Source organism: Chlamydotis macqueenii, chromosome 1 (genome assembly GCF_036417535.1).
Source record: "Chlamydotis macqueenii isolate bChlMac1 chromosome 1, bChlMac1.mat, whole genome shotgun sequence".
Taxonomy (NCBI): Eukaryota; Metazoa; Chordata; class Aves; order Otidiformes; family Otididae; genus Chlamydotis; species Chlamydotis macqueenii.
In genome coordinates, this window is record NC_141556.1 from 48,672,048 (window position 1) to 48,744,136 (window position 72,089).

The following is a 72,089-nucleotide window of genomic DNA, read 5'->3' on the forward strand; positions in this document are numbered from 1 at the left end:
TGTTGAGGAAGAAACAATGCAGTACATTCCTATTGGCATTTCTGAACTTCTGCAAATTCGCTGTTCACATACTTCTAGCACTAAAATATAAAGGATCATATAAGTATCCCTGTTCACACATTGTGTCATTTTTTTAACCAAGAGAAGCATCTTGAAGAACTTGCCTCATGTTTAGGTCCGCCCTAGGCCTGGCCAAGTCCCCTGAACAAAGGGGAGCGACTTCTAGCAGTTTCCTACAGAAGCTACCACCTTAGGCCCCCCCTTACTAACAAACCACGACAGTGACAAAATCCAAAATTCATTTTTTGACAAATATTTAATAGAGTTTATTATAAACCCTTCCAAAGGAGGAGGAAAAAAAAAATAAGACAGATAGGGAAAGGAACATGTCACACAGCTATGCTCCAAATATGCCCCACTCGAGCACTGCTTCAGCTTGGTAGAAATGAAAACAATGGAGTAGATCTGAGAATTCCTTCCTTTTCCCATCCCCCTTTCCTCCTCTCCAGTTGGGAGGAGAACAGGCTAGCAGAAAAAATTCCCCTGGTGCACTGTAACCTGTGGTTAAATCTTGAGGCCAAATTATACAACTGAATCAACATACTTTAATCTCTTACTATCACTTTTCTATCTCTGCATCTCACTTAAATAATTCAGCTTTCCTTTCCAAATTTCTCCTGCTCCCCTGTAAACACACCCATTTGCAGTCTGCTGTGGAGTTCTGACCTTGTCTTCAAGATCCCACCAACCAGACAAAAGGTGCATCGATCTTGCCAAGGAAGAAGGACAAGGGCAGGTTGTGCAGGTTTGCTTTCCCAGGCAATTCTAGACATACAAGAAATTTATAACCGAGAAGTTTAAACATGTTGTAAGAATATAAATATGCTGTATATAGTACATAGCAATATGTCCTAACAGGAACACTTACAAAAACTTTGGCAAACAATCAAATGGTATTAAAAAGCTATCTTTCCTCACTCCACATTGCAATGTTTTCAGTTTCTTATTGTTAAATTAAATGAGTACATGAAATAACAAGAGTTGAAAGGAAAAGGTGTACTGCAGAGCCTCCCCAGTCATAAGCTAGATCTGTTGATAATTAATTCTGACCAGCCATATGGCCTATTGTGCCACATCTCCACTGTTTTCTATTCATATATCATTAAAGTGCATTAAAGCTACACTGAAGTTGCAGAGTCAGCATTCAAAAGGTTGAAAAAGCCAAAATGAAATCTGCTTGGGCAACATCAATCCAGACCACTTACACGAATGCATTCACACGCAGTCTTAATTTTATACCCACACATTTCTTCCACACCCTCTGCCATGGTGGACTCCAGACGCAGATATTTCAAATTCTATTTCATACTTTCTTTCTGAAGGCTGATTAAACTAAAGAATAATGGGCACATAATCTGACAGTGAATTTCACAGACGCTTGCTGCCAGTGAAGAAACTGGCATTTCATTCCAGGCTGTGGATAGGGCTATGTAGAGAAGAAGACCATATGCTCTTGTCCTGACCCACCTTCCCTGATCAAATCATTCTACTCCTGTCTGTGTCTTCCCTATGCTTCCTACTTTTTTCTCCCAGTCCCAGCCTTTCCACTTCAGCCTCCTTATCCAAGGCCCAAACATTCCCTCCTACCCTAATCGCAGTCACAACTTTCCAATCATTTTTCATGCAACTACCTTTCATTCCTAATCCAGTTTTCTCTATTAATTTCCTAAGTTTCCCCACAGCCTCTTTTTCAGTTTCACTCTACCAGACTCTCATGTTTTTACTCTCTTTCCACCACTAAGCATTCCCAGTTCATCCTTTATGATCCTTATTTTAGTAAGTAACCCACTACCACCACCAGGCTTGAACCTTAGTTCTTGATTACTCCTCACACAAGGCAAATTAATTCCTCTTCCAGACCACCTAAGCAGCCACGAGCAGTCTCCTTACCTTCTACAAGGGCTCCTGGCACCCAGGTAGCACCCTTCAATCAGGAAAAGCAGCACCAGAGAAAGTCCCGATTCAAGCAAGGCATCTTGGAGTTTGCATGTCTGAGAATGACAGATTTCTTTTTCTTCTTTTTTTCCATTACCTTCTTTTCCTCCTGTTCCACCTTTATCTTATTTTTTTTTTATTTTTTACCATTTTGCTTTGTCTCTTTTCCCCATTTTCTGAGAATTTAGCTGCCAAATTTTAACAAGTCCCAGCAAAGCACATACAAAGAGATTTTTCTAAATGTTCAGATTCACAAACATTGGACAATTTGTCCAAAGGAAAAGTAGGCAAAAAGGAAATTCCTTGAAAGTACAAAATCCTTCTCAGGTTTCAGAATGTCATTTTGGAGCTGTAGAGTTGCAAGTGTTCCCCAACGAATTCACTGAAGGGTTGAGGGTTTTTTTCCTTTTTATTGAGAAAATTGTATTTTATCTTAAAAGTCACTTTCAGAAAAGACTTAACTATTTGCCTTTAAAACTTTTTCCAGAAACATTATATTCAAGTTAGATAGCCATTTTGGAAAATTTTGTATGGCCATATTTCCTCAGAAAGATCTATATGGCCCCCTAAACCTGAGATATTCCACCCAAATGGTCATCCTGCTTCCACCCTGCCTCCTGATAAAATACTTTAGTTTCTTAATCAAAGCAGATTTTTATAGGATTTTTTTTTTTCCCTCCCAAATTAGTGTGTTTTCTGTGTTTTGTCACAAGTGAATAAGATTTTTTTTTTCCTCTTGAAAACTCAATTAATGGAAAATGGAAATTTGGCTTACTGTAAAGCATTTGACATAACTCAGATAAAATCACGTATATTCATCACACTCCTGATACTTGGGAGTATCAGTAAAATCTGAGAGACACAACTCAGGAATGCCTCCAAGCAAGTCCACACACAATGGTTTGGAAACACTCGCTGATTTTCTGTTGCAGTTTAGTTCAACTGTCATGCACTTCAGGAAAAATGTGCACATCTTGTCCCTACAAAGATTGACCTGCATGCTTAATTTTACCATTTGAAAAGTCAGTACAATTAAATATGTGCACAAATCTTTGAAGGGGTAAGGCCTAAACAACCTTCTGATGGAAGTACAGGGAAATATGTGTGATCATGGATGACATCTTCTTTTTCTCTCCAGACACTACAAAGTCTAAGTGCAGTCTGCAGCACCTTACAGGTTAATTATCAACTACACACTAAGTTTTCCTTCATTTTTTTCCTTCTTTCTTCCTTCTTCTAGTTGACAGCTGGTAGTTTTACTTTGTTGTCACTTTGAAAGTGCCTACCCTCTACTGGTAATAAGTCCTATCAAAGAATTCTGCTTGGAGTTTCTTGCAGCACAGAGGGTCTTCCAAGCAATCTCGTTTCTTCTGGCAACGAGCCCCGAGATTTCCAGCAACTCACTTTGAGTGGATCAGAGGAATGGAAATACCCTTGAAGAGTTCTCCTGGAGAGGGTGGGTCTGCTCTGGAGCACTTACAGCTGTAAGGCAATTACCACATATTTCCGGGAGAAACTCTGACCTGGTGGCACAAAGGTACACTTCACACTGGTGAGAAAAGGCATTCAGGATGATTTAAACAAAACAAAACAAAAAACCCACAAAACATTCTGTTTTTTTTTTTTTACTGGACTTTAGAATACTGACTTTTTTTCTTTAGAAATGAACACCTAAACGTATTGGTTTTGAAGAAGACTATCAAGTGCTTTGTGGACTCCAGCAGATAAGACACTGTAATACAGTTGCTCATAGATTTGCTGGTGTAAGCAGGCTAAATTTTCACAGAGGTTACATTCAGAGAAACCCTTTGTCAGTCCTACAGCAGATGTTGAATCTCATTCTTGAGAGAGACAAAACATCTATCAAATGTCACGCACCTCTGAGTGACTGCCTGGAAGACAAAACTCAAAATGAATGTCAAAAATAAAGCCTGATTCACTGAAGCAAATTTGTGCATATATTAGAAAATTAACTTTATTTAAGGTATCTGTATTAAAACAAAACAGAATGCTGAAGTAAAATTAGCATCAAAAGTGCACAAAGGATCAAATAACTTGCTATGCTTATAATCCAATTATTAATATAACAGCTTTAGTGGTTCAAAGAAACACTGTTCTAGTGGAACCTGCAGTAGGACAAAATGGAGCTTGGAATGTGCTCTAGCTGCAGGCCAGAAAGTGGAGAATATTTCTGTGAAAGGACCTCAAGAGACCATCACCATGTCAGCCTGAAAAGAGAGTGGGACCCATCCTGTGTGTTGCTTCACAACCCTAGGTGTCAAAAGAATCACTTACTACATTATAAAAGCTAAAGATGGATTGTTGAGAGGAGTAATAAAAATGCAAATTCAAACGGCCAAAAATTCACAAAGTATGAGCAATGGAAATGAACCCAGGAAGCCATTCAGCCAGGAGGTTAGAAAGCATGAGTCAGGAGAATGAATGCTAATGTGCCTTTGAAAAATATCAGGCAAATACTTATACAGAACTGGACAGAAATGAGGTTAAAAGAGCCAGTGTAGAGCTGAGGGAATAACCTAGCTGTTCAGCCTAAAAAGAAGGAGCAAAGGAAATCTACTGCTAGTAGCTGAAATGTGAAGAAAGAAGAGAATTTGTAACCTGGTTTAGAATACCAGGAGTGGGCTCGCTCAGAAGATGAACACATCTGAATCACCACAGGTGTGTACTGTCTGTTATAAAATATATCCTAATTAGAAAACCAAAATTCAGTAACCAGCGTTCCACTAGGTGGTATGTAACCACTCAGCACAGTATAGGAAGAAATAGCAATGGTTAACAAGAAAACTTGTTTATCTATCTTCTTTATCAGCCTCAGCACACATTATGTAGACACACAGACTTGGGCATGAACAAATTCAGTATTGGCTAGCGCATTACACTGTTATCGTTCTTTGCCAAGAACTACATTTTCAAAATAACCCACTAATTGTGCTTTAGTTAATTTGAGATCTCAAATATTAGGCACTTAAGCGTTTACTGTCAGCAGTGTTCTGCACTTAACTCTATCCCCATTGAAACTCCTGTTCTGAATATCCTATCCAATTCCGAAAAACTTAAGTGCTTGAAGAGACCATTGGCTTTAGCTGGCATTGTGGCCACTCAGCTTCTTGCTCAGCCTCGAGTCTGAGAAATTGAAGCTTAGTAACCTAAAATTTGTAAAAGAACTGAAATCTGGCATGAATAATCGGTCTTTGGGGAGCTTAGCTTAATCTATGGCATATTCCACACTTTCTCCTTCCTCCTCCCCTACCCTTGAGCTCAGAAGAAAAACAGAACACATTTTTGAAAACTATTAGTAGGAAGAAAGTCTCATATCAGAAAGTATTATAAGTAAATTGTAGGAGAGCTGGTTCCCATTAAGGATAAGGCATTGACCAAGCAATCAGTAGTAAATGTAAAGAGGCAGGTTGCTCAATAACTGCGAAACAGTAAAACTTTGTAAATCGCCCAAATGAACACTGAAGCTACTTTATTAGCAAATCTAAAAAGGATCAAACCACATTTTGTGGTAGATAAAACTCAAAGAATCAGAGAGCTAAGAACCACAATGCCTTGAAAAGCCGTGTGCTCGGGAAATAATGGATGCATGCATTTATTCCACTGAGCTCCTGGCGTTGCAGGGCTGAGGCCTAAATTTGGATTTGAATTTCACACTCTAACTCTTGCAAAGTTTAGACAAATTGTTGGAAAGGTTGGGCTAGTTCCATGTTCTGATATTTAAGCTTATTCTATCCTTTCAGCAGATACATCTAGACACATGCAAAAAATAAAACCTGCATGAAGTGACAGTCAAAGAATTAATTTTTTTTTTTTTTTCTGAACTGTGGAGGAAAGTGTTCTGTTGTAATTCACTTGAGGTTTTGGGAGAGCAGTACGTGGGTGGTTAATATTTTGCCTGACCCATTGCGAAGAACTAATAAAAGTAAAAGCTGTGCAGCTGCCCCTTCTAATCTGAGAACAAATTACAAAGGCAGGCACAAACGAAAGGCAGGTGAGTTCTCAACTGAACGATTAGGAGGAGGACAAACAGGAAAAAAAAAAAAGGTACAGTAATCCACCCAACCTCTCTGACAAAAATTTAATCAGAAAAGCAGTTTAGAAAGGGGCCACAAATCTACTGAAAACAAAGTTTCAAATAACAAACATCAATAAAAGTACAATATAAATAATAGCCTGAAGGCCAAAGTCTAGAGATTAGCAGAGCAATCAAAAAGAGCCGGAGACAAACAATCATAAGTCTGCGGAGCAGTCTGTCAAGCAAACAGCTCTCAAAACTAGATTTAGAAAACAAGCTCTATGGAAGGAACAGTGGAAGGTTGACGGATAGAGCCAATATATCCACCCGGGCTGGGATTTCTTAGTGAATGTCAATCTAATGAAACAAAAAGACTTTTCCTAAAAAGCAGCTACATATTGCCAGGATAAGGGATCGTAAGGAAAGGGGAGAAGTTTACTGCCATAATTTTAGCATTAAATAGAGCTATTCCCACTTGGCACTGAAAACTTTGGTGACGTTGACTCGTGCTTACTCTTAGGAAACATATTAGAGCTGTACTGTGGAATACAGTACACATTAGCCTAAGCGACAACAATCAGTACACCTTTGTGTACTGTCAATGAAAATACACACTGAGATTCAGCAGCCTTGCCCTGAGTATGGATCTGGGTACTTATTTGAGACAAAGTGTACAAAATATCCCTTTTTTTAATCTTCTGCCCTCTCCTGAATTAATGAGTTTCGGAGGCTACAGCAGCTCTCAGGCAATCATGGACTTCTATTCTGAGGATAAAAGCGTCACAACATGAGCATTTGGTCATACATGACCTTGTCCTTGCCTGCAAGATCATAACATCCAGGACAGTAATATTTCAGATTAAGTCAGTCCTTGAATCTAGACAGCTGGCATGTTTAATTTTATAATTGGGTACTAACACTACAGAATTGAACTATAAAAAAAAATTCATTTTCTACCAAATAATAAAAGACAGACCTGATCTTTGTTTCCCGAAAATATTTATTCTGGTAAATTCGACTTTCACCACTTACTATTTTTATGACGAGACCTCATTTCAAACCTCGTGTTGCACCTTCTCTGCTGAGGCAGGCTGTTGCCGCGTTTGGCAGTGGCAAGCCCCAAACCTGCAAAGTCCATGCATATTCTGAACTTTCTGGTGACAAACCGTGGCACTGAAGTTAGCAGAACTAACAACGTGCATGAAGATAAGTGTACATCTAATCAAGTATTTGCAGGGTCAGACCCCATTATAATATTATTAGCACAGGATCATTTAATGGAGAGACCAGAAACTTTTCTTTGTGTTCGAGGAATAAATCCCCTACTGTTTCAAAGCTCCTGAACAAATAGGGTTTTCATATTTGTCTTTGCCTGCTGTCTATTTTGGATCTTTGTCATTTACCCTGCCCCACATTTAGGCCTGGAGCAGCTGAGAGAAAAGTCTGGAAGTGTTTATTTTTTTTATTTTCCATGGAGCCAAGCCACGAGATAGTCCTCCCTAAAAGGAAACTAACCCTGATTGCATGACTGATGGGATTGTAGTAAAAAAAAATATAGCTCATTTTAAAGTTCACCCAAGAGCAGCGTCTCTTCAAGCAGTGTGACCCTGTGGCTTCATTTAACATTTCTAGGACAGAGTCTGCAAGGTTAATGTGTTAAGACAGTAAAAACTTTCCCTTTGCCTTGGGCACATCGCTCCTATTCAGCAAGGCAAATAATACCCCACCTACAGCAGCCTGCCCAGAAGCCCAAAGGCTGCACAGCAACAAGCCTCCGTTTCTTCCCCGTCTCCTTGAGACTGACATTGCCTGGGTGCTGAATAGCCTGGTGGGAAGAGTTCAATGCAGGGTTTGCACTTTCCCAGCCATTAGCCAGCTGCCACCGCATTTCATTATCTTGGAGGGTGCTTTTATACATCAAAGGCACTTCCAAACAGTGTGATGAAGTGGAAGTAACCAAGCTTGGTCCACGTTGCAAGTCACAGTATTATTTATCGTCGTTATTTTTCTTTTTTTTTTTTTGCGCCCATCTCGTGCCATCTGGCTCACTAACTGTAAAGGCCAGTGATGGAAAAAAGGATCAACACACCCCTCTCGGTTTCTTGGAGTGAATCCTGCTGAACAACTAGGCCTTGGAGCAACTGCCTGTTGTTACCAGGACTCTCTATTGTTTTGCACAAGGAGCCCTCCAAAAAGCAAGGGGGAAAAAACAAAGGTAGTGCACAGGATCTCATGTGTAAACAAAGTAAGCAGAGCATGAAAAGCAGCACTGAGATGGCTTTTTCTTTGCTTTCTTTCCAACATAGCCAAGAAATAAAGAGTTGAAAAAGGTTTTCTTTCGGTCTTCTAAAGAAGCTGCCTGTGAACAAGCCAAGGTAGTGGGTTTTGCATAAGTCCACCTCAGATCGCTGTTCAGCTGTTTTAACTTAGTTCAGCTTTTGTCTTTTTATGGCTTTCTTTTCAAGACAAAAGCCCATATGGTCAGTGATTTATTGTACTCCTCTAGAGTTTGAAACTCGCTTTCCATTACCGGAAATCTCTAATTGATACGTTCATAAAATCTTGAGAATTACATAAAAAGGTGAAAAAAAGGAAAATCTCTCTATGTGTCACAGATTGCTAATGAGTGGCTTAAATAGGAGTTGTCAGTGGAAGTATGATTAAAGTTCCACTCTTGTATGATGGCTCAGTTTTAGAGACCAGGGAATAAACTAGAACACATTTCTACCTTCCTACCTCTGCTGTGCCTGCCTTCCACCAAAACGCCCTGCTGCCACAAAAATAAACTCAACAAGAAATATACTGACATTTTATGGTACAGATATTTTGGCTAATTTTATTCTACTTTCATGCAGCTATTAACTTGAGGTTTTAACAATATAATAGTTGGACTGTACATGAGACAGGACAATCGACTGTGCAATGTCAAGGTATTATGGCTTTTAAAATGTGCCAGACACACAGGTCATCTCTTGTAGAACATTGGTTCTCTTTTTCACAGAATCACAACATTGTTTTACATTTTTGGTTGCTTGCTATGAAAATAAATATTTGGTATGCTGAATCCTGGTGTATAAGACCCCGATTCTCTAAACTAAGTCACGTAGGTAAAGCTTTTGCTCATATGGATTCCAAAGGTGAGTGTGCATGAAAAAGAGTTTGCAGCATCAGGATCAAATCTGGCAGCCCTTTAGTAGGCTTGATTAACTTAATTTGAGATTGGCATGAATAAGGGTTGAGACAGTACAAGACTTTTAATTTTATCCTGAAATGTCTTTCTATTCCGTGCTCACTGCAGCTAACCTGTAGCTGTGAAACATCTCTCTTTTTAGCTAGCAATTAGATTGCTATCCGAGATTGACTTGGAAATAGTAGTCAGAGAAGTCAAGCTACTGGCAGCCAACATCAAAACCAAAAATCCCTGACCTTGACCGTTCCTAATACAAAAGCTCTTTTCCTGCTGTTTTCGAATGAACAAACGAAGGAGAGGCAGCAAATGATATAGCAGACACTTTCTTCTGAAAAGATAAAGCAAATTTGTTTTATTTCTGTATACAATCTGCTGCCCAAGCACAAAGACAGGAAGCAATATTGGGAAATTCTTAAAAATATGATTTATGCTGGATAAAGTCTCTTCCTTCTTCTTCATATCACTTGGAACAAATAGTGAGCCAAGAATTTCCTGAACTTTTGCAATTTGTTTGGAAAATGTGTTCTCCTTTCTTCGCTACCACATTGTGAAGAAAGCATTTATTTCTAGCAGTAGGTTTTAAATGTCACTTAAAATAAAACTGCATCTTTTAGACTCTGTTCTGTCTCTCCTCCTGCCATCCTGGCTTTCTTTGTAATGGCATTGAACAGGTGCTACGACACAGCTCCATTTTCGAGCTTCACACAGATAGTCTTCCCCATTTTAGAGCACGGCAGGAATCCCTTCTTGGGCAACCAACCCCGTGCCATGCAAATGGAGGGAACAGTCACAAATGAAGTCGTCCTTTGCTCAGTTTTAGAAATATGAGTAAGCTGGATATATCCAGTAAATTGCCACCAGACAGATTTGTGAAGTGTCCCAAACAAGCTGCCCACAGATCTGAGGTTCATGGGACAGATATTTTTATATGGATGAACTAGGGAAACTGCTCAAAAGCAATACAGCCAATGAAAGTAGGTTTCCCATCTGCATAAGGCAAAAGGATAGCACCTCTTTTGTCATTTTGATGAGCATTTATTCCCCATTTAGGACCAAGTGTGTAAAACAGGGTCCCTTGACAGGCCGGACAGGCAGCATGTTACCCCAATGGCCCCACAAGCTATCGTTTAGGCTATGGCACCCGGACAAAAGCTCCTTTAGGGTGGCAGCACGCAGTGTCTTCTGCAGAGAAGTGGGCAGCCAGGACAACCCCTCTCTACAGGGGTTTGGAGGAGGAAAACACAGCTGAGTAGCATGAAGCTGCAGGGTGTAGGGCACCGAGCAGCCCAGGGAGCAGAGGGAAAGGCTCCAGGAGGGGGTTGTGCTCAGGAGGGGTGAGCGCTGTTTGTCTGGCAGGGCGAGAGGCTAATTTCACCCTCTGATAAACTGGATTAGGGAAAATTTCACTGAGTGAGCCTTCAGGCTCGGTTCCTCACCTTACAAAAGAAGGACCGGCTTTTATTGTCCCGCTGCAGCAGAGCAGCAGCTGAGGACGCGGCCCCCAGCGCCTTCTGCCCTCCTGCGGGCTCTCCCCTGGCAGCGATGCTGTCAGGCCCTGGCTGCGGGCAGGTGCATGCTGAGGGCCAGATTGCAGCTTGCCCAAACATAGCTACCCCGGAGAGAGCAGTCCTCTCCAGCCCCCACCTCTCCCTTGCCATCCCGCGCAGTTGTCATATGGATGCTTTTCTTTGCCAGCTGGTTTGGAGCAACCCAAACTGCTACTGCGGCATGGCTCTGGCATGGTAAGGAGAAAGGAGACAGTATCTGGTATTTCCTTGCTGCTGTTGGGAAAAGGGAGGAATTAGAAAGAGAAAACACAAACAGTACTGCATGCAGAGTTGTGTAGCTCTTTCCTTCCAAGAGAAAGGGGTAAGGTGGAAACACGCTGCAGCTCTGCCTGTCAAACCCTGTAGCAGCCCTGGCTGAGAGCTGGTCAATCGGGTCCTAAATCTGATGGTCAGAGGGAAAACAGAGTTCAAATGATGCATCCCATTCACCAAAACTATGACAAAAGTAGGCTCCGATGTGAAGATATGCTTCCTCCACACTAGAATATCTTTAAATATCATGACAGCGAAGACTAGAGATAATAATAGTTCTCATTTTGTTTCAGATGTGGTAAACTAAAAGCAGCTTTCTTTAGTTTTGTGTTTAGTTAAAGGTCACCCTGAATTATGAATCTCTCTCCTGAACTGCTCAGCTATTTCCACGCAGTGTCACTGTCTGGACAACCTTCCCAACACATTAACAGCTAATGAGCGATGACAATAAGTTATGAGGCACAATTCAAGGAAACAAAAAACAAAAATGGAAGGATGTGAATTCTATGGAGCACACAAAGAAAAATGGGTGGGATGCTCATTTCCTCAAATTGTGTATCAACTTCATAAGTTAGCTACGAATTATCCCCCAGGATAAGGATGAGAGTATCATCTTACATCCCACCTTTGTGTTCTTTTTCCAGCGCTCCATTGTGGAACAGATCTCTGCTTCTTCTGTTTGAAGAACTGTAATTTTTCACATGTTTTTGAAACATAAAGTACAGTTGTTGAAATGATTCAGCACTGGCCTTGCAGCTCAGAAAATCAACAGATGACTTCAAAATATCTGAAAAAAAAATCACAATGCAGACATACTAATTTATGCTCAAATGATAATGCTTAGACTGTCTTTAGCAAGACAGCAAATTAAGGATGAATTACAAAATCTTGAAAACAAAACTGCTTTTTCATACAAAATCTTGCAGTATCTTTCAGTCAGGATGTCTGCATTCTGAATGAGATATTTTTAATATACATTTTTTAAAGTTCTGTGTTTAGCTTCCTGTTACTTCATTGTCTTTTTTTTTCCCCCTAAAAAAACCACTTTCCTCTTTCATTTTTCGTAACCTTACTTAAGAAATGCATTTTTTAAAGTCCAGATGTTTAATTTCTACATTACCATTTGTCTTCTGCTTTCAATAAGCTATATGCAATAGCTAAAAATGCTGTTGCGCTGACATACTGTATGCAGTACACAGTATACCAAATGTGTGTTTGTTTTTAATGCTTAGCCATTCTCAGTCATTAGGCTAACAAAACTTTTTTAAAAAAGAAAAATATTTAAGAAAAAAAGGAAAATACTGAATCCATTTTAAGAAAATGATTTGCCTTCCAGTATCAAAGGGTTTGAAACACTGGTAAAATGCAGGTTTTCCAGGACATAATGAGAAGTGACTCCATGTCAAAATACTGATTTACAGATCAAATTTGTACATCTTTTGCTTCACAAATATGGACTTGCAGGAAAAAACAAAGACATATAACAAAGTGTTATATCTATAAGATAGCGTTTTCTAAGAAAATATTTATGTGTTTAGCAGACACTAAATTTATATTACTGTAGGACAGATTAATTAAATACCACCTCGCCATTCACCAGAGAACACATTTGTTTATTTTATTACACAAAGTAGACACTTTCTTTTGACCAGGAAGAGCTGCAAATAGATACAACAAGCATGGTTTTGTGCTGAAAGACAAAATAGCAAACATATAGTATAGTATTGCAAGACAAAATAGAATAAATTAAATATTTTTTCCATTGTTAGAATTTGATAAAATAGATGCAAATTCAGGGTGAATCAAATCTAGAAACAAATGAAACTGAAAGCGATGCTCTGTACTAAAGAAAATTTAGTTTGACAACATTAAATAGATAGCTGGGATCTGCTGGGAATACATACCTTGGTTTCATCTGATTGACCTCAAATCATTGCTATGGCACATAACTACACCTGACAGGTCATTGATTTGGCAGTATGAAAGTGGATCCTTAAGGAAATAGCTTGGCAGAGAGCAGCTTCCCATGTTTTTCACATTCCCACAGCAAAAATTCCCTATCGTAGTATTCATCACATATAGAGAGGAAAGAAAAACAATGCTCTTACAAAAGCCTTTGTATGTAGAAAAGATGCTTAGCGACAGCTTCAAGTGTCAATTAGCAGATTTCAGTGCTCAGATCACAAAAACAACAGAATAATATTTATTTCAAATTTTAGAACGAAAAAAAAGCAATACAAGTTTTTTGTTTTTTTTTTTTCTTTTTTTTCAGCTCGGCTTTCACGCTACAACTCTAATAACCTTAACACTTTTCATACTTGGTCCTGCTTGATAATTTTGCCAGAAGTATGCAGCACACACACGTGCACAATAACAAAACCAAACTAGAATGCTATTTATTCTGCTGCCACAAAAGCAATTTTACTCTACTTTGTGCCACCAAATGTACCACAATGTTTTCATCACCAAGTTAGAGAGTATGCCTAATGGCTTATAAAGTCCTACTGCACAAGAACCCTATTCAAACATTTGCTGAAGTCATGCATGGTTTTAGTCACATGCATAATAGCCTACAGACAAAAGGCACAAGAGACAAGGAGGGCTTTATGTATCAAACTGAAAGTAGTATTTCCCTGTGCTAATACTACGTAAACAACAGAGCTGCAGGATATCATTTTAACATGATTTTTTGGTGAAAGAAAAAGAATGATTAACCGATACCTAAGAACTACAGTACCTGTGTCTGGAGAGAACAAACATAAAAAAAAACGACAATGAGAGACAAAACATCAGTTTAGAAGTTAACATGAAAAATAGCCAAAACCAATGGTTTTTACATGTTTATAATAAATTAAATTACTTTATTGCTTAAACATAGATTAATCAAAAAGCTTTTTGTCAGGATATGAGAGACACATTTTTTGTTTCTTGTTAGATAGATGAACATGCTCACAATTTCAGGAAGAAACATGAATAGGTAAAACCTCACTATACATTGAAAGAAGAGTGTTGAGTGATAGCGTACTCCAGTGCCCAATGCCTCCATAAAGCCTTATGCATTAACATGGGGCAACTGCTCCAGACTCAGCACACCCCGTAAGGTATCACTCCATGAGAAAAGAGTAGGGAAAAGGAAATTGTTAGGCAAAACCATCAGTTGATATAAACTGACTGGACACATACATACCCACTTCAGAGTAGCAGACAAAGACAACTACAAAACTATGAGAGAAGACAGAGTAATCTAACTGTATTCATAGACTGAACATGTAACTCTTCTACAAATCTAGAAGGCAGGTCACCGTCAATAGGGTTGTCTCAGATCAGATGCCACTCAGTAACACAGGACTGGTTTCAGGATAAACTATGCCATTTCCTAAGCAAAAGGCAAAGAAACCATAGGTGATGCACTCCTGTGGATCGAGTTCTTGCTTCCAGCACAAAGACAATAAAATGTTCCTCTTCTACATCGTTCAACTATTGAAGAGTGCCAATAAAATTAAATGTTTAGAAAAGGTCAATCCTTCAGTCTTTCTGATACAAAATGTTGCCTTAGAATATGCATAAAACATAAACATAAAATACACCTATAGCATTTCCATCTACAGATTCCAAAGCACAGTATGAATGAGATCAGTACCAGTATTCCCATTTTCAAAGAGGACATCATCAGGAAAATGGAAGTGAACTAGCCCTCAGCAATCTGAAAATTAACCAAATGTTTTGTAGACCAAAACTTTTTGAGTCCAAGTATCCTATCTACAAGAATGTGTCATCTCCCTCAACACCAGTGTGGGACCTCAGCTGACAAAGGCCTCTCTATGGCAGAGCCACATAATTCTACAAAGCAGCGCAAAATGGAAGTTCATTCCACACAGGAAAAAAAAATGTTAAGTTATAGAAATTGAAACGTTCATGGGAATGGCTTACTTTTGATAAAATGTTCAGAAAGAAATTATTTCTTAGGCTCAGAATAAAATTTTGATTCAAAATGAATGAGAGAGGTCCCTAAAATAGTTTCATAGTTTGAATCCCCATATACAGCATGAGTATTTTCCAATTAATATTTCATATTCAGGCAGTTTTCACACAGCCATAGAAGACAGACTGGTTGAGATGAGGTTAATGGAAACAGGGCTCCAGCTTAAGCCTTCTGCCTCTCATTGAATGGCTCATCACCAGGCTATTAACAGTTCTGGTGCATTTCTATATGGTGTGCATGTGGCCCACAGCTTCAGTGTCAGGAGGACTGAATTTTTGAGGTGGTATTTTTCAAATAGTCTTGCAAGTGTTAATGCTGGATGATCTTGACTTATTCATTGCATGGGAATAAGAGGTCAACAAAATCCCAGGAGAAAAACCCAAATAACCAACGAAACACACAAAGAAGCCATAAACCCCTGCTGGGTAGTAGACTACAGGATGATGCACCCTTTAGGAGGAAGCACAGCTGCTGATCTGGCAGTTAGATACCAGCACTGCCCTTTGCAGCATGTTCTGCAGGATAGCTATCTGGCTGCTGCACACAGAGATACACCCTCTTCTGAGGGAACAGAACATATTCCTACACAGGGCATTTTTTGCTTCTCCTATCTTTCACATATTACCACAAAACCCGAGCCTTGTTAAGAGATTATCTCTGTTTACTACTGCATGTAGTAAACATTGTCAACATATTTTTCAGCCTGTCCATCTGTGTGCACTAGCGTTTCTAAAATTAAACAAAAAAACTTAACATATGTGAAGTGGCAGTACCTACAAACTAACTATATCCTCAGGAGTTGAAAATACTATAAAACAATCAGCAATATTACCTTTAAGATATCCCCTGGAATGGGTTTAAGCTCACACCAGAGCCATCCAGAAAGCCTGGCAGTCCCCAGAGCCTGCCCTGCCCATCGTGTTATTTTCCTTTTTCCTGTTTCCAATAGGGAACAGTTGATTGGCGGTGCCCAAGCCACCTGGAATCAGCAATAGACATGAAGCAAAGGAGGAAAATTTTGCCAGGATTCCAAATTTCTGCCCTTTCCTCCCGTAATGGTTTGACCAAGGGTTATACTGTGTATGTGGACCCAAGTCCTAACTCACTTATCAGGACTGACCCTGAGATGAGCCTCATACCACCATTGTCAGAATATAAGCCTATGTATAGTGTTTGAATAAAGCAAATGGAGGCAGGCAAAAGCTTGAAACTAAGGTTTTGAGCTTGGCTTAACATTTGTGACAACATACTCAGATACAAGATAACAGGCAGCTCCTTTATTTACCCTTGTACAAGGTGGACAGGTATATTAACCTTAAGATTGCGCTTTTAGTACTGACAGAAACAAATCATAGAATCATAGAATCATAGAATGGTTAGAGTTGGAAGGGACCTTCAAAGGTCATCTAGTCCAACCCCCCTGCAAGAAGCAGGGACATCCCCGACTAGATCAGGTTGCTCAGAGCCTCATCCAGCCTGACCTTGAACGTTTCCAGGGATGGGACTTCCACCACCTCTCTGAGCAACCTGTTCCAGTGTTCTATAACTCGCATTCTAAAAAATTTTTTCCTAATATCCAATCTAAATCTACCTCCCTCTATTTTAAAACCATTACTCCTCATCCTATCACAACAGGCCCTACTGAACAGCCCCTCCCCGTCCTTCCTGTAGGCCCCCTTGAGGTACTGGAAGACCACTATAAGGTCTCCCCGGAGCCTCCTCTTCTCCAGGCTGAACAGCCCCAACTCTCTCAGCCTGTCCTCATAGGAAAGGTGCTCCAGCCCTCTTACCATCTTCATGGCCCTCCTCTGGACCTTCTCCAACTGGTCCATGTCCTTCTTATGTTGGGGGCTCCAGAATGGGACACAGTACTCCAGGTGGGGTCTCACCAGGGCAGAGTAGAGGGGGAGAATCACCTCTCTCGACCTGCTGGCCACGCTCCTCTTGATGCAGCCCAGGATGCGGTTGGCCTTCTGGGCCGCGAGGGCGCATTGCCGGCTCATGTTGAGCTTCTCGTCCACCAGCACTCCCAAGCCCTTCTCAGGGCTGCTCTCAATCCATTCTCCACCCAGCCTGTATTTGTGCCTGGGATTCCCATTAGCTTTTAAAACTAAGCTCTGTGGAGTGAAAACACAGTCTCTCTGAAAGTCAGCAATGAAACTATCATAAGCTTTACTGAATTAATCTTCAGGTTATTAGAACTATGAAGTCCATGAAGAAGTAGTTTTTCATTTTCCTTAGGGATTTAAAGAAAATCATGAGAACACAGGTGAAATTACAACTGAGGTTTTGTTGTTGAGATTTTTTTAATCTTTGTTTGAAAAAGGAAAAATAAATTGCTTTAAAACCTCTTTCAGATATCAAAAGCTCTGCAAATTTGGATTGAGTGAATGAATCTGACAGGGTGAAATGAGGAAAAAATCAAAAACATAGAAGCCTTTGCTTTCCACATTTGCTAGTCAAACCATGTAAGTTTTTGATTTTAAGATGTTTTCGTTGAGAAAGTTGATAAAGCTTTTGACAAGTGGCAGGAATTTTAGTGAATTTTGCTTTCGGGCAATTTGAACACTTTTTTCCACTGTGTGGTTTGACCCCTAAATATACAATTTCCATAACATTGATTCTTTAGATTATTTATTATGACATAACACTTGTGCAGCCCTGAGAAACCAGTAAATTCCTGTTTACTGTGAACCTGATGCAGAAGAAGAATGTTAAGACAGCTGGGTAATCTGTGTCCTCTCCTCTCCCCTACAGCAGACCACACTACCGTGTTTTGGTCAACATATGCAAAATGCTACTGCTTTTCAATCACATTTATTGCTTATATATTCCTTAGCCGGGTGACCCTCTCCTCCTAGAGCCCAATCTCAGTATTCATTTTCAGTCATTATGCACTTAAGAAAATAAAAGACAAGATCAACCAAGCTTCTCTCTTTCAATACTGTGGTCCATTCTGGAATATTGTACTTAGCACAGAGAGGGCCAAGAGCCACGAAGAATCTGGTGCAGGTAACTAACTCACCACTAGTAAGTTGCAACTGATGCTCTGCACTTGTGAGCTGCATTTGGGACTTTAATATGTATCTAAACATAAACATGCATTGAAACAACTGTCCCGTGTAGACATTCAGTCACTTTTCCTAGAGAAACCCTGGGCATGTTTTTGTTTCCCTTTTGTATTTACCTTATCTTCTATTCACTAAACTGTGAGCTCAAAATGGTAACATAACCTAAGCAAAAAAAAAAAAAAAAAGAGCATCAAACCAATGAAAATGTTATTTTTGAAAGACAACAATTTCAACAGTATCAAATAAGCAGGAAAAGCATCTTTGCCTTTCAGATTCCTTGAGTACCTCTCCCCTTCCTCCAGGCTTCCTATGCGAGTTCAGGTGAACGCACAAAAGACTTCATTTTCACAGTACCGTCTGTATGCTGCTTTATGTCTGCCCAGAGCAGAAGTTTTCTTACATTCCTTCCATAGCAATAGAGGGGTTGGCTACGCTCAGAAAAGTGGGGTAACACCAAGTATTTTAAAAGGCATAGTCTATAGGTATATATAGATTGTTCAATCATGCAACTTTTTAAAAGAATCATAGTTGAAAAAAACTTAGTGATCCTTGATGCATCATTGATGTTAATGGAAGAAGAGGTCTTCTTATCTAAGAAAAGGCTGATACCTAAATACTCTTATAAAATATTTAAGAGAGGGAGGTGGGTTTACAGGACAGCTGCATAAGCCACAGCTTGGGAAGAAGGTACAAAAAAATCTGCACACCTTTCATGAACCTTAGACCCATATACAAAGAATGACTACCAAGACAGCATGGTATGGCCAGTTGCTGCTCAGAGAACGTAGAGAAAAATGAGAAGATGCCCAAAATATAGAAGCTTACATATTTGTAAACTCAGAGCTAATGATCTAATAATTTATTAACTGTTTTATTGTTTCAACCTCTCATATATCACAGGCCTCCACATTTCATCCAGTTTTTCTAATAACAAACCTACTAACTTACATTTAACTTAAATATATCTTCCAGAAAGTTGCATGGTCTTGATTTGCAGATATCAGGAAATGGGGCCCTTGGTTCCTTTGGCGGGCTGCTGGAAGGATCAGACCCTCTTTGTGAAAAATGTATAATCCACTTCCAAAAAATGCTTGAATTCAGGCATTTCCCAAACTTCTCCTTCTCTCCCTCTTCCTAAGGTTGTAGGATTCTCCGTTTCCCAGTATTTGATGCTGGGAATGTTCTTTCAGGCTGTTAAATGGCTTCTCAGTCCTGTCCTTTTGATATGCTAACCAGGATAGAGAGTTAAGGTCCAGCTGACAGGAACTCTTTCAACCCTGATGTCACTGCTCTGCCCTCTCCACAGTTTCTGAAGTCCTTACACCAACATTGACACCAACATGATAAGCACTTTCCTAGCACCCGTCACGCCACATTTCAAAGTAAAATCGCACCTTTCCTTCCTCAGATTGTTATACACCCAAGGGTCTCACTTTTTGCCCTAACATTGTGCTGTTAGCTGCTACTCTTCCTCATCTGCCAAGCTGCATATTCATTCCAGCCACTGGACATAGTTTCCCATTGTGTAGACGGATGACCTCTATTTCTTACTCCTAAGCGAATGAATGACTTTCAGTACATTTCAGTAAGGTCAAATATGACATAAATGGACTGCTTGTCAAGCAATATAGATCACTCAGTATCAGCACTTTATCGTCCTTGTTTTATGCTCCTCCAAACTGTGGCATATAGGCATTTTTAAGAGCAATTTTATATGAATTTTCAAAACACAAATGAAAATCCTTAATAGTGCTTTTATAGTGCTGGTCCCTGCAGAACTTGACTGGAAACATTTCCATTCAGTGACGAGTCTCTATTGACGGTCTTTCTGGGAAGAGCCAAATCTACTCCATTTACTGTGTTCTACAATACATTACACAGCTCTTAACAAAGCTATTATGACTGGAAAAAAATATCCAAACAAATGAAAGCTCTGTATTTTAGAGTACCAAGAGACAAATCCTCTTCTCTCTAAAATCACGTAGAGCCTGGGAATGTTTTTTGTTGAGAGCAGGAGCAGACAATCTAAAAAAACTAAACCACAACTCACTCCTATATTGCCACATGCACAGAGGTAATTCATTTGCTGTGATCAACAGCATCCTTCCCTCTAATTCAAGGTAACAATGATCTATTCTATGTAATTTGAATTACATTAGTCAACTGAGAAAGTTTTTAGTGGATTTAACTAAAATGATCCATTAGCATTCACAAGAATAGACAGCAAGCCAAGAGTGAATAGCAACTTATTTTGAAAAACAAAACAAAGCAAAACAAAATAACCCACCACTATTTATTTCGAAGTGTATTAATTTACAAATGGGATAAATTCATTCCATGACCATATTAATGGATCATCATGCAAAAAGTATGATATTGTGGGGTTTTGTGTGGTCACTGAATATCCAAACACTCAGCTGAAAGGTGACGTTTAAATATCATTGTGCAATAAAATACACTGCACAGGATATAAACAGACTCCCTCCTACCATTTAAAGGAAACACAAGTGAAAAACTTGTGAGAAACAATGAAAGTCAATGGGCTTGTGTGCTACTGTGAAGATGAACCCACTGCCTGGTGCTTTTCACCATCACTGATCTTAGAAGCTTTAGCTGGATAGATAAACAGGAGTAGGAGGCAGCCTTATGTACAACACATTAAATGAGAGATAAGGTGGAGTTCAGTGCACCACCTAAAACAGGGACACCTCTAAGAGTCTATCATATATTGCTCTCTTCTCCTTTAGTGACCCTGGCTGCCCTTCTCTCTCATGAGTAAGCATCTTCCGTGCCATGAGATAGCCCTGTTTCACAAGATACCAATTCAGTACAACCATCCTCCTGGTTTCATGGAGTAAAAAAGAAAACAAGCACTTTAGAAGAGTGTTAGGAGTCTCCTAAAGTAAGAGAACATGTGGGCAGACCATGTCGCTTTCAAAACTTAATTCACTATTTCATAATGATGATGTCATAGTTGCCCTGGCTCCCTAGCTATCCTTCTAGATTTCAGAGTCCCAAAGCTTGGCAGCAGTGTATACCTCTTCATCAAAATGGATGTGTGAGAGGATAAAGATAGCAATAATCTGGAACAGGTTGCCCAGAGAGGTGGTAGATGCCCCATCCCTGGAAACATTCAAGGCCAGGTTGGATGAGGCTCTGAGCAACCTGATCTGGTTGAAGATGTCCCTGCTTCTTGCAGGGACATGACCTTTAAAGGTCCCTTCCAATCCTAACCATTCTATGATTCTATGATTATTCTGGCTCTTTATGGTTAACTGTTGACACCTTCACCAGTGGGTTACAAAAAGTAAACAAGTATGAGATCTCTAGCTACTACATTAAAGTAATGTCGTGTTAGTCCCTTAAGAACTCTCAAAAAGACAGCAGTAGTACTGGAAAAAATACTCAAATGGTGCACGCAGCCTTTGCGAGGCTGCAGAGTACTACAGGCAGTGTCTATTGCCTAGCAGGGTTTGACTCAGAAAAACAATCACATTAAACTAGCAGGGACTCCCTTCACCAGGCACTTCCCGGGACACAGTGAGAGCACGTCCCTTGCACTTTGGTAGCCACTATCAGCCAATGCTTTTCTATTCCTCTGGGCATGCAACGCCACCCGAAAGAAGCAGAGAGACCTTGTCCTACTCTGTGATTCCTCAAACTGTTTATTGCCAGCCTGGTACTCCTGTCCAAACCCTGCACGACTGAGCTGGGGGTATAATTCATCTGGTAGAGCTACACCCCCAACAGTTACCGCCCCAGAGCAGGAGTTCCCCACACAACACAGGGCTGCTGCCTGGCAGCTGGAACAAAACTAAACCGCTCCAGTGTGTTTTACATGTAAAATCAGTATAGCTAATACAAAAAAAAAAAACAAACCCACAGGTGTGTTTAGGTCCCCTTAGAACACTTTTTCTTCAAGGAAGCTGTGCTTAAGATGTCCAGTTTTATGCTTAGCGACCTTAACTTGGTTAGCAGTTACAGTGACATCAATCCAAAGTGAATCCAGTGATTTCAAATGAGCTGTTTGACACTAAACAGCAGAATTTGGCCTCTTCTGTTTGGGAACTGATTTTTTAAAACTGAGAGAAGCATGAAAGGAGTACTGAAATAAATACTTATTACTTCTTTACGTAAAGAAAATAATACATACAAATTAGCACATAGTAGAAAATTCCCTGGGGAAAAGTGTGTGTGTGCCCACAGGCACAGAGCACAGGAAGCTGCCATGGGACGAGCCAAACCCTGCAACTTCTCAGAAATAAATTTCCATCATTCCAACTTCTCAAGCACATGTTTCCGAAATTCAGGAAACATATTGCTAATGATTTCCTCTAAGGTACTGCAATTCCAGTGGACTGGAACATGTGAGCAGAGTCAGCTACTCTTCATCTGGGGCATTGGGAGTTAATAAAATAGTTGCAGGTATCTAATCAATATACCGCAAGTTAAAGAACATTAAATAATCACGTGTAGGACCATTTAGGAGAGGGTGAGACTCACCTAACTAGATGGAGTCAGAGATATCTGAGCAAGCTGTCCCACTATCTTTACACAAGTGCTTATTCTAGAATGCATCCCTCCTAGTCTAGGACACTGAAATCAGTGTGAGGATTTTCCCATAAAGGGTCTGTTTCTCTTCATTGACCATCGGGAGAGCCTAGGGAAGAGGTCTCAGACTCGAGCGTGGAGATGACTGAGTTGATACTGGGAGAGAGAGAAGCCAACAGGCCATGGAGAGGCATTCTCAGCTGGATACAGGGCTCTAGGAAAGGAGGTTACAAGCCTCTCTGAAAGTATTTTCTCCACCTGTGGATCAGTCTCTCTAACTCCTGATAAAAGTCAACCAAATTCATTTCAACTCAAACTGATGACACCTGTGTCATAGTTCAGAAAAGGATATTTGTTCATGGCTTGAGCATTTTATAATGAGATTTAACATGACCTAACTTCAGACTTTCATTTGACTTTCCATCCTCCAGTTTCTCCAGTTCCTTCCTCTCATTGCCGTTTCTCCAAAGGACAGAATTTCAGAAAAAAAAAAAAAAAAGCCTAATTATAAGAAATCTCCCCATGTTTCCAGGGAGAAGGACACAGGGTGCTTTCCCACCTTTGGTTGTGTCCACCACATTTTTCATAAAGATGATGCAATAATAATTTTTTAACCATACCAAGGTATTTGCACAAGTTTCTCACACATTTTAAGCCACTCCAACCTCTTCTTTCACAGCAATTACTTAGGTTCTTGTATATTTGCACAGATGAACCCTTACATACGTGCAGCATGTCAGTAACGGAACTGTTAAACATTTTAAGTAACCTGACCGTTCTCAAGAAGTGGCAGCATGCAGACCCACCACGGGTACAGCCAACCAACCACAATTACCTCTCCCAGAATAATTTCCACTGAAAAGGGCTCTTTCTTTAGAAATCATTAGTCAAAAAGGCCTCTTTGCAGTTTAAATTACACCCCCAGCCCTTGATAGAATAACTGGCTCCTGTATCCCTGTGGCTCCCCAAGCCGCTGACCTTATGTTATCTGCAGCCCAGGCTGGAACCACACTGCCTACGGCTACATCTCGAAAGCAGGCTGCGGAGAAAATAATCACTGGAGAACCTAATTCCAGCAAATCAGCACTGCCCTTTATCTTGGACTCCAGCAATATATAGTAACAGTGGATGCAGTCAAACACATACCAAACTCAAGGGCCATGAAGATGAAGGATAGGATTATCCACTGAATTGTGAATGCATAAAGTCAGTTTCCCAAAGTACCACCGCCGTGCTACCTAATGAGCATGTAACGTCAACACCGCAGATCGGTGCCTCACGTTCCTGTGTCTTAAAAGCAGATGCACAATGGTTCTAAGGTGTGTAGCAAGCATGCTTAGGTCACAAGCAAAATTTGCCAGGTTAATCAGCACAGGAGCCTGGGGCAAGAAGATTTAGAATAAATGGAAACTTTCAAATATACACAACAAAGAGGTAACCTAAAATAAAAGCTTGTTGGCTTTTTTTCCCCTGTAAATTCTCATTTGTGCTCAAGCACAGCATATAAAAGTGCACGTTAGAGCCCATGTGATCAGACACTTTCTCAAGAACTATAAACAATGGGACTGTGAGTCGTTATTAGGCTGGAATTACATTCAGTTCTTTCCCACTGACTCTCCATATGGATTATTTGTCTGGTCTTCTGCTCTCTCCACTCCCTTCGCTCCCCCATAGACCATACATGACCCAATCCTGAAATTTCAGCACGAGCGTGTTTCCTTTGCGCATCCCAGCTCTTGCAGCCAGATGACAAGAGCAGTCTGCAGGGCTCCCGCACACAGGCCTTGACCTCACCACCTCTCCGACACCCTCAGCCCTCTGCCAGAGCCTCCTGGCCCCCCAGCAGATGCCACAGCAGCGCTGGGCTCCCATCATATCTTGGGCAATGTGGTCTGACGTGACACAAATCTACCAACCTAAACAACTTCAGCTAATTTGGAGCAAGAATCAGAAAAGCCATTTCTGTCGCCCCACCTCACAGGGTGGTAATTTCTGGCAAAAGTGGAGGAAGGAGTGGGTTTGGATAGTTACACATCTTAACACGCTGCAGCTAGGTCAGGCCTAACAATACATCAGTCAAAGCTTTCATCTTTCATTTAAAAGAAAAAGGTAAAGCTAGTTCCTATCCTTCACAGTTGTAGAAAAAAAATGTGTTCAAGTTATGACTTCTAAATCTTCAAAGGCGGGTTGTAAATAAAAGTGCTGACATTTATTGCTTTTAAGCAAATCACATACTGGAGTGTGACTCATGAACATTGGAACTGGCAAGCACCGAGGCAATCATGTTGAGAATGAGATCATGATGCAGTAGGTGTGCAGCATTCTCTTCTCAACCTATTCACTATCTCTAGTCTACAGTAATAAAGAGGAAAGTTTCAGTCAATAATAAAGATTTTAATGTGCCTTCCAGTGCCTATGAAATAATAAAAAACACATTTCTGCCTCACTGAGAAAGCTTTTGACACGTACTTGATCTCATAAAATACTGAAGGGCATATGACGTATTCACATGAATAAGTCAAAAGGCTTCGTGGTACTCATAACGGTAAAATCGGGAATGTGCAAAGGCTGGGGTCTTTGATTTTCAAAGCACAGATCACATTGGAACTCCAATCTTCTTTTTACTAATTGCAAAACTGCTTACAAAGGGATGGTCCTGTAGACAGGGGAGTGTACTAAGAAGGGTAAGAAAAGGAAATCAACATATTTGTACTGCAGAATTAGTCATGGGGTTACATCAGTTTGATAATTCAGGAGACATTTTGTACACATATCAGCTTGGCTTGGAATTAATTTCAACTTCAGTAAACTCTACAAATAATGATTTCAAATTTGAATGACATACACATATTTTTCTACTGAATAATTGTGGAAACTATCACTTTCAGTATTCAGAGTGAGTATTCTCCTGTTCATAATGCAGGACTTGTCAATTCTGCAAAGCAACAAGCTTTGAAGATAGTCACAGGAACATTTGGATAAACAATCAAGCAGATATATTTGTTCAGCTGGCCTCCTGAAAAGTACTTACATAATGCAACATGGTTCTTCTCAGTTATATTACAAAAACCTCCACCCCTGTTAAATATATCCAGGCAACAAATGAAGGATGATAAATTTCATCAAAATTTAGTCTGGTACCTTCGTCACACAGAAACAGATCCTTTACAAACATGGAACTATATTTATCATTTGCTTTAATGTCATCCTGATTCAGACTGATACTGCCATTTCCATTGCCTTATTTTTTCCCCTACCGATCTGAAGTCTACAAATGGAATGACTTTACCCTGACTGCAAGCTGGGGAATTAGACAATAGGCTGTAAATGACAAAGGAAGCAAGCAGTTAGGGGTTAAAAAAAAAAAAAAAAAAGATTATTATAATGCAAGCTAAATTTAGAAGTGGAATTGCAAAGGTTGGTTAGTATCACTAGTATAGCATTTTAGCATTAGGTGTACCACACAGGCAGCTCAATTTTATTTTGCAGTTATCATATAGAGCCTTGCACACTTGTAAACAAATTTCTAATTTACACACTGTAAAACTTGAACATTAGAAGACAGAAGCAACAGTTCTGGTGCAGCCATCTAAGGAAGGGTGCTAGGCTTAACCAAAATGGACCTTTTGCTGATTGTTCAGACAACTGCTTACCAGAAACCAGAGAAACCTTTCTCCTGCATTACAAAGTATTAGCAAGAATATAAAATTAAGACTAAAAGTATCTTAGCTTTATTTCATCCTGGTATTAAATTGATTAAAAAGTTGCAAACATTCTTTTAAACAACTACAATTTTTTTAAAACCTCTACAGGAAATCTTGAAAATTTGCTCAAGTCACAAGCAAATTGAGTCGAGTTGCAAATTCACATTTTAAAAAACACCTGAAAAATAGGAACACAGATTCCTGTTCATACCATGTATTAAGGCATAAAGAGTAAGGAGGATAATTTTCCCCTCTCTGTGTGAATTTACAATCTTCAGAACACCTGTAGTGATCTGTGAATTAAATCACAGCAAGCAGGGACTTGAGGATGACCCACTGAAAAAGATTCTAATAATTAAATGTGTGTGTATGTATATATATATTTACACAATAAATGTATGTATGTGCCCCTGTGTATGTGAATATAAAAATAAAACTTAGTTTAAACTTTAATGCATGGAAGGAATGTTGTCTTTCAGTATTCTTCTCAAACTATAAGAAATTAATTAATTAACCTGGTCCAGCAGAACTCCAAAGACACCAATTATTATATGTTCTTAGGTTACAAAAACCAATAATAATTGAATTTTATAGAACACAGAACAGCAAGGGACCACTAATGGAATTTCTTAATTGCAACCAACATCAGCACATAACACTATTGGTACTAGAAATCTGTCTTTAAGCCCATCTTGGAGTCAGGAGCTGTACCGAAGCCTTAGCTCCATGTCATAGCTCTTTAGGTAAGCATTGCTGTCTTGGAACCCCGCCACGAAAGCTGGGCAGCATCCCCAGCCCTGCCCCTGTTGCTGGGCATTTCAGACACCACTGCTCCTTGCATATATTGAAGGCTACTCCAAGAACACTGAAGTTCTCCTCCCTTGCATCCTTACAATGCTACAATGCCTTTGTTTATCATTTTATTCAGTTATATAATCAGCACATAAAACAATCACGTTGGATTTTACAATGCCCCAGAGAAAAGCTAGGGGCCATTTCCTGCATCCGAGAGGCAAAAGCATCAAATAAAGCTACATCTCTCCAGAAAACTTTAAAAGGTCGTTGCAAGCCCTGATAAGACACAGAGCGGCCGATCACAGGAATCACACTTCCCTCTGCAAAAACGCACTTGACATTCCCTCAGCCTGGGATTTTTCTCATCCAGTATCATCACAGCCCTATTTCCCTTCCTGGTGTGTAGTCACAGGTCACTTTCAGTGGAGAAAACCTCAAAACTTGAAGATGCAGCATTTTACTTGTTTTCCTCAGTTGAGAGTCATTTCTCCGTGCCAGCTTTGTAGTCACAGAACAGCAATGCTACAAGAGCAAATATCTGTTGTCAGGCACGCAGCGTTACTGCTCTTGTGGACTCCTTCCCAGCAGCTGGGAGGAAATGTTCTTCTTGTTTAGACAAAAATATCCAATGGTTAGGAAATAAGGAGTTAGGAAAAGCTGTGTACAAGGTTCACGCTTGAGAAACAAAAGGGCGTAGAAGACTTCGCCACTAAGAAAATTCCACTGGACACCAAGTTACAATATTTTAGATCTGTTCATTTATGGCAAGTCAGCCATTTTACTGTTGACCTACTTTGTATCAGCAATAATTTGTCACAGTGCATTCTCCAACTGCTACTGAAAGAAAGGTTGAAACCATACATTAAGAGCACAGTGTCAAAGCAACTGATGTTAATTATACCCTGCAGTTCCCATGTTGATGAAATTGTCACTGCTAACCATTAATACAGCATTTACTGTCTAAGCCCAGCTTGCTCTACCAACCTTTGAAAGCCACTGAATTAACATCCTGCTTCACAATGTTCACTTTATGCCACATCGGAATGTAAATCTGAAACATGTAAAAATAACCTCTGCTATTACACCAAGAATGTGTAAATATACATTCCTTTTTAGGAGAGCTATTTACCTCCAGTCTATACATGTTTCACTCCTTAAACTAAAAACAGCTTTAATGTTCTTCAGTCAAGTGGCAGCTTTTGCCAGTATAAACTATTTTCCCTAAAACTTATGGCATCAAGTAGAGGAAACTCTGGAAAATGCAGAGTGCCACTTGATTTATGGAAATTCAGAAATAAGCTTTACGTAGATACACAAAAAAAAAGAAAAGCAGCAATGTTCTTCATTTTATTCATTGCTAACCTGCGCAATAACAAGAGATCGTATTCTGCCAGCATAAGTAAGCAAGGTTAATTAGAAGGACACCTTACGCGGATTTAGTGCTCATGTTCAGTGACATCTGTTTAATTTGGTAACAGAAATGTTTACAAGCATCAGCAGAAACCAACCACTCCAGAAGCATTAACTGGATTCTTTATGGTTTGCACATCAATAAACTGTTTTGCAAGGTCCTGCTGCTGCAGTACAGTCCCCCCTGCTTCTAAATCATCTCTCAAGCTACTCTTTCACCCATTTAAATTGAAGGCAGTCAAGAGCACGCAGGCTTAACGATATTTAGCCTTCAGAATTGTCATTACTAGCTATGAAACGAGACAGCACAACTTGGTTTTCTGATCCAGTAAGACTCATTTTAGTGATGAATAGGAGAGACCTTTTTATCCTATGAACTGATTCAATATGAGATACAACAAACTAGAAGCTGGTGATGGTATTTTCACATCAGAAGACTGCTTCACATAGGTTATTTCCAAATTCTCATGTACACTGGCAGAACAAACCGATAACAAGAAAATCTCCCTTGTGGCACGATGAGGCCTGTCACACAGATCTACTAGAAAATCTTTGCAGAGTCAGCAGAAAAGTAGAAAACTAAAATCAGCACTATTAGTAATTGAATGAAAGCCGTCACATTTCTATTCAGACCTAAGAATGACCCTAAGATCTATAGGAAGAAAAAGATCATGGTCTGAATGACTGCTTAAGCCAGATGTACATCTCCAGAATAAGCAGGAAAAAAACCCACACACCTGCAAAGAAAACAGAAGAACATATATTCTTACAGGACACCTATAATACAACTTTTTATAGGAGCATTGTTACCAAACATGAAACATTAAAGTAAACTTGAGTGCATAGGAACTGATCTCACGCATAGCACAGTGAGGGGAATGTGCCGTGAGAAAAAAAGAAACATTTGCTCACCTGGCATAAACTAGAATGCAATTATATATTTTAAAAAGACATTCACTGAATGGTCACCAAGTCTTAGCAGGCTGCTCTGTCAGTCTAAGGAGAGCTGTAACATTAAAGCAGCATACAGCTGAGCCTGCCCTCAGAATACCAACAGAACAACAGGGTTATTCACTGCTTCACAAGGAAAGTCCAACTAATTTAACTAACATGCACCGGGCAAGCAGGTCTTGAATGTGCTCTCTCATCTCTAATATTCGCATTAAAAGAAAAGCCTTGCTGGTTTCATAATGGCACGTTAAATGAAGTTCAAAAGTGACAAGCATTTAGCTTAGTGCACTGTTTGTTCTACCTGCACCAAAACACAGGACTGGCAACAGCCCTCCTCTTCCAGACATACTCCATTTCTCCCACGAGCCCTTCCATTGCCCTGCCACCACAGTATGCTAAGCACTTCCAAAATCAGACAAGGGGACATTGTGTGTACATCAGAGTATATTTAAATTCCAGCTGGAAGAAATCCCAACAACTCCGAGGACACAGGTTGCACCAATTACTAGTTACAGCTGCAGTTAAAAATTATGCCATGAATGAAACCACTCCACCGTAAAAGGCCTCAAATGTTAACCGTCTAAGGGAGCAGGCTCATTCTTGGGTCAGTGTCACATGCCAGCCTCGCAGATGGAATACTTGCTGCCTCGCAAAGCTATGCTTATCAAAAAGAAAGTACCAACAGCTGATGCTTTCATAATGTGCAAAGCTTCTGTCAAAGACCAGCTATACAGCTACCCTTTCTGATGCTGTTCCAACTGTGCAGCAGAAAAGACTATAGGCAGCACCACGATATACCAAGCACCGCTCAGTCAGCAGCCAGCTTCATGAAAGTTTAATATAGCTTTACAGGAAGCCAAGCTCAATGTTTTTCTTTCTGTTTGGATATACTTATGCTGTCTGCGGACATGTAACACAACAGAAATGTCTTTGAGTACTCCTACTGCTTGAATAAATCTCTTGCTTACAGACTTAACAACTTGAAAGCATCATCTTAAAAGTAGTAGAAGTCTTAAGATATCATTATGTGAACCTAAACTTTGACTCTACACGTGAGTAATACCTGTACTTTAAAGCAAGCTCATGCTGAAGCTTTGGTAATAGATCTATTATTGTCAGATCCAGAGCAAGCTCTTTTAAAGTTCACTGCTTCAGGAGTACTTGTGCTTCCACAAGTCTATGCCAGATAGTCATAGCACTAGAGAAGCCCTAGCAATACTTTAAAGTGCTGAATGTTGACATACAGATGCAGATCATGGAAAAGAAAATCATATTTGTAAAGCTGAACTTTAAAAAAAAGCAGTGGGAAAGAAATTGGTAAGAAAAGTTAGACAGTTCAGTCTTACGTTTTTCTTATATACCACCAGTTCTGTTACAGACCAGAAGACAAAAGGTTTGAACTGGAGATACAACGCGTTACTACTGCCACATTGTAAAGGCTCTTAGTCGAGCAGGAGCTGCCACAACGCATGGCAAGCCTTGAAGCTCAGTTCTACCCATAGCCAGTAATTTTAGTTGGCAAGTAACAATTGTTTTCTTTTCCTTCAGAGCAACAGTGATTCTCATAACTGAAGTGACCAAGTTGGGTAGGCCTTTTATTAAACACTCACAGAACAAAGTACACAGGAGATAAGGAACAGAAAGTTCTTGAGTTTTACTCCAGCACTTTAACAAGTGCAAATAAAGTGGTAAGGAATTTCTCTCAAGTGTAACTAACCACTGGGCTGTAGACAAATGGCATTAGTGTGGTGCTTAAGTGAATCACATCTCCACATCATTCATTAACTTTGAATACACATATAAGTATGGGCTTCTTACTTTGCCTCAACAAACCTTTTAAGTTTGGGAAAAAAGATCTACATACCTTTTGTTGAATCCCATCTTAATGATTTCTAAAGTGAAAGTCTTGCATCTGAAGAAAGCAAAAGGCGAGCAACCTTTCTGTAGAGTGGTTAACCTGCTCTTAAGGCTAAGGGACATTTGTCCCAGAAACTCTTATTGAGCAGGGAATCCATCAGGGAAGATTTGAGAACTTGTGAGCAAGTAGGCCAAAATGGACATTTAGGTTTGCTATATCCTTCATCAGGAAGCCAAGTAAACTTTAATCCTCTGGATTTATTCAAGTCATCTTTGGTGGATGTTATTTCTGTACCTTTTCCTCATATCCCAGAATTATTGGCCCTGGAGTTATTTCCACATTGACTGATTTTAAAAGGTTTAAAGTGACATGTACATCATTGTGTTTCCCTAAACTTCCCATGCATTTATATATGTTGTCTTCATTAATCCATGTCTGCACCAAGTGTCCCCTAACATCAGGGTGCCATTGATGTTCTCAAGCCTTTATAGTACCTATTCCATTTCTACTGTGAGACAAAAATAGTTTAACTGATCCTATGTAATCACGACAAGAGATTAATTAAAATGCCAAGATAGGAAACAATTTATTATAGAGAGAAGAAAAATTTCTCATCCAAAATATAGAAATCTGTACAACTTTGCCACAATCAATATACATGAACTGTACAAATTTACACCAGTTCATAATTTACCAAATAAAAGATGACTAACAAAGTTCACAAAATAGATGGTGGTTTGTGGAAAAGACTTTTACCCAATTAAGAACAAGGAAATTACAAACCAGACCTCCACTTTCTAAAAATAAGAAGTTTACTCAGTCTTAGAAAAACTACAAGCTAGCAAATGTACAGATAGCTGGCTGGTGCTAACACCACAGTTCAGACAGTGTCTTTATATGGTCTTTTTAAAGCCTGTTGCCATGGCAGATTCTGATCACTTGCTACTTTTGAGGCCAATGTAAAGATCTGACCATTTCCCCAGGTCATACTTACTGTTTTATCTTATGTACATTTATACATATTTGTAAGTGCTAGGTAAAAGTCTGAAAAATAAGATTTCCAGTACTATGGTGTTCATAACAATAAGTCTTGTTACTGAGCTGCCAAAAATGCTAACAATTAATAAATGTAATAGTGCAAATTTACTCTGCAAGATCTACTGCAGAGAATCACTTTATAAATACAGATTGGGGTTGAAAATTGGTGTAGAAATTAAGTAAGATGTCTTGGAGAAACTGACCCTTCCTAGATCTTCTTCACTCCCTAGCAAGTTGCAATCATTTTGACTCACAGGCTATTAAATCACTGAAAGGTACTGTCCAAACTATGGCACTGTCACTTTAAAGTATACCACTCTAACGTGTGCCAGATCTTCACAGCTGTGACATGGTTTAAATTCCATAATCCATCCCCAGAGGTGCCCACCCAAAGCAAAAACCAAATCTATCCATCCATTTTTAAGGTGATCCATCCACAGACTATATCTTAACCCGATACAGTCATCATATTGTAGCTTTTGGAAGGGCTAGTTCTGCCCAAGAGAAGTTCCTCCTTACAGCTTATTCTGCTGTCTACCATTTGCATGTTGGTGTTATTTTGGCTACCTCCTGCTGGTGCAGCTTCATACAGCACACAGATCGAGCCATCCTCTCCAATACGATAGGACACTTCGTACGGGTCAACCCATAGAGTGAGTTCGCTTGGAAGAAGCTGGAACAGTTCCTGACTGCTCAATCCAATCCGCTGTGCTGCCTGTCCAATGAGAGGATCCATTTTATGGTTGATCCGGATACATCGGTAACCTGATCCCTTGCATGGCTTTTCTGGGAACCAGTGGTGTTTATAATGTTCTATAAAACAAAAAAAAAGATTATCCTCCTTAATTCCATATTCAAACAGATGTACAGTGAACATGGTTCTCTTGCAAATTTCACACCTCAAGATGTCGAAAGGCTTATTATGTTAGCACCAAGTGACCGGAAAAAATCATTACAGCCTTTATTTTTGCTGATTATTTACATAAGCACGGCGTCCCTTGGGAAGTACTCATGTACAGCACGTAAGTTACTGTTTCGTACTACAGGGAACAATGTTTGCCATCTGAAAGGAGTGAAATGCAACTTCCTGGCATCCACAGAAACAAATACGAAAATAAGAGAAGCGATTGCATATAGCAGAAAAACTCAAGGGCTTCAAAACTCCACGAACCAAGGAGGAAAAAAAAAAACACACCTTTCCAGCATCCTCTTGAGATCACACTCATGCTTAGCTGCTCACATTCTAAGAACACCCAAGAATAACTAGGGAAGGAACTGGGCAGCGTTTACCAACTGACTCAAGCTGTGTTTCACCACCGCTCTTCCCAGCCTGTTTTCCACGATGAGACACCAATGACTTCACTTACCTCAGGAGTTTTTATCCCACCCAAAATCCTACCGGTCTCGAAGCTACTCGTAGCCACGAGCAAGCCCACTGAGCCGAGGGCTGGGGATTACAAAACCTACAGGGCAGCGAAGAAACCCTGGGTATTTGATCCTAAGCGGGGTTGTCGGGTGGCTACGAGATATTTCCAAAAGAAAGGGAGACTCATCGCCCACCTCGCTGAATTTTATTTGACAAAAAAAAAGGAACTTACGAGCGTTTTTCCTTCTGGAAATGGGGCGGTTTGAGCCCTTGGAGCGGAGCCCAAGTTCGGGCTGCTCCGAAAGCTTTGTCTACGGAGACAAGGCGGAGGGGAGGGCGCCTGCCCGAGGCCCGAGTCTCTTTTGTTTACAGCTCCCACTCGCCGGCGCCGGCTCGACACACGGAGCACGGGGGTCCCCGCAAAGGGCGACCCACGGCCGTGGAGCCTCGCTCGCCTCCCACCCCCGCGGCGCCCCCAGCCCCTCGGACGGGCCGCTCTCCCCCTTCCCCCGTCTCCAGGCGGCCCCACGGCGTAGGGGGTTTCGGAAGGGGGGTGGGGGGTGCGGCTCCCGCCGCGCCCGCGCCGCCCTCACCTGCCAGCAGCTCCTGCAGGCTCTGGCTGAAGGTCTGCAGCTGCCGCTCGTTCATCAGCCCCTTGGTCCGCAGGAACTTGGAGATGAAGCCCACGGCCGCGGCGATCTCGCGTATCATGCTGGCCCGGGTGTACAGGGCGGGACGCATGGAGGCGGCGGCGGGCGGCAGCCAGCTCTCCGGGGCGGCCGGCGCTGCGACGGGACGGGACGGGGCGCGGGGCGAGCGGTGCGGAGCGGGACGGGCGCGGGGGGCGGCGCGGCTCTAACTGGGCGAGGAGAGGGCGGCGAAGCCCAGATCACATCCCGAGGGGGGCGGCAGCCTCCGCCTCCTCCTCCTTCCGCGGCAGGGGGGCGGCGGCGGCAGCAGCAGCAGCCGCGGCAACGCACCCCGCATCTCCTGCGGCGAGCGGCGAAGGGAGCTGCCCCCCAACCGCCTCCTCTTATAGCCGCCGGCGGACGGAAGTGGCGTCAGGGCGCCGGGGGGGCGCGGCGCCGCCAATGGAGCGATCGCACCATTGTGACGGCACGCGGCGGGGCGGGGCCGGCGAAGCGAGCGGGTGACGTAATCGATTGTAAACAAATAGAGACGGGGTGCGCACGGGGGCGTTAGGTGCAAGGAGCTGTGCGCAGCGCAAGTGTCTTTGTGTTTGCAGAGGGGGTTCTCGGCCGAGGAGCTGGGCGGGCAGCGGGGAGGCGCCGTCCCGTCCCGTCCCGTCCCGTCCCGTCCCCGCGCGGGTCCCGGCCGCGGGAGAACGGCGCCCGCGATCGGCGCAGTGGCGTGGGCAGAGTCGGGGTGCGCGGTGCGGAGGCCGGGCTGCTTGCGCGGGGAGCGTAAATCGGGGCGAGGCTGCCCCGTGTGTTCGCGGACCTGCGCTGTATCTGGGGAGAGCAGAGCCACGTCAGCGGCGGGGGAGGAGGGGAGGGGAGGGGAAGGGAAGGAAGAGGAGGAGGGATGAGAGGGAGGGGGGAGGCCGGGGACGAGGGGGAAGCGAAATGGCGGAGGTGGGTGAACTGGTGTCTCCGCCGTTTCGGTGAGCGCTGTCCCGCGTCGGCTCCGCGTCCGGCGGCGGGGTCGGTGTGTGCGTGGGGCCGTGCGCGTACCGGTCTCCCCACGTAAAAAGCTAGCTGCAGCAGGGTGCTGGAAGGTCGGTGTTTGTTTATCCCCATAGCCACCGGAGCTGAGGTGGCTTTGCCTCTTTGGCTGCTTTCTCCTCCCCCCCCGGGGTGCCCCAGTGGGACCATTCCTGTACCCATCACTCGGGGGTCCCGAGCGCGGCAGGGGTCATAAGAAAGACGTGGGGAAAAAAAAAACCAACTTCTTAGCAGAACCTGTTGTCGTAGAACAAGGGGTAATGGTTTTAAACTGGAAGGAGGTAGATTTAGATTAGATAGAAAGAAGAAATTTGTTTTACAACGATGGTGGTGAAACACTGGAACCTCAGAGAGGTAAATAGTCAACGCCAGGTTGCACGGGGCTGGACTTAATGACCTTTGAAGGTCCCTTCCAACCCTAACTATTCTATGATTCTATGATTTGTTTACCATGGCCTTCAGGCCACTTTCACATCGTGGTCTCCATGCAGAGTGAAAGCCCTTCCCGTGGTGTGGGCCGCCAAGCCCACGGGCACAAAAAGCGAAGGGGACGCTGGTCAGTAGGGGCAGTGCCCTCTCTCAGGCCACCAGCCACACCTCAGCCCTGGTTGGTTGAAGACACCCCAGAAATACAGCTTCCAGTCTCCCAGCCCCTCCATGCATACTGCTCAGCTTGGGAGAATGATCTTCCTCGCTTGGGATCATACAATTATCCCAGCTTTTCTATCACTTGATTTGAAAGGGGAAAAACCAAGGGAAAAAACAAGAGAACTGACATGTAATACTCAGCTAGCGATAGCCAAGAAGAGCGTAGAGCATCAGAGCTCCCAATGCCATGTGTCTCCCTGTTTGCAAAACTGAAGGTGAGATGAAAGAAGCAGCAAAAGTTCTTTTCTTGTTTGGGTTTTTTTTTTTGGTTTTTTTTTTTTTTTTGTTAAAAACACCAAGTGTAGCTTCTTTGATAGAAAACTCATTCTCCCCCTAGGGTATATGCCCTGCTCTTATGCAAAGCTGCAAATGAAATACAGCCTGGTATTTACATGTACTGTGGCTTCCACTCAAAAATTAGAAATTAGGCCATTAAAGGCACAACAATAAAACACAATAAAATCCCAAGACTTCTTTTCCAGTAGAACAATTCAGAAATGAAATACATAAAAATATGTGTGAAATAATTTAAATTAAAGATGAAAATAGACTAGTTTTTTTTTTTTGTCTGGTGTTAGAGATGTACCTGAACAGTGCTTTTCATCTTTTCTTTGCACTCGGGATCTATTCTGTCTTAGAGTCTCAGCCTCAAGGGACTCTGACTGTCTGTGCACAAGGGAGATCTGCAAAATACCTTCAAAAGATAATCCTGGGAGCTTAAGCTCACAGCTTTACTGCATACTAAAAACCTTGATGTGGTTCTTAGAGCACAGTCTCATCTATTTTCCCACCACAAACATCTAAATCCTACATTAGTGATCATGAGCTGTCACTCTGTCCTGTGAGGAGGGAGGAGCTCTCAACCTGGCCCCTCCTCTTGCTGCTCCATAGGTACTGTAGAATCATAGAATGTTTTGGGTTGGAAGGGATCTTTCAAGGTCATCTAGTCCAACTCCCTGCAAGGACCAGGGACATCTTTGACTAAATCAGGTTGCTCAGAGCCCCGTCCAACCTGGCCTTGAATGTTTCCAGGGATGGTGCATCTACCACCTCTCTGGGCAACCTGTGCCAGTGTTCCACCACCCTCATTGTAAAAAAAAAAAATTCCTTAGATCCAGTCTGAATCTACCTCCCTCAGCCACCCTTTCTTCTCAAGTCCTTCCACAGTGCATATAAGGTATATCCAGAGCTGCCATTTCTGCTCTGTTCATAGGTTGGAATTCACTGCTCCTTTTCAAACCTCAAAGCAGGAGATGCCTCTCTCTCCCTTCACAATGAAGTCCATCAACCTACTGGGAAACGTAACTTGAGCAAAATTGTCATTCTCAGAGCATCACAATTACTACAAAATACCTACTGGAAATACTTCAACAACAACAAAAAAAAATATAATGCTTGCCACCTTTGCTGAGATCTGAGCTTTATCTGGGCCAGTTTCTCATCTCTCTTAGTTCTTGCTGGAATCAAATGCTCAGAAGGAGTTTTAGGAGCTCTCAAGTGGATAAGTGGTCTTAAGCAGCAGCAGCCCAAAGCACGAGGTTTAAAAAGCAGTCCTCAGCTTGCTGCAGCAGTGACTGTTACAGACAGCAAGGCTGTTCAGTTCAGATTTGAATCATTCCCCCTTGAATTGTACTTTATTAATGTAATGTGGCAGCATGCACCTCATCCCATGCTCTGGAAGAGGGGAAGAAAGTTAAAAGATTTTTTATCTTTTTTTTTTTTAAAAAGCTTGCTAGATCATCAGAGGCTTTCTCTCAAATCTTCTGCAAAGTCAGTAAAATCACAGTGTTTTACCAATCAAGAAGTCCATGTTGCTTCCAAACAGTTATAGCATGTATAAAGAGGGTTTTGTCTATGGAAAGGGTAAATGGCTGCGCGTACAGATCCAGACTACTAGTGAGGAATGAACTACCTCCGTGTTCTTACTGTGCAGCCAGCAAGCAGTTGAAGTGTGATTTTGAGGCTAAGGCTCTGCAAGATGCCTGCCAGCAGGGCCTCATCCCTGCAGGAGGGAGCAAGGTAAGAGGAGCTGCTGATGCAGAGAACTGTCTTGTTTTCCCAGTCTAGGCAGGTCTGCCTCCATCTCAGTGCTAAGGTGGGATTAGCAAAGGAGCTGCTGCCGTTTGCTGCCTGTGAAATGCTCCCAAAGATCCTAATCTTTAAAGTATGCAGGCTCTTAGCAGTGATGAAGACTTTGGCATACAGCTCCTGTGATGAGGGAAAGTCAACTTTCAGTGGAGAACATCAGAGAAACTAGCTGTACTTTAGCCTGTTGCTGGTTTGTACCTTAGCTTCTTGCCAGTATACCAGCGTGTTTCACTGATCTGCTGTTTTGCTCTGAACTTCTTTGGCACCTGTACATTTTGGGATATATGAAGTGGTTCTTACTGTCTCTGGCCAAGTCCCAGCTATCTACTCCTGCCTCTGCAGCTCCGGACACAGAGGAGGACACATTGCCAGGTCAATAGTGCAAGATACTCACTGATACCTTAACAGCAGGATGCTGAAGAAGATAAATGTAAACATGTAACAACTGCCTTATTCAGCCCATCTGATACTTTAAATGAAGTAGAGGCCCTAGGGAGAGAAAATAAAGAAAAAGAATATGTGATCGTGTAATTAAAAACTAGATCATAATGAATATGCACAGAAGGGTTGAATTAAGGTTGTACTGGCAACCCAGCTTCTGATATTTCCTAACTTTTAAGCAATACAATGCAACCTTTACAACATTTCTTTCATGTTGTTTTGGCAGGAACTGTTTCTCGCCATTGGTTTGGAGAGAGCCTAGCACTTTGTGAGTTCTGTCATAATGGAAACAAGTAATAGAAATACAACTACTTTTATCTGTGCCACACACACAGATACACACCCTGCAACTATTGCAACATGCTCTTTTCCCAGCTTTTTCTGAAGGAAGCTACTGAGTGTTCTCTATGGTAAGTGGGAAGATTCAAGAGTTCAAGAAGAATAATTAGAATGATTTGATTTTTTAAAAAAATGTTCTGGTCCTAAAGTCTTAATTAATATATCTTTGTTTATGAAAATAAATACACTACATGTGCAGCATGGATTCTTTTTTTTCCTTTTTGGGAACTTATTCCTGACAGGTGTTACAAGCCTTATAGACAATACTTTGTCAAAGCCTTTCAGTGTAGAAAAACATTAGATCTATTTTTTTCCTGTTCCACTGTCAGTTCTAGCTATGGTTTTGCACTGTTTGGCATTGACCTAATAAAGAAGCAACAGCTGAGAAATAATTAGTATTTGTTTTCAAAAAGCTGTATATGTGCCTTAGATTAGCGTAAGCTTTCTCTCACCTATTATCTGAAGAGTACTGTTCGCAGTACATAAAACACATCAACAATCCATTCTGTGTATAGAATTTATTTTTAGTGTAGGTTGATGTTACTAAAATGCCACATTATCTTTGTCATTTAGCAAGCATTTGAAAGCATATAGCAAGAGGTTTCTTCTCCATTTTTTGTTTCTGCAGAGCAAAGCTTACCATGGGATGCATAAAACATTCATTAATGTTTTTGCTCTCTTTAGTCTTTGCTCTGAATATGTAGTTACAGCTGTAGAGACATTAAGCTGCTATTCCAGGAGGCAGATGTAACCCAGAGAGTCCGTAGCCGGCCTCCACACTGCTCCCCACAGGACCCCATGGCCTAGTTATAAATTCCCACCTTATTCCGTAACAATTTCAGGCTGGCACCCCTCAAACTATAGTGATGGTACCGGAGTCCTTCTTGGACTTCAAAGACTTCGGCCACACAACATGGATTAAGGTTGCGACAGAAGCAGTTAGCCCCCCTTGCTGCAGGGTGAGTGCCCTTCGGGGTCTGTCAAGTGGTACGCTGGGCCTAATTTTTTTTTCCTGAAGCCTTGGGAGCAGGCTGCCATTCACTTGTGTTGCCACAAGACATGTTTGGACTTGAGCTGGGGCTCAGATCTGGGCTCGGAAATGTCTTAGGGATCCAGCCCACTTGCAGGCCTCTGCAGTGAGGAGGGGATGAGGGCTCTTCAGCTCTCATTGTAAGCCTTTCTCTCAATCCAGCATTACGACATTGAAAGTAACCGCCATGTTGTAGCAATGAGTGTTTCATCCTGAAAAACTGGGGGGGTGAAGAAGTCAGTCGCATATTCTTCCAGAATGGAGAAGTCTTGCTTTTGAAAGCATAAGATAGACTGGTATGAGTCAGAGAAAGGGCAAAAGTCTGATTTGTGACCACACTGGGAAACCCCCCCTCTCCCTTCAACATGCCCCTGCGTGTGCGTGCACACACACACACGCACAGACATGCACTCATTCCACATTTGTAGACTGGTCTGTCAGGCAATGAATTCCTCAAACCATTTCTCGCACAAGTAGAGTCTTGTTTAAGCAAGCGGGACAAGTCCCAGAAGCCAGAGCCCCATTCTGTGGTACAGCAATAGTCTAACAAACATCTCTGCCACTGCTGGAAGCTTGAGAGGCAGTGGAAAGATTCGGAGGGGTAAGGGGAAGCTGTCAGCATCGATTATAAAACTACAGCACGTTCTGCAAAAGTAATTTCAGGAAAACCAGCTCATGGCATCCTAAAATGACAAAGTCAGCTGCAGTTACTCAATACAGAAAAAGGCTTGCTCTGTGGGGGATAAGTTTGATTTCAAAGGGACCACTCACAGAGAAGAGATTCCTTATGGCGTGAGCCTCAGGTGGCAGAAACCGGAATCTGGCCAGGACAGATTCAACAGAAGGCTTTTCCTATGCTATTGCTTTGATTTCAGCAAACAACATGTGACAGCATGCACATATAGCAGATGAAAAGCAAATTCAGAAAATAGTATTCTCTTTTTGTTTCAAAGATCGATTTTTTTTTCAAGTGGGATAGTAGCAGGTGTGGCAGCACATGGGGTGCTTGATACTAACAAAGCAATCATAGTTTGGGTCCAGTAACAACAAAAATTTAAGAAGGCAATAGAAGCAGATGATTTGAAAGCTTGTCGATAGAGAGCTCCTCACAACACAGAGTTATACACAACCATTATTATACATCCATTTTTTCACTTGTATGCACTTATGAATAAAACAGGAGAGACTAATATAGATGAGATAAACAATCCTACAGTGCAATCCTGCATGGGAAAGCTATTAACAATAATATTAAAGTGAAAGGAGCTTTTAAGTTAAGGGAATTATTTAACCGTTTGTTGTCATGCTCTGCAATCAAATCATGTCATCTCAAATGCCAAGCTTTTACCTCTCCTGTAGTTTTTCAAGGTACATGGAAGGGGTGATAAATAGGTTTATAGTTCTCTCCTTCCCAGAGCTTTCTTTTCTGGCTTGCAAAATAGCCTCAGGAAGGCCTGAAATCATTCCAACCTCCCTTGTCTGCAGTGGCTGTATATGTGGGCTTTTGCACTGGCTGGTAACTGCCGGAATAGCCTGTGTTGGTCACTACGGGGATTCTGGTCCCACTGTGGTGAGGCGGAGGGAGAACCAACAGAGGTAACCTGCTGGGAGAAGAGTATCCCAACACCCACTTATGCATTTGAAGGATTCCTTGTGATGCTGAAGCGGCTTACAGAAGCAGAGGGGAGGCCTAACATGTAGTCTCATGTTTAATTCTGCATCAAGTTAATTGGTGTTCTTGAAGGGTTGATTTCTAGGTTTGAAGGCCCAAAGCAGGGTCATCACCCTCAGCAGGAGTCACAGCAATGACAAGTAGTGTCCAGGGCACAACCAAGAGTTAGTTTCTTCTGGTATTTATGCTAGTAGTTGAGGAGGCATGAAATCAGCAGCAGGGAAACAAGATTACAGCTGGAACAAGCTTATCAACTATGACATTAAGGACAGCAAAAACATTATGAATTATAATGTAGTCTTCTGCATAATGTTTGCCCACAGAATAGGCATCTAAACATCCAATACATCTAAACACACCTGAGCATATTTTTTTTTGAAAGATACCATTTCCAGAGCAATGCTCCATGCAGTTGAGAGTCCACCAGCCTAACTGTATTAGCCCCATGAATACTAACTATACTTTTATATCAGTATTTCCTGTCTGTTAGAATTGAAACTGGGATGGTCTGCAGATTTGAAGTGCAAATTCATTAAAATAGCTAAAGATTTTAAGAAACCAATATGTTGGTCCTGCAAGTATACTTTTTTCCTTTGCAGCTTGTGTGTAGCTAAAAAAATCTAGACAAATTTTTAAAAGTCCTTTAAAGTATCTGAGGAAAAACCCTTCCATTTATTCTCCAGTTATATAATTAAAAAATCTTAAGCAGCTTTATTTAGGTTTGTGATTTGGAAACTAGATAGGCTTTCAAATGGATGGCTTCCTTGGACCAGTTATTAAGTACTAGCTACAAACATTCAGCAAATCTGCCTGTCTCAGAAATGCCTCAAAATAGCAAAACATGGAGGTATTGTAACAGTAATACTGTAATTGTAATATTATAATGGTAATGGATATTTTAGACTAGATCTGCACAGGACACAAAGGAGATTGCCCACTGTTCACTTATTAAGACCGAGGAAACAGTAAAACAGTGACTGTAACATGTAGATAGACATACACACCTGCCTCACAAACTCGTAACATCCCTCTGCCAAAGCTGGATTTGATTTTTTTGGTTGTAAATCAGGTGCTCCTGCACATGTTTCATTCACTGCAGGATCTGGCTTTGGAGGACAAATGATTTCACATTAGCTGCTTTTTTATTCTTTCATTGTGGTCTGTCCTATCTAAATCCTGCATATCAATGTGATGAATACACTGCTGTAAAAACAGACACTTATATATGTATTTTCTATTTTTCATAGGTAACATTTACCACACCTTATTTTTTTTCCCATTATCATTTGTAGTCATGGCACTGCTCCTGTTACAGCTTTTGCTTTTCCTTGCAATGGTATTAACTCAGGCATGTTAATCAGTCTCAGACAGAAATCTAGCCTGTGAATACTCATGACAAAATTAATATAATTAGTTCTCTACGACAGATTTGGCAGGCTGAGTGAACATCACATTTAGAGTCTGTATATTACCTTCCTTTGAGTACTGATAGATTTTCTGGATATAATCAGGTGGAAAAAAAAATAAAAATCACAGATACACAATTCTTACTTGTTCGTGTAACAGTATATATATTGGCATTCAACTACATTTATGTGTGAACACTTCAAACATGCTTGTGTGGAAATGTAGTCATTCCTCCATTTAACAGGATTGTATCGCATGTTGCATGCCCAAAATTAATCTGTTTGGCCAGTCCCCGTGCAACTCAAACTCTTTCTCAAGAAGCGATGAACAAACCTGAACACTCAGTAATTTACTTTCCTAAATTCGCTCATGTGAGTAATCTCCCTGACTTTGATGAGATTATCCGTATAATTGCAAATGAACAGGATCATGATTTTAGGGCACATAACCATGGGCACTGCATCTCAGAGCTCCCACCGCATGCTGTTTCTCCTTTCTGATGTGCCCTAAACTGGGGAACCTGCTTTGTCCTATATTGCCTATAAATTGACAGTTCCTACAAAAGAAAAAAAAAAAGAGAGAAAGAAAAAAAGGAAAAACAAAGTTCCTGGTATTTAATGGTACTATTTTTACAGAACACAAGAGCTATCTGACTGTTAACACAAGTATCTTGTATCAGCATGCTTGATAACACTGGAAAAGGAGGGAGAGGGGTCTAAACGCAAGCAGAGACAGTAGTCTACTTTTATCTCACCAAAAAAAAGAAAGATATTTTTTCCCTCCATTGTTTTTAAAGAACATCAGAAAAGAGTAACTAAAACAGAAACAAACATCTTGACAGCAGAAACACACACCTCTATAAAATCAGGCCATTAGTTCTGATTTAGATTAACCAGATGTCTCAAACAGGCCTGGGATGAAAAACACAAAAAGCACAGCTTTTTACTTTAAAAAAAAAAGAAAGAGGTGCACAGCATTTATGTATCTAAAAAAGCACAGCCTTGTGATCTAAGTCTTTTCGTCTCCCGCTTCCAACACCACCTTCAAACAGTGACCATTTTTCCCCCCCATGTTTGTCTCTGATGCATTTCCAGAGACAGAGGAACAAAAAGCTGCTTGATACCCCTCTGACAATAGAAAGGAGATGTGCCTGGCTGTGTGGGAGGAGCCGCTCAAGTCTTCCATGTAGCGCTGGGTACACATGCTTCGAGCAGCATTAAGTGTTCCTGGGAGCAGGGAACAGAGTGTTCCAGCAGGATCTAACATACAGGCAAAGATAGAAAGCCATTTTCTTCACAGCTACACAATGCATTGATACAAGATCCCGAGCTTGCAGAGAATGAACCTACTGTTTCAGAACTTTTTCTTTCCTTTTCCTTTTCCACATCTTAATTCACTTTAAAATTATTTTTAAATTCACTGCTTTGTGAAAGCCTGCTAATAAAACATTACATAAGAGATGTAGCAGTCGCATAAAGCATCCCCTAAAGCTCGGCATAAAATATCTTTGCAGCAACATTTTCTTCACCTTGGGTTTTTGTGCCTCACAGCTCAGCTAGCAGTCAGTGGAGAGGGAACAACTAGAAATTCATGTGAGATAACAGAGGAGAAGGGAGAGCTAAAGCCATGCACACCTACACTATGGAACAAGAACATGGTGTTGTGCTCCACCATAAGCAGGTGGAGCCCCACCAGCTGTCTCAGCCCTACTCTGATGCCACATCATTGCAGCCAGCTCAGGCCCCGAAACTGTGCTACTTCATACCAAGAAACCAACATGTGCAAGGCCAAGGCAGAGAATGTCTGCGGCGCATTCCTTTCCTCCGTGTAGACGTGCCTTCATTGTTTCCACTCAGTTTTGTTACCCTGGAGCTGTAGGGTATTTCCTGCAGAGTCATCTCCTCCCACCGGCTCGGATCTTCAGTCTCATCTACCAGGCAGCATGGTTTCAGTAAAGCCATGCCAGAGCTGGTGCTGCCAGCACCCAAACACTTCTGTTTCACGTTGAAAAAAAAAAAAAAAGTGAAACTCACCACCAACAAATGACAATTTTGCCAATTTTTTTCCCCCATAAAATTCCAGATCTGTTCAAAGCTACCTGCAAGTGTGGGTGCATACACGCTGGATTATCTATATTGATATCATAGTATAAAAAAATTACTAAGGGTGTCCAGGAGTGATCATAAGTGTTGTTTCAGTTGCTACAGTCCCAGAGGAAATGATCTGGCCATCAGTTATGCAATTTCCTACTTCACATCAAAGGCAAATTCACTCGTTTATATAAAGATGGCTTAGTAATAGCTGATATTTCCTAAAGGCTGGTCATCTTTTTCTTTCTTAAGGTAGTGGAGTCTACAGTAAGAAATAGTGACTGAAACCTGGATTTTTCACATGCATGTTTTAAGTTGCTGGACTACTACAGTGATGTCAACACAAAGCAGACAATTTCAGAAGGATGAACCAAACTTTACTTTTCTTTGTTGATTTAACCTCAATATTTCAGCCAATGGCCAAAAGTATAACAAGGATGAACTTCAGTTGCTCAAGATTTGACGAGAAGAGTAGTTACAACCCTTCAACTAACACAGCAGGTATGAAAGCTCAGTGCCTCAGAGAGCTTTGATAATGTGAAGAATCCCACTTTCTTGGGGTGCAGATGGAAATTTCACCTTCTGCCACTTCACAGTGCATTTGGTAACTGGATCTCATTTAATTTTTAATCTAATCATCTCAAATCACTTTGACCCTGTGTTTGTAAATGCCAGAAACTTGCTGTACCATCCCCACTCCAGCTATAAAGTAGTTACATTAACCACAGAAATGCTTATGTCATCAGTAAAGGTTTTAGAACACAGACAATAGCAATTTTACTGTTCCTGATAAAGGTAAACACCCTCCTCTGTGAAGACAGAGGCATAAAAAATTACCTGTAGTAAATAAAGGTATGGATGGTCACGTAAAAATGCAATAGTGTTGCTCATTAACTCCAAAGATTGGAGACCGAGTAGATGTTTAATGGAGGGTGGAGGAAAATTTTACATGTACTCTTTTCTGAAGCAAATGAAACAAAGGCAGTGGAATGTTTTTGTTTTATAACTGCCATGAGTCCTTTCCAAGTATTTTTATAGTTATCATTACTAACTTCTTTATTGATTATATATCAATCGCACAAACGCCTTGGAAAGAAGGTGACCAGCCTGTTTATCCATACCTTCCTGTTCTGGAAGCATAAGGTCAACACATTATTATGCACTAATGTCAGCTGTTTGCTGATGCATACACTTCCCAAATTCAACAGGCTTTCTTCTGATGTCAGAAGAGTTTTGCCATGGACTTCTATGAAAAGGGGAAGATTTTGCAATTTTTTTTCACTGTGTGGAATGGTTTAGAAACTTTTTCTTAGAATTTACCAAGCCAATTTTCTCTTCTTTCACCTAGCTTTTGACCTATTGACTGACATTCATGCATGTTGTTTTTCTCAGTTTTAACTGACAAAGCATTAAAATGTTGGGAAATAGATGAGTTTCTTCTTGCCAATAGCAGAGTGTGAGATCAGGCGTTGCAGAGAGGCAGAATCCAGAGGAGGCTTGTTAGAAACTGTATCTTCTCAGTAGCCCTTTAGTGTGTAGCTCTAAGAACTCCTAGGATGGAGAACTCTGGTTACACCACGCACATGACTGTTGTGGTTTTGTTTAGTGAGGGGGGTCCTAAGGTGGTAGCTTCTGTAGGAAACTGCTAGAAGTCTCTCCCCTTTGTTCAGTGGACTCGGCCGGGCCTAGGGCAGACCCGCTGCTGGCCAAGGCCGAGCCGATTGGTAGCAGAATGTTCTGTGATAACACCTCTGTGATAACGTATTTAAGAAGGGGAAAACAGAAAAAAAAAAAGAGAGAAGAGAAGATGTGAAGAAGCTGAGTGGGGGCAGAGGCGCAGAGGGGGAGGCGCAGGCCTTATGGGCCTTGCAGGCCTCACCCTCTGGCCTCTCGCCAGGCGGCCGACTGGGCCTGACTCGGCCCGGCCTGGCTGCAAGAAGTGGAGAGGAGATGAGATGGATGATGTGAAGAGATTCTGAGAGGCGTCTGCCAGCCTGTTGTGAAGAATTTCCTGTGAGAGGAACGGCTGTAGATGCCAAGGTCAGTTCAGAAGGAGGGGGAGGAGTAATGCGGCTCCTGGCCAAGATTCCCCTGCAGCCTGTGGTGATGACCATGGTGGAACAGGTTGTCCCCCTGCAGCCCATGGAGGAGCAGAGATCCACTTGGAGCCCATGAAGGACCCCACATCGGGGGAGGTGGATACCTGAAGGCGGCTGTGGCCCGTGGAGGGCCTGCTGGGGCAGCCGTTCTGGAAAGACTGCACCCCATGGAAGAGATGACCCACGTTAGAGCAAATGGGTTTAAAAGCTGTCAAAATTACTGAAATACTGGAGGGTCACTTCAAAGGGAGTTAGGTATATACATTATTGTAAGAGCAATTATTTTTATTTCTATGATGGTTGAATGAACTGTTTCTCCCTTGCAAATCAGATGACACAAACAGCTAACTTGCTAACTTGAATTATTTGAATCCCTCTACTAATACTAAAAGAACTAAATCCTCTTTTTTTTTTTTTTTCAAATTGATGCTAGAATAGTTTTGAATGGCATGTTTCATTATAAAAAACAAGAAAAGTTAAACTTGAAAAAACAGTAGATTACCACATGGATTACAAGCACTGATAAAACACAGTTCAATGGTCACTTCTCTCAACAAGTCACTCACAATTTAGGTGCAAACAGAGAATTAAATTCTAAAGAAGTTTGAAAATGCTTTCAGTTAAAAAACTTTAAAATTTTATATTAAATTTGGACCATTCTATTAACACAAGTGAAGATCTGCTCCATAAGAGGAATAAACCCATTTCTACTTTCAGTTTCATATGCACAGGTAGTACTGTGAAGACAATCAAGGATGTCCCCTGGGGGAAAAAAAAAAGGTAAACACTCTTCAACTTGCCAGGACAGAAAGTAAAGACAGTGTATAACTGCAAGTAGTGAAGCACTTCAGATTTATTTAGGTATATCATTTGTACATCCCAGAGCTCAAAGAATTTGAGTAATTGTTTTTACCTTCACTTAGCAAAGCCTTTTACGAAAAGAAAAGAAAAAAAAATTCAGCCCTTTCCTCCTCTCAGATTTGTCTAGGCTCCCCCGTACCACTTCTGCTTGGCCCCGGCTCTAACTGGCTGCCCCTAGAGATGAGGGGACATTGGGCTAATGACCAATGCCCCCCACCCCACTGCCTCTGGGCCAGCTGCAGAGGGTTTGGGTAACACAGGCTGCATCCACAGGCATACACAGGCAGGACAGGAGAGTCTTTTTGTTCCTGTATGATTCCTATGTAACCCCTGATTAATGCTCCTGTAGCTTTTCACGTGTTTCCTCACCCTGAATTACAGCATATGGCCCTGTCCATGAGGCCACAAAGTCGCCATGCCCATGTGGGCCAAGAGAAACAAATTTACAGAGTGAGACTTTTGGTGCTGAAAAACCACAATAGACAGCTTCTGGAGGTTTACTTCAGACTGCTCACCTCTAATGTGGTCCTGTGTGCTGTGCGTGCATTAGCAGATAGAGCACATTAGTTGTGTGTTCCTTCACAAGGATGCTGTGCATCAGGCTATTTATGTGTTGTGTGAATGTTGCTGTGGTGGTAGGAGTGAGCTCCAAGCGTGGGGCCCACTTTGGAGAGCCCCAGGACCGACGGGACAGATGGATGTCAGTCACCCCAGAATATTTTTGCTGCCTGCTTGTGACAATTACATCAGGCAGAGCACTGGTGCAGTGGAGGATCTGGGCTCTTAGCAGCAGTCAGGTCCACCTTGCAGCTGATAATGTGACTGTCTAAATATATCGGTGATTAGGGCTACCCTGCCTAGATTGAAGTCACAGCTCTGTATCTCCCATCTGAGGCACAACAGCTGGCCTGATGACAGCACAAACATGAACTCTGTGACCTGTTTTTCCAAACTGTTTTTTAGAGCATGCTTTAAATATACTGGGTCACTGTCTGTAATAGCGGATTGCAACAAATGCAATCCTTTCTCCAAGGATGGCCTCCTTAAACTCCATAAATTGTGCTAGGGTGGAGCAGGCTCTGTGATTAGGAGGTCATCTCCTTAATGGTTCAGATGCCACCTCATATTTTTAACAAAAAACAAAACTGAAAAGTCCACTAAAATTTATGTACAAACATCAACAAAAGCTTTAAGCAAACACAAAAACTCACATTCAAGCATTTATTTTCTCACTACTACAGCAATGCATAAGATACCATGTTTTGTTATAATGCCACCTCTTCTTATAAAGGGGTCTCAGTTGTCTGTCTTACATATTTCGGGGGACAGAAACTGATCCTGTGATCCTGAACAAGCCGTTCTAATTGCTTGTCTGTCCAGAGCTGAATTTAAGGCATTGCTGCCTTGACAAACAGGAGTCCCTTTACTCTCCTTCAGAAATCCCCGATATAATTATAGAAGATTCAGTTCTTCCTGTATTTTTCCCTAGGCAATGACCTGCTTTGCTTGTACAGCAAAATCAACCCCGATTTTATAATCCAGAGGAAAACAAAGTTGCCTGATCTTTTTCAAATAAATACAACTGTGAATGGGAATTGCAAAAAAAAAAAAAAAAAAAGACACCAAAACAAACAGAAAACCCCACTTATTCCTTTAATTGTTCACTATTTTACCATGAAGAAGTTACACACAGGGGAGCCTTGAAACTCCTTTCACGTTCATGCCCTTTAATTCAATTATGGCCCTAAGCTAAAGCAAAGAGCTAGCAAGAGTCAGATACTACTGCTACTGATAATGTAACTGCCAAAAAAAATTAATGGCGTATAAACAATTCAAGTAGCTGTTTCGCGATGAGATTCCCCTTCTGAAGCAGGTTAGTTTGCCTCATAGATGACAAAATTATGGATGAATTCCTGACTTGCTTTCTTCAGTCTTTGATTTAAAGTAGGCCACTGGATTTAGGCACTTGAGGTGCAAAGGAGTCTTTATATTTTCTAAATGGCCTTCTGTGATCTGAAGAGATCAATGGCGTACATTTTACTTGCATTGCATGTGTTTGGAGCCTAGGGGGAAAACAAAAGCACAAATAATGGATTGACTTAGATGGAATTTGAGATTATAGTAGAGGATTTCAGACGTGTTTTGAAGATGTGAGAGAGGTCGTGTAAAGATCCAACCACATGTGGAATTTTCGTACAGTGAAAGTGTTGATGGCCAAATGTGTGACTTTAAAGAAAATGGAATTTAGACTTAGAATCATTAATGCAGTCAAAGAGAAGGATCATCAGCCTGATCCTGAGCCTTAAAAAGTGAATAGCAAAAATCAGGCAATAGCAGAACAATATTTTACTGAATTAAAAAACAAACGTGCAGTAATGGTGGATACTTTTACACTAACACATTTTCATGTATTACCAACTGCCCCAGAGTAGAAAAAAAGAAAAAACACATAAAACAAAAATATACTCAGAAAAAAAGGTCTAAACAATCCTATCCCCTGAAACCAATGAAAATATCTAAATCTGCTGAAAATACATGAAGAAGTGAATTTCATGATTAAGCAAAGATACTGAAAAAAATTGATAGTGTATATTTGAGGAGCTGCATTTTTCTCAAGTATGTTGTTTAATTAAGGAATGACAAAAAAAAGAGAAGCATGGACAATGTTGGCTGTACACATTTGGGATGACTGGACTAAAAAAGGCATCAAATTCTCACCTCCTAACAGAAGAAGTCAGGTAGCAGCTGTAGCTCGTGTACCTACATACAGATCCTCTCTCACAACAGGGATTTTAAAAAGAACATAGCTTTATCTGCTCTCACTTGCAGTTCTTGAATCCTGCTTTGGATCAAACTGATCAGAGTCATTGGCAAGCCACTTTGCCTGTCATCTTCTCCCAGAATGTCTTGAGTCACAGCATATCTCAAAATAAGGGTGAGGTGAGAGGGAGGAACCTTCTCCCTATGCAATACGTGCAAATGCCCAACATCCAATTTTGGTACGAACTTCTTAAGAAACCAGTGTCCCAACTTGGCTTTGGGTCCTGTAGCTCATTTAAGTTTCTCCTATAGAAGCATTGTATGAGAAATAATTCACTTCTGGTGAAAAAGCTGGCTCTTGGACTTCACTGCATCTCCTTAGGATGTCCACGCTGCCTGACCTCATTAATCTTGTTTTTCACGGTCACTGTGCTGTGCAGTTAATTCCATTAACATATTGTAGTGCTGCCTGAGGCTGCTTTAATGTATGCTCTATTCTATATTTGCCTAATTTATTTAGGCATTTGTAGTGCATTGACCACTGTAGGGTCTCTCTTTCTATGGGTAAATGAGGAAAGCATATGGTGCGGAACTGTGAGCTATTGACAGTGCTCCTGGGAAGCCCTGTAAAAGGGCACAGATACTCTGGCACAGCAGTTCTACACACTAGTTCAATTTAAAAAAAAAAATAAATTAAAAAATTGCAACAATTTTCTACAAAGGGAGCACTTTATATATATTTATGCCTATGCATACTGTGCACTGGAGGAAGGGAAGGCAGAAGGTACCTACAGCCTGTAGTAGGTGTTTAAACTTCCTGACAAGTTTGGGTTCCAACACAAAGAGTAGATGTTGCAGAGCTCAGAAGCAGATTGCGTTATATGGCAATGCAGGGAGCAACACACAGTTCACTCACTGCAGATTATATTTTCTGTCATTTTTAGAGGAAACAATAGAACTGGCCAGATTCAGCAAAGTGAAAAACTGACAAGGCATTAATAGAAATAGGGCTTCTTTCCATGAGATCATATCTTCTACATTTTACATATATACACACATTTCCTTGCTTGGAAATAAAGGTCATAATACTTTTATCCTTTTTGCTCACTAAATGTATACATGGCCTCTTTCTTTAGGAACACCAAAAAGCACAAGATGCCAACTGACAGAACTTAAAAAGCATGAGAATGCTTTCTTTTAATTACACTTAGGTTTAATAGATGTTGACGCAAGTTGTAAATCAAATATAAATTATTTTATTTTGCAAGAATTCATAAGCATCATCTACTATTAAAAACAAATTCTAATATTAAATTGTTTCACGTTCTATCCTTATTAGCATCTTAGTTTTATTATGAGCTGTATGTAGTTGAACAAAAGTGGAGAGAAAGCCTAATATGTTAACGTTTCATTCTTTTATCCTCAATGTTTAAATTCTATCCCGTGATTAATGGATAGTCATCAGATGGTACCTACAGTGCATTCTGAGTTGTTTTTCTTATGTTAAAAAAAATATTATGGATTTTTGATGACATTATTCAGAAATGGCTGGTGCCTTTGGGTGCCAAATTTAAGACCCTTTATCTTTAACCGATGTACCCATGATTACAGTGACTACAGTTCACACGCTAAAGAACTAGCAGGATAGTAACAGTGAGAATGAGAAGCTAATTCATTCCAAATCTAGGAAAATTAAAGAACAGGCAGTCTGCCTTTTGTTTAAGTGTTAAAACATCCACTCATCTCCAAAGTAAGCCAGGACAGCATGGCTCAAAATAAAGAAAAGCCAGCCCGAGCTTGAACTAAGTACCCATCACCCCTCTGTCGCTGTCGTTACATGTGCAGTTACTGTAGACACAGAGAAGATGCGATGCTTTGAGATGAGGGAGTAGTTACCAGCTCACAGCCCTGCCTTCGCCATTTGTCCCTCAATAACGGCACAGAACAAGGCAATCGGGAGAACAGAGCTGACAGCTGCTAGAAGGGTAGGAATACCCTGAAAGGCTCAAAAGCTTGCTTAAATTGTTTTATGGCAACGAAGTAGCCTTTGAAATAATTTGAATTACAAACAGTGAAAGTTTATTGTTAAACCAGTTATTGTTTCTGAGCCACAGGGGGCATTTGAACAGGGAGGGAAGGACTTGGAGCCGGATGGAGGAGGAAGGAGTTTCTTACCAGCGTGTTGCCTGCGCGGCATCTCTGGCAGGACAAAGAGCAGATGTTTGCTGGGGGAAGGAGAGCTCTTACCTATTTAGTACCTATTTAGTTACCAGCACTGGTCAGCCTGGTCCTGGGTGCAGGTAGGCTGCAAGGGGAAGGGGACACCTCAGAAATAGGAGAGGAGGGAAGTAGAAATATTTACCTTCCTCCCCAGATCCATTTTTATCTACAGTATCACACATAACTTTATCCTCCCACGTGATTTTGACTTCAGTTCTAGGTGGAGCTTCTGGAGGTGAGTAAACAATGAAAAAGTGTTGAAAGTCAGGAAGTGGTGTTTATTCCTTGTGTGTCCTGAGGGAACTGAGTTCATTTTCTCATAGCTGTAAAACCTGGGAGAAAAGTCCACAAGTAGATGGGTGCACACCACAGTGTTGTGTGGCGCCTACACCATAGGGTCACATGGAGATAGTTTTGCTGGAGAACTGATCCTTCCCACTGATTCAAGTTAAGAGATAAACCATCCTCTTGCAGGGAAGTTCCAGATTTCAGAACTAATGCAAAAACTAAGCTCTTGCCGTTATACTGTACAGAGAAAAGAAGTTTAAGAACTGCTGTATGTTATAGCTCCCCTAACATGACTGACCAGATCTCCAGAGCAAATCAGCCAGTCCATCATCCCATCTGCCATTCCAGCCTGAGACAGATTCTGGGTCATCACAGAACCCAAATACAGCCACTTGTCCCACCAACAGGAACTTACCAGCCTTAGGGACTTGACTTTAACCATACCAGTGCATTGTTGGAACAGGAAAATGTTTTTATACAGAAACTAATGTCCAGAAGTGTCATGAACACCAGCTGATGAAAGCGAAAAACTGCTATCCTCATGTCTAAGTAACTACAGTATGCTTCTGCTGAGGGGACACTCCAGGGATACAGCATGAATAAAATTACATCTTATTTCAGCAAGACCTCCTGCCTCTGCAAAGCTGAAAGCACATTATCAGGGCAACAAGCGACAGCTTCAGCTCCAGATAAGATGTATTCTGTAAAGAAACCAACTCTGTGATGAAACACAGGAAAACCTGTATAACTGCATACGTTGCACAAAGTAAATTAACAATTTATAACTCATTCACATAATGGAGTTGCTCACAGTAGGAGGAAGACCATATTCACTGAAGCTTTAGAAAGACACTGTTTTCGCTCTGCTTACAAAAGCCAGTTGCTATCAGAGGCCTAAAGGAAATTGTAGGTGTTAGCTGGCCTAACCATTGTGGATTTGACTGCAGTTTTGTACCACATTGAGGCTGTGCATGCAAGCATGCACATCTAAATGTCAGACTCCTTACATGCACTGCAACTCAACTGGATCATGCTAACAAGATCTTCAGAAGTGTGTCTTTAGCTGTTCTCCCAGCCAAACCAGCTGTAATCAAAGTCTTTCCTCAGCCTCGTCCTCAGTAACAAAAATACACCCGTACTTTCCTCTTACCCTCAGTGCTGTCAGAGCTCTGACTTGATGATCTGAGATAAAATGTGTACGCACACGTTCGCATGCAAAACAATACCGGCTCTTACTTCATGAATGTCAGAGTGTTTGTCTTTGGAAATTTGTTTGAGTTGCTTATTTCCTGTCTGAGCTTTGTAGAGGTCTCACAGTGTGACTCGAGGTGAGTGCAACACAAATATGCCCAAATCAGTGAATGCAGACACTAGCATGCCCATGGCCAAAATACAAGAACTTAAAACAAGTTCTTTCTTTACATGAACTCTTCTTTTTTTTTTTGTTTCACCTGAAGTTAAGTGGTACCAAAGTAAAAAAGCTGTACGGTGGAACTTAATTTAGAAATAAAGCGTTTGCCTAGTTCTATAACATGTTATTATTTTGCAGGGTATTTAAGTTGCTGGATGATTATGCAGGAGTTTAGACATTTATCCAGTATTTGCCACAATGAATTTCATATTCCTTTCTCTCTCTTATATGTAGCACATAAAGAAAATAATTTCTGACCTATATAAACGGCATACAAAAACACTCTCCCCCGCCTTTTCCAAAGTTTAATCCAACAATCAAAAATGACAACAGCATAGATAAGCACAAATGTTAGCCAGCTGCACACTAGCCCAGGCACGTTTCATGGAGGAGGTGGAAACAGCTTGCACTTTTTTACAGAAAGAAGGCTGATGTAGAGTCTTCCAAAATACATGTCCTTAAAAATTTGTATTGCTCAGTTAAAAACAAAACAAAACAACTGCTGCTAACATGAAGATAAGCTTCAAGTCCTTCAGTTTTCTAGATCATGGTTTGTTATCTTGAAATAATGCATGCACACGCACACACATATGCTCTCATATGCAGAGGTAAACTATCTAAATATGAACAGATTTTCCTAGTGCTCAAGTGGTCTTGTTGCAAAGCATGTTTGCTAAGATGGAATGAGTATTTCCAGTCAAATGTAGTGATTTTTCTTCAACTAGACTGAAACTTTCACCCAGACCCCAAGCACAGGGAAAGCATAGAAAGGGAAAAAAAACAAGGACAGCTCTTTGGGGAGGGGGTGGCTGGCTTCCAAGGGCACAAAGAAAGTACATGTCAGAGCAGCTGCAAGTGCTTGAACCAGGATTCAGGCACACAACCACAGCCCTCATGGTGATTAAGGAATAAGTTAACTCTCTGTGGAAAGATCTATTATTTATAATGTGCAGCGCTCAGCACTGTACAACCAAGGAGGGAAGCACCACCTTGGCTCTTTTTCTCCAGTCTTAAATTTATCAGCAGCTCTCAGATCGTTCCCAGCACACGCTGCGCTTGAAGCTCAGACACCTGGTTATACCAGCTTTCTTAATCATGCATTTAAAATGTATTCCTCCTCTGATTTTATACTTTCAAACCAGTTCAGCTATCACCTGATTGCAGTTTACACACAGCCCTAATCAACATATTACAGCCTGGGAACTGCTGTGCCATATCATTCCATTAAAAGGAAAGAAGCTGTTCCTGTGATGCATCCGATTGCCTGTTCACACAATAAAGTTAAATTCTTTAAAAACAAAAGAAGAAAGGAAAAAAAAAAACAAGTATTAAACATTTTTTGAACTGTGCAGGCATATGAGGTTAAGCCTTTCTCACTCCCTGCATAATGCTGCTCCCATTATGCCTCTGGAAACCTGTCCAGGTGTGCTTCCCACTGCCTGGAATCATGGGGTTGGTAGAGACAGGATCTTGAAACCGCTGACATTGGCTTTCAATATGCTCCTTATTTCCAAGTAAATATTCTGCAAGCGTGTGATTTTTTGGCACTACCTTAACTATTGTGGCATTGCCCCGAAGGACAGACTAACCCAGTTTAAAATAAGAGTATTTAATAGTGCAGAGCTCTATAGCTTGTTTAGTAGGACTTTAACCATGGCTTTGTAAATGATTTCAAAAGCAAGTTAGAAAGCAAACTGAGTTTTTGGTTGGCGCTTTTTTTTTTTAATAATAATTTGAAGGTTGTTTTGCAGGTTTTTGTTTCTGCAAAGTGTACAGATTTACCTAACTGTAAGCGTATTTGTGAGGGCATCACATTTAATTTTTGGTTTTGAATCAGAACATGATTTACTGTTTTAAGAAAAGTCTTTATATTGAGCTTGCTCAAAACATATGCATTCAAGAGGAAGATAGATCAGCTGACCCTCCCTCCCTCCCTCCCACCCACACACAGAAACCCATATACTATGTCCACATTTAGTAAACACTGTTTCAGGGGGAGTTCATTTCAACTTCTTTAGTTTATGTCCAGCACATTTGTTGTGTTTTATGCCAATGGCTGTGCACTACTGGACAGGAGATTCAAATGTTTAATGGAAAGTACTTAGTTGTTAGTTTACGTACTAGTAATGAAACACACTGGAAGTATTTACATTACTCTGTCAGTGTTTTTAACACAGTAAAAAAAAAAAAGTATCTTCAGCAAGAAAATAGTCCTGAAATTATTCAACATGGGTAAAAATTACCCAAATAGAGTTGGAAGGCTCTTCAAAGTGTTTCATAATGAAACCAAAACCATGCCCTGTTTGGAATTACTTCCATGCCCAACATTTGGACTAAGCATGCTGTAAGGTCCATCTGCTTCTTTCAAAGATTCCACACTGGGTTTTAGCAATCCTTCCTGTGAGCGATTTCATAACCAAATGATGGGAAAATTGTGGTTTTATAGTCTAAGCAAAATCTATTGATTTTGAAAAATGATGAGACCAGGGCTCCAAAAATTGACCCAGGTTCAGTCTCCAATTACAGAATGTTAAAACCTAGCATGCTGCTTCTTGTTGGACCCAAATTTTTCTTCCTTTGTGTTCCTGGTGAAGGACAGACAGAAAGTGATTTTGGCAGCCAAGTTACATCCATTAAATGCTGTGTTTGTCACAGTAATCTTTTTCTCAACCATTTTGTTCTGGTGGTAATGTTGCTCCAATTCCCACATTAATCCTGCATTTTTGTTTCACATCTGGTGAGGGGGTGATGAGGTAACCCCGAATAACATGCAAATATGAGTTCATATTTGCACACCACTGTCTTTTTTGCCTGTCACTATTCCTTAAAACAGAAAAGGATTTTTCTTTGTTAGCGTGTTGATCTACAAATACATGGAATGGAACAATGTTGCGATTTTTTGGATTACATAACGAATTCAGAAAAATGCATGAAATTGTCCTGTTGTCTCGTGTATGCAAGATACTAAATTTTGTTCTTAAGTGACTGGCATTCTATGTCTTCTTTCATTGGGACTTCTAAGGACTATTAGAAAACTATTCAAAGTCACTACAAATGTAGTGTGGACTAGGCCAGTAAGTCAAGGGAAGATACAGATTTTCACGCTGAAGACTCACTTTTGATGTAACTATATTGGCCTAAGCACAGCCCTGACAATTTTAAATGTTTCTCTTGCAAAGGGATCAGTGCCTCCCCCTGCAAAAACAACCAAGTGGCAATTGCGCTATCAGAGCTCTGATGTTTGTGAGACTCTCAAATACTTGCTGATGGTTATGGAGACCATAAATAAGATGAGAATTTGGTTTCCCAGTATATTTGGATTTCTAAGGGAGACCCAGTCCTCAGGAGACAGGCGTCTAGACCAGGGAAACAGCATTAAGTAGCCCGCCATCTGACAAAGCAGATAGCCTAGGTATAGCCACACTCAGGTCAGTCAGACAAAGCTTCACAAAATCCTAGTTTTACCCCATCAGCAAGATATTATTTATGTCAGGAGACAGACAGCAGAAAGGTGGTACACAGATGGAAACTGGGTCAGTCAAAGGTGAAGAGGCACAAGAGGAAGTGTTCAGCTGCTATTGCTTCTTGAAGATAAGGTTATCTGAAGTCTTGCATTTCCAGTTGTTTATAGATGCATCTTACTATTTGGTTCAAATATTTATTAGACCTCACCAAATAATCAAGCAAGAGAGATTTAATATTGTTGTTTCCAAAGCTGATTACAGAGGACAGATATTGCTTGTTAATCTTTTCCCATTCCTTGATTATATATTTAGAATATATGCTCCTGCATCTCTTTTCAGAGCACAGATGCTAAAACCACAGGACATCATTTTAATCCTCAGGTACTGTCACAGCTATGGAGGCAACTGGTTTTATTCCAGGTAAAGTGCAGCCAACTGCAATATGCCTACTTGCAAAACCGTAATTGGGGTAACCATAATCTAAGTAAATAATGTTTTAGCTGACCCATGCACAAAATAAATCCCTCTCCTTTAGATATTAAGCCTACAGTCTCTTACTGCCTTACATGATGGGAGGTAGGGGCAGCTCAGGAGTTTGTCCAGTTTTGTAGCAGGGCACAAAATGTGGATTTTATGTGACTCAAATGGAGCCAGAGTTTGACCCTGGTGAGCAGGGAAACACAGCTATTGCCAGAGTTGCAGATGACTCTACCACTTTAGCTGTGAACCCTTGGTGGGGATGGGGGAGGGAGAAATATATATATTAAAAAGCTCCTGAATTAGAAAGTTTCAGCCCTCGAGCTGCAGTAAGACTCAAGTGTGCTGAAGCAGACGGCTATCTAGTGATAGAGAGCAACTGGAAAGATAGCAAATGAGGAATGCAAGTGCATTTGAAGCATTTGCTTCAGTTTGGAAAGGAAACCTAAAGTACCTACTTATCCAGTTCAAGCCTTTAAAGGAAATATTTATGGCTTATGAATGCAAGTGAGTAGCACATTCTAAAGTACTTCTTAAAATGACAAGGGGGAAGTAGTTGTTAAATTGGTTGTTCATTAATTAACAGGACTCTGGAAATAAAAGTATTTGCCAAAGAAATAATTAAAAATATAAGCTAAATAATTTTTTAAAACTAGCTGATTAAGGAGATGACAAGCTGTGTTAGAGCATCCCAGCTACAACACTGCAAAATTCACAGAGAAGAGTAAAAATGTACAGTGCTGAGCACCGGAGGATGCGCATCAGCCAGCAGCACGAGAGCACTCTTTTTTCACTTTCTGCTCCCACAGGTGTTCACAGAACATTGTTCCTACATCAGCTGGCAGAAACGGCTGAAAGCACCCCAAACACTTCTGTCAGCGTGTATTTCTGCATAAACACAAGCCACGCGCACATGCACGCCAGGCAGGTGCACACCTGCCTGTGCACACAGCAGTGTTTGGCACTGGTTTGGTTTATCATCACAAATGAGCTCGTGATAGTGTAACGTCTGAGGTGTGGATCCAGTACCTCAGGTACCCAAATAAGGTCTCCTTTCTGCACAGTCTTGCAGATAGCAGAGCTATCTGACTGCCACTTCAAGGGCAGCAGCCCTGTGCAAACACCCGGTTACAAACATCACATAGCCTGGGCATTAGTCACAGCATGTTGCAGGCTAGCATGTGTTCACGCAAAGAGCATAAAAGTCAACAAATACATAAAACCTCTGTCAGTTGGCCTCAAGTGAAAGTATCCAAACAGGAAGATGCATTTACCATGGGAGCAGAAGGACTGCAGAGCAGTTGCCAAGCTTCATCCGGCCTCCCAGGACAGCGCTACTCCCCGTTGCCAAATTCTCCCTGCTGAGTAGACCTACCGAAAGGCTGGGCCTGAAGCTGCCCATACCCTCTAGCTCCAATCTAGCCCTGTGTCCACTTGGGTAGAGTTATGGGCCACTCACTGGGCCGTGCCTCAACAAATTCTCTACAGAGCCAGATCAGAGAAGAACGGGACGTTTCCGCTGAGTTTTCCCTATATAGTTAATTGTGCTGAAGCAGCATTGTGTATTTACAATTGCCACCTGCACCCTGAACATTTTTTTTCCTGGTTTCCTCTCAGTCCCATTGGCGTTACTCTATATCCTTTCCAACGTGGCCCACTTAGCCTTTCATGGGCAATTTCACAGCAAAAAGAAACTTGGATTTCTCATAGGGTTGCTAAAGTCCCCCAACTTTACTTCTTCCTCTATTCTAAATCAGCCGTCTCTGAAGACTTTGGAGCAAAAAATGCATACCCAGGAGATATGTTGCAACCTTTTATTAGTGAAAGATGTTTGCTAGCTAAGATTTCTCCTGAGAAATATAAAAAAGGTACAAGCTAAGAACGTAAAATAGTTTACAAAAGACAATTTACTAAAGCAGCAAGCCGTTGGAACTAGCCTCCATGACTCACGTCTAAATAGGCTGATACAGTGATTCATCCTGCAGGAGAGTCATGTTTAAATACGCTGCCGCTATCACACTTCCAGCCCCAGAGCAGCCAGTCCAATGGCTTTTCTCATCCCAAGAGGCTCTCCCCATCCAGACAAGGAACAATACAAATTCCTTCACACTTGCAGGCTTGACAGCAAGCAGGCTGACACTACAAGGTGGACAGATAAAAACAAATCAAAAGCAGGCCCTAGGTGATGGCAGGGGGACGAGGAGGAAGAGGGGAGAGGTAACTGGGCTCATTCCTGTGTTTGCATTAGGGTAAGCCTTTTGTCTTTACACTTCACAGCTCACTGTCAGACCATACCACTTAAATTTAGAAGGGCATCATGCAACAGATTTTAGTCAGCCACGGAGTTTTTTAGTCATTAGTACCAGTACCACAGTTGGAAGATCTATGGCCAAAGGGCCAATGTTTTAGACATACATCTGATTTTCAAAAGACACAGAGATACTTCCTACTTTATCTCTTCTGATAAAAAAAAAAAAAAAGAAAAATCTTTATCTGCAGAAACAAAGATAAAAATACTTAAAGTTGTACCAGCACTGATTTTATATAGTTTTGAAATATTCCCATGTTTTATTCAGGATCAGTAGAGAGACATATTTTATAGAACTTTTCTGAGTATATTACTTCAGAGGAGGAGCAGGGAAGAATGATTGTATGCTCAACAGTACCAATATCATGTCGCTTCAGCAGAACATTAATTAATTTTTCGACCCCTCAGTCTCTCTGACCCGGTTCTGAGAAGCTTATTGCTGTCGTCAGGTCAGAACTTGTTTCAAAGAGCCAAGTGTTAGTTTTCCACTTACAGATTATGCTGGCAGGAGTCTATCTGCTTGCATAGGATATGTCTTCGTCCTTGACCTGCATTCTTCCTATAGTTCTGTAGTGAAGAAACAAGGAATTAGCCTTCCAATACAATTTATAGATGACATTGGTCAGTGGAATAAAAATCCACAGTTGATTAGTTCTGCCTTCTTCAGGAGTTAATGGGAAAATAAACCTTCCTTTTAATGAGATGGACAACGTGAAAAAATGTTTTCTGGGAAATAGATTAAGTTGCCCTATTGCAAAAATGATACATACAGAAAAGAAGTAAAGTGCCCAAAGACTCTTAGAAATTATAAGGCTCAGTAAATAGGATGGATAATCAGGGGCCCGTGGAATTCTCTTGAGCAGCAGGGTAACATAACAGACCAAGACCCAAGCCTATTTTGTTAAAGAATGCTAAAACAGCACTGAAAATAATCAAGAAAACCACTCAGTTTTGTGGTGTATTGTGGCAACTTAACCTTTAGTCTATATGCAATATTATATAGGAGAAATATGTTTGTTTGTAGAGCTTACCCCTTACAGTTGGTGGGAGCACAAACTGTAGATACTTGAAGCTAATCTCAAGTGGTGAGAGGGAATAACATATGCACAGGTGAAGGCACATGCCAGGTACCTGTATTTTCAGAGAGCACAAACACAGTTATATATTATGTACACCACCACCCCAGAAAAAAAAACAAAACTAAGACGTTTTGTATCAGTTAAGCTACTACTTTCCCAATTTAGTTCTCTGCCTTTTCAGAAACATCAAGCTGTCTTGAGAAATGCCTCAATTTGGATCCCAGAAACTGAGGCACTTCTCAAGTTACAGATGTTGTTGAAACACAGACCATGTGTAACTTCATATATAGTATGTGCTTTTTTCCCTCTCAGGCCAAATATATTGCTGTAGATGTGTTGTCATTTGCTAAAATATATATTATGTGAATTGGGAAAGTAAATTGTTTCACACAGAACAATTTCCTGTTACAACTGTATGTGTCAAAGTTATAAATGCTATTGATAAAAAGCAATTTAAGTCACTCAAATAAATATAATGGTAAGGTATGGCAAAAATACAGCACTAGTTTGTTAGGCTTGTGATTCTATATTTGGGTTTACTTACTTTTTTTTTTTTTTTTTTTTTTTTAAGCAAGTCAAATAAAAGAGTGTTACCTTTAGGAATTTGTACTTTTGTCAAACCTGGAAGTGGAGGAACTGCTTTTCTGCAATTACTTCTGAGTGGTACCTAAAAATTAAGATGCTCCACAGCAGTTGTGTAGCTGCATGGTATTGCAGGGAGTACAGACCAGGGCAGAAGAGACAACGGATTTATCTGAGGTTCAGCTGTACATCACTCTGTACCATAACATTAGTCTTATTAAAGGTTGAAATTAGCTCCTTAAATGTACGAGTGAGACCATGCATAGATGCAAAGAAAAAGCTATTATTCTCTTCCAAAATGGCAATCTGTCCTGTCACTACTTTGCTTTCAGCTTCCCTCAGTCCCTTCTTCCTTGTACATACATTTTTTCATTGTTAGGCTTAAGTGCAGATTCTGCTTAACCTGAGTCCATGAGGAAAGTTGTGCCAAGCCAGCCCATTCAGCTTTCACGTCTTTGGCCAAAGAGATCTGCAGATCAGTTTGCTTGTAGTCCTCCCACAGGGATTTTACTTATGATGGAGACCTAAAGATCTCATTTCCAAGGGACATCCTTCCAAAGACAGTTGCTGCCTGACACAGCTGTTACAGGACACAAAAGAAATCATGCCATGAAAATAATGCTGCCATCCCTAGGTATACAACGTATATATCATTCACGCAGTATTACAAGGATGATGGAATGGCACGTGGGGATAATTTTAAAGTCCACCTCGACTGTAAAAATGTGCCCCCTCCAGAACGTAGGGCACATCTGCATCTGTGTGCCTCGTGGCACAGTAGAATGGGAAAAGAAGCACTGAAAACAATAAAATGGAAGAATAATAGTCCTCTTTAAAAAGAGACTTTACACCCCATATGGCAGTGGATTACATTGCCATCATTGGAGCCCCTCTCTGCTTTCTTTGTTCTGAAGCCATCTACAGAGAGCAGGGAAAGGACTGGATTAGCAAAGTGTGGCATGCTCCGTGCTGTCTCGGCAGCATTACTAATCTCATATAAATATCAACTGCAAGGCATCCCTCAGTAGTAAGAGGACATGGAGCTGAAACAGATAAAGAGAAGAATCACCAGCACAAGACTGAGGCAGCAAAACAAGAAATGAAATAGGATCAAGAGGCTGGAAAACCATGAAAGGAGAGAAATATTAGAAGACGAGAAGGCAGAGATGATGTGAAAACAGGCACAAGAAAATAAACACAATTTCACACCAGAATAAAGGGCTCATGATATCCCAAAGGGCCCCCGGTTCTTTCAGCATTTTTTTGATGACAGTAGGTCTAACTACTGCGTCACATCAGTGCTGAGCTGCAAATAGTCACCTCACTACCAACTTTTAATCACTGACACCTCCAATTCAGAAGAGCACAGCAGGAGAGAATCAAAAGGTCTGCATGTCATACAATGGCCATACAAGGACTTAGTCATCTTCCTCTGGTAAACTTATGGAGCAGCTGCTTTATAAGGCCCCAGTACTTAAGTATGAATAATCTGTTTTTAGAAACAGTACTCAGTATTGAGGAAGATTACTGTGTGTGTCCTTAGCCAGGAGATGAAAGAGCTGTTCTGCTTGACCTTTGTTGTAGAGGAAAGAAGATTTTGGAAAGAAAAGTGTGATTATTTGTATATTCCATTTTATAGCTTACACAACACTTTTCCTGCTTGTGCAGCTGTGTTTGACTGTAGAAGAGAGGGGCTCTCAGACTTTACTCTAGCACATTTCATACCTAAGGGAAGAGATCATATTGGCCCCCCTGGTGCAAATACATGTCTAAAAAGAAATTACAAAAGATTACTTTTTCTTCCTTTTTCCCTTGTAAGTGGCACATTTAACAAAAATATTAGGCAACATGTTCTTTTTTTTCCTGTTCTAGTTATCATGGCTTACAATCCTCTAGAAATTGGGATTTCTTTTGGCAATTTAGGAAAGGAGAATAAGTCTTACATGTAAAAACCAACCTGGAGAGAAAATTTTTTTCCCCACACACTCCCTCAGGTTTTACATTTACCTTGAAAGTGGTCTACACCCCCTTAGGGCAGGAAGAAGCCAGCCTCAGGGCTTGGAGATCGTTCTTTTGGTGGCAAGAAATAACAAAGGTTTACCTAAATGTTTATGAGTTCTGAATCATAGTTTTGTTGGGCAAATTGCAAGAATTAAATACATTGAGGATTTTGCTCTGTCATTGTTTTGTTGTGTTTCATGGTATGCCAACAAATACTATGTAGGAAAACAAACCAAGAACACTTTCGTTTTGTGCATAGCAAAAATCTTCCTGTGGCCTCCAGGAAACTGGACAGACTAAGGCAAGTCCAAAAAGTAGCATCCATCAAAAACATATCTTGTCATGATTTGGAAGGATCAGTACCATCCCAAACTCAAACCCCAGAGATACTGTTCCCAAAATACTCTTAACAGCTTTAGTAGTGATATTACCAGTTGATAAAATAGGGCATTTAGAAACAAGGTCAATCAGCCATTTAGAACAGCTGAGTAGAAAGTATGTAAACCATTGGGAACACCATATCTTGAATTTCAATAAACCAAGGATTTTGAAAGCCCTGTTTGAGACATCTTAATTTTTTTAAGATGTCCCTGAGAATAAATCCTTTTGAATGATTTGTAACACAGCACTCATTTTGAGAGTTAAAGTCACCCTTTCTGTAATCACTGTGTCTAAACTCTGTAATATTGTAAAGATTAAATTCATATTTTTGTTGCAAAATAGGCACTGAATCAAGCATTGCAGTCTCTTAGTCACAAGTTATCTCCAATTTCCAAAAGAAATTGAAGGTAATGATTCTATTTGCAGGAGGATGAGCTGCAGGAGAAGGTTTTAAATTAGAAGGGTCAGTAATATCTTAACAATTTTTACGCTACATTAAGCCAGAAAATTGTTTCTGTGCTTGTCACAGTTAACTTAAAGAGGAAGTTTCAATGCATATCTAACATAATAATAGTTTTTAAAAGGCTTTAAAAATATGGGTAAAATGAAAGAGTTCATGATCAGTCATTATTAATGATTGTCCTAAATAATAGATATAAACATATATTTTTCATTTCAAAATTTATATTTTCAGAACTAATCTCCAGCACAAATTAAACATGACAGAAACAAAAACTTGTGAAATTGCAAAAAGTTAATATAGTTATATTTTCTGTCAATGGGTGTTGCTGAAGAGAGTCAAGATTTGATCTCCGTTTGTTCATGAGGTAAATAAGGAGTTAGAAACAGGCATGCCTGTACATTATGAATAATACTGGTAATTGAATAGGCTTAGGCTCATGATTAAGAATTTGTGTTTTAAGCATCCTGAGATATACCTGAAAAACAATCAGGTAGTGACTACCATAAACAGCTTAGAACAAGAACTCTTTACTCTAGAGAGGAAAGAAGAGGAAGATGAGATGCCAGATACTGGTCATATGTTTTAAACCTCAAAAGACGTTTAGAGTCTCAGACTTCAATTTAGCCAGAATACCATAGCTAATGTCTCTGCTCCAAATGAATATGCCTGGGTCTTTCTAACACTTCCCCTTTTTGGGTCATCCAAATGACTTTGTCCATAGTACCATGCTGTTCACTGAAAAGGAAGAAGAGTGATATTTTAATAACTTAGTCATCTACATAATGCGTCAGTTCCATTTAGATACTTCCCTGAAGAATTTCCCTGACCAAGTATTAGTCAGAGCCTAACAAAATGTTTTGTAAACAGCTATAGTCCAAGCTAAATCCTTATTCTATTGTCAGCCATCTGAATGAAGTGAGGACCATAATATTTGCTGTCCTTTTTTGCTTCCTTGCAAAAAAGAAAAAGGACGGCACAACATGTGGACTGGCTTATGTCAGTGCAGCTGCGAATAAGAGGGTCACAGCAAATATCATCTCCAGCCTGTTGAAAACATTGCCACCCTACATTATGGATTGAATCTGCGGCTGGTGGTATCTTGCCATAACTTCACTGATTTCAACAGAACTATGATGATCTATGCCATGTGGAATCTAATTTGTTAGACTGTGATAGCCAAAATAGTATTTTCTGTCCATTGTCCATGCATGTGTAAAACCAAAATAAATAATATTTAAAAAGAAAGGAAAACAAGATATAAAAGATATATGAAACTTCACATGATCTAATTTGGATTCAATTTAGAAACCCTCTTCTCCCCTTCAAGGTACATATGGAGGATATTTTCCCTGTCTCCAAGCCTTCTCCAAACAGACAGGAGCTACCTCATCTTACACACAAACTTGCAGGGGTGACAGTATTACCATGATTGATTACCCTAGGGTCACGTTTGAAACAAAAGCTATAGAAGCATTTGTTCATGCAATGACACAAATACACTTTCTTTTTTCTCTTTCTAGCCTTCTAAGTGTTCTTGTTTCCTTCATTAGAAACCTTTATCTGAGATTACATCTTTCACTTTAGAAAGTCTAACTGAGAGACATTTTCCCCTTCTGTTCGTTATCCTTTCTCCTCTGCTATTACTCAGAAAGTATATAAATAAAAATCACACTTCCCAAATAATATACAACAAAGAAAAATAACAGACTTCTCACTTAGTCATTGAATTATTTGCCTTCTTCAAACTGTCAAAAACTTCTTGATGGAGATATTCTGTGATTCATTTCTTCCTTGTTGTCATCCCAGGGAATAATTTCCCTGCTCTCTTTCACCTTGTTTGTTTAGAGGGGCTGGTTGGCTGGTTTGGTTTTAGATACTGTGCCACTAAAATACACTTATAACTAGATGATGTGATCAGTTCTATGAAGCAAAGAAGCATGAAGATCAATGCTTTAAAATATTCCACTTGAGGTCAACCAGGGTTTGCAGAGTATTGCGAATTATTTCAGTGTGCACCCTTGGCTTGTGCCTTGCTACAGATGCATCCCTGCACTTTTCAGTAGTTATGTCAAGCATTCAAGCTCAGAAATACTTCCTTTTGCAAATATGTGTGTGCAATTCCATCCATTTCCATGGAGCTTTACTCACATTTAATGAAGTTTTGAAGATCTGAATTTTCAAATGCTTTATATGCTTTATTTCAAGAATTGTCCACTTGGATTAATTAATTAGCACTGAGCTCTTTGGTGATGACTAGATCTTCACAGATTTTCACATACTGCCATTTGTCTGCAGTTGGCTAGTGTCAATAACATTCAGAATAAATCATTTGCCTAGAAATATTTTTATGCCTGCTTTTATCCAGCTCTTGTAGATCAGTCATTATGAGCACATAACAAACCTTTGATTTGAACTGGAGTAGTCTCTGTCTGCCCCGCCAGTTCTTCATGGCTACCAATCCAGAAATTTCCCTTAGATATAACCAGAAAACTATTTCCCTGTATAAGGGAAATATATATATATATATATATATATATATATATATTATATATATATAAAATATATTTCTGTATAAGAAAGGCTCATTGGAGATTTGTTTTATGAAAGAAAATATGCACAAACCCCCTTAATAATAAATAGATTTTTCTGATATTTTCTACTGACCAGCAGAAAACACGTTTCCTATAATGAGGGGAAAATGCAATCTAATTTTCCTAAGCACTACTTAGTCTCTTGTTGATTTTTTCAATAGGAATGAGGAAAGGAGCAGCATACAGCAGCACACACCTAACAAAGACTGCTGTAGTGCTAGCATGTCTCTCCAGCTGCTGCTTTATTGAATCCGCTCTTTACAATGCCTATTATCCATGCATCATACTTCTTGTTTCCTCTTCTTCACCAGCATCTTCCCTACCGCAGGTGGCCACTTCAATTCAAGAATTGAAATTTTCTTGTGTAATAGACCCTGTAACCTCTCCTTTAAACTGCACAACCTCCATTCAGTTTGCAATATACTAAGGAATACTGCTCTTCCTTTCAATTATTGTGCCTTCAGCATTATATCTGGTTATTATTTTTCTCCTTTCTTCTTTTTGTTATCGCTTTAAAATCAGAAAATAGTGTCTCTGATCATTGCAGACATGTAATCAGGATAATCAAAGGCAATTTCTGTAGTCTGCAAAGATAGATTTTAGAAAATCAGAGCACCTAAATGTAAGAGTCTTGGATTAGATAGTTTTAGACATGTTTAGACAGATGCTTCTAAACATGTGTCTTTAAATTATATAAATAAAGATCTCAATAGAGCCTTCAGGCCTCATATTTTTAATACTAGTTCAGAACTCAGTAAGACACAAAATATAATATAGCCTTATAGTGTTAAGTGTGGCAGTAGTCAAGCCCTTTAGACTGAAAACCAGAAAATGTAATGCACATTCAAGGACAGCTGTTACTATATTTTTATTTCACAAGAATTTACTGTATTAAGATGCTACATCTAGTCCACAGGTAGAGAAAGCATGGCATATGGCAGTTGGGCAATATTTCACATAGAAATGGACAGCATGAAAAGTCTGAGTGCAAAACCAAGAATATATTCACATACATTGCTTCAGTACGATGGCTGCTTTGCCAACAACACTGTTTATTTAATAAACAACTTTTACTAGAATCTAGGTTCCCAGTTATAGCTGAGAACTCATTGTGTCAGGTTTTGTATGTGCAGAAAAAAAAAAAAATAATTATTTTATTCAGATGTTGCCAATCCCATACTTAGACATAAACACGTGTATTAAATGTAGTACAAGAAATGCTGTATCTGAAGACAGATTTTGTCAAACTACTGCTTTCTAAGATACATGCTAGATTAATATGTTAGACTGACATTTTGGCGTGCAGAAGATCATAAGATGTGTTTTATGGTGCATTAAAATCTCATAATAACAATTTCAGAGAGTTAGCATAATATATTATTCAGAGTTAAATACTGTCTTGAATGATAAGGGCTAACATGCCATCAGGCTATAATAAACTACAGCTTTGAAATATCAATTTTCATTTATCAGTAAGGTCATTTACATAGCTAAAGCAAGAAAATAATGATCTATTTTTTTGCTATCTAGGAGAAAAAAAAATTGCACTTCTTTTCCAACATCCAGAAAATATGAAAACATTCTGAGAAAGCTATTATTAAGTCATTTAACGTTTCATACAAAATAAATTGTCATGGATTTAGTTACAAAACTGAAAGTAAATACATTCTAGTTTCTTATATTGAATGTAAGCAAACATTTAAACTCTAGGGGAAATATTGTATTCAGATATAAATGCATTACTGTAACTGGGGTTTTGACAAATTGCATTTATTTATCTGCTATTTCTGTAAGTGACACAGAAAAGCCATGCAACCTTGCAGCACTCCTCTACAGCTTCACCCCAAAGAGGAATTCAACAGCATGAGTTACTTAGAGCTGCACATTGCCCTTAATCCACATACAAAATACTGTATTTTAAGGCCTTTAAGCTGATAAAAGGGTATGCTTATACAGTTAATGGGGTGGAAAAGAGGGCAGCTGATATAAGAGACGGTGAAAGTGGCACTAGATTGAAAAGTACCTTTGTCTTCAAATCTCAGACTAACCTCCTCCATCCTCATGTGCATGGAGGGCCACAGGAGTCACCACTGTTTTGTTCACCACTCTGGAGACCTTCAGGCGGCCTTCAACTGATTTTATGGCTGAAATTTCAGTGTGCAGTAGCCCTTCCTTCAAAAAACACATGGCCAGGAAAGGCAACAGGCCACCAGGAATGTGTCCGGGATGCCATGTGCACGTGTGCCATGGGCATCCCAGAGCTCTGGTCACCCCATTTCCCATGCTGACGATGTCTTCTTATTTGGCAATGAACTTTTTGTATGCAGCAGCTTATGCATATGCAATTCCTCCTCTGCCTTCAGCACAGAAACACGGTGAGGACATCGAGGCCTCTGGATGTGAGCCACAGCCCAGAAATGGCACACGACCTCGCACACAGGTGCTAAAGCCATCACTGTGGGAATGTAGCGGGCCGAGGATCAATCTGGTACAAGGAGGTTGAACTTCGCCTCCCACAACATGCTGAGAGAGACGCAGTCCAGGAGCACACATTATTATATTGCCCAGAAGAGGTCAGAAATTCCTGTCCACCTGGCTGTTACATGCTTATGTGGTCATAGGGGACAGTCAGGACAGAGGTGCTCCTGAAAACTCTGCTGTAGAAGCTGTGGAGAAATACCTCCTGGGCACAAGGGGTCTGCACCCTTAGAGAAAGAGGAGTGATGAGGCTTCCTAGCCACAACTGTGCCTGACCCAGACCAAACCAGTGATTCTGAGCCACTTGTGTCTGGATGTGAACCGATGTAAACAGTCCTTTATCCGCTTTCCTCTGCAACATCCTCTGCATTAGGACTCAACTGTTATTTACACTATAATCTTTAATTATAACGGCAGGCAGATCAGGTCTACAACAGTCATTTAAATGGCTTCCAAGGCTTACTGCTTTCGAGTTTGTTGTGAAGTATGCACCTGCAAAAGAACATCATGCTATCCTGTTGGGCTCACAATATGAGGAATTCAATGTGTGTCACAGTCAGCGTTGATTTTGTAATGTAATTTTACAAAGCTGTCAACTTACTGAAAGCAGTCTACTGCGTGTGCAACAAAGTTCAGTCATTTAAACAAACAGGCTGCTCAAGTCAGTGGCAGCCCAGAATGCAGCAGAGCCTCTATCCTGCTTGTTGATAGCATGCTAGCTTTAAGTTCAACAACAAAGACAAGTATATTTTGCATAAGGTCTGATTTAATTCTGAGTCAGGATAATCTCTTGTTCTTTATCCAGGGCATCCATTGTTACCACCAAAGCTTCCTCTGCACTGAGGTTTCCTTGGAATTCTTCCTCTTTTGGTTGTGAATAGGACCAGTCCTCCACTCTTCTCGTCTCCTCTCTTCTCCTCTCTTCTCTTCTTCTTTTCTTTTCTTTTCTTTTCTTTTCTTTTCTTTTCTTTTCTTTTCTTTCCTTTTCTTTCCTTTCCTTTCCTTTCCTTTCCTTTCCTTTCCTTTCCTTTCCTTTCCTTTCCTTTCCTTTCCTTTCCTTTCCTTTCCTTTCCTTTCCTTTCCTTTCCTTTCCTTTCCTTTCCTTTCCTTTCCTTTCCTTTCCTTTCCTTTCCTTTCCTTTCCTTTCCTTTCCTTTCCTTTCCTTTCCTTTCCTTTCCTTTCCTTTCCTTTCCTTTCCTTTTTCTTTTCTTTTTCTTTTCTTTTCTTTTCTCTTTTCTTTTTCTTTTCTTTTCTTTTCTCTTTTCTTTTTCTTCTTTACAGCAGCTATGATATAAAAGAGAGACATAGAGCAGATTTAATATTTCAAATAAAAAACAATACTAGGGCTTCTCTTATATATTTTGTCTCGAAGGATAATTGCAAGTGCCAGTTGCTGTTCATGTGCCTCTGTGGAGGTGACAAATGGGCCTGCAACAGTAAAGCAAGTTTAAATTAGTAT

General features: G+C 40.6%; 1 protein-coding gene and 1 long non-coding RNA gene across 2 annotated transcripts; one reads left to right on the forward strand and one right to left on the reverse strand.

The window, feature by feature from the left end:
* Nucleotides 1–31,924: 31,924 nt before the first annotated feature.
* BTG1 (BTG anti-proliferation factor 1) lies at nucleotides 31,925–34,776 on the reverse strand. Its single transcript, XM_086750209.1, has 2 exons — nucleotides 34,361–34,776; nucleotides 31,925–33,214 (listed from the first exon to the last, which is right to left on the reverse strand). Exons 1-2 carry the CDS (start codon nucleotides 34,506–34,508, stop codon nucleotides 32,850–32,852), a joined length of 513 nt encoding a protein of 170 aa, XP_086606335.1. The 5' UTR covers nucleotides 34,509–34,776; the 3' UTR covers nucleotides 31,925–32,849.
* A 2,102-nt stretch (nucleotides 34,777–36,878) lies between these two features.
* LOC147602022 (uncharacterized) lies at nucleotides 36,879–39,163 on the forward strand. Its single transcript, XR_015258829.1, has 2 exons — nucleotides 36,879–38,119; nucleotides 38,856–39,163. It is a non-coding gene; the product is annotated as an uncharacterized LOC147602022 (long non-coding RNA).
* Nucleotides 39,164–72,089: the final 32,926 nt, after the last annotated feature.

What these genes read in the sequence shown, in the direction of transcription:
- BTG1 (XM_086750209.1), bottom strand. Translation starts at nt 34,508, where the DNA reads ATGCGTCCCGCCCTGTACACCCGGGCCAGCATGATACGCGAGATCGCC. An exon ending in CCTGCAGGAGCTGCTGGCAG is followed by an intron (nt 33,215 to 34,360) that starts GTGAGGGCGGCG and finishes TTTGTTTTATAG; the next exon opens with AACATTATAAACACCACTGG.